Source organism: Pelodiscus sinensis, chromosome 8 (genome assembly GCF_049634645.1).
Source record: "Pelodiscus sinensis isolate JC-2024 chromosome 8, ASM4963464v1, whole genome shotgun sequence".
NCBI classification, from domain to species: Eukaryota; Metazoa; Chordata; order Testudines; family Trionychidae; genus Pelodiscus; species Pelodiscus sinensis.
Genome location: NC_134718.1, coordinates 18638631 through 18704105, shown reverse-complemented (window position 1 = coordinate 18704105; position 65475 = coordinate 18638631). Strand labels below are relative to the sequence as shown.

At 43.6% G+C, this 65475-nt stretch overlaps 1 protein-coding gene across 1 annotated transcript; it reads left to right on the top strand.

The window, feature by feature from the left end:
• The first annotated feature begins 16010 nt into the window (after positions 1-16010).
• Positions 16011-63273, top strand: OPN4 (opsin 4). Its single transcript, XM_075935624.1, has 13 exons — positions 16011-16154; positions 29999-30141; positions 34453-34586; positions 38152-38355; positions 41496-41667; positions 44521-44682; positions 50568-50675; positions 51624-51801; positions 56804-56956; positions 58258-58326; positions 59427-59441; positions 60563-60586; positions 62821-63273. Exons 1-13 carry the CDS (start codon positions 16011-16013, stop codon positions 63103-63105), a joined length of 1791 nt encoding a protein of 596 aa, XP_075791739.1. The 3' UTR covers positions 63106-63273.
• The last annotated feature ends 2202 nt before the right edge of the window (positions 63274-65475 follow it).

Below are 65475 nucleotides of genomic sequence, written 5' to 3'. Positions count from 1 at the left end.
AAAAAGAAAAGAGAAAACATTTCTCCAAATCCCCATGAATTCTCAGAAGATTAGATACTATGGGAATGGGGGCCGTATTAGTATCTAAGATATATGTATCTATCTCCCAAATAACTGCTTAGGGAGAGATTACTAAACAACATTAAAATTCAGATAAAGAAACTAGCCTAAATTCAACAGTGATACAATACTGTAAGTGCTAAGGATCATCATAAACATTATTTCTGTAAGATTCCTGCTAGCTAAATCTTAGCTTAAGGATCTCTATCATACTGTTGAGTTAGGATCAGGTTCCATAGTTTCTCTCCCTCTTTTAATGCACTAGAAAACCATGCCTTCCAGAGTACACAATAATATCCCAAGGAACATATAGAATTGGACAAGACAGATCAATTCTACTCTCAGGGTATGTCTACACTTGCCCCCTTCTTTGAAGTAGGGAGGCAAATGAAGCATACCGAAGTTGCAAATCAAGCCCGGGATTTAAATATCTCACGCTTGATTTGCATGTTCCCGTCCGGTCACCATTTTAGAAATTCACTAGCCCGGAGTAACTGCCTGCGTCTACACGCGGCAGTGAAATGGGAGTCCGATTTAAAGCCCCTAATTCAAATTAGCTGGTAAACCACATTGCAGGAGGAATACTAGCTAATTTATTTAAATCCCGGGCTTGATTTGCAATTTCGGTATGCTTCATTTGCCTCCCTACTTCGAAGTAGGGGGTAAATATAGACATACCCTCAGTTAAGTTGGTAGTAACCTGAGCAGGCTAAGTAACTGTGATTTCTTGTACTAGTTTTTAGTTCCTGTTGTTGTTGCAAGACAGTATAATCTATTAGCAACGTGCTCAGTGGATTATGAGGAAACAGTAATGGAAGTGTTGCACAGTTTCATTAGTTTCCTCTGCTATGACTTAGCACGGATCTCTGGCTATTCTTTTTCTGGACAGCTCCCCAGTGACCCTGTGTAGCGGGGTTTCCGCTCCACCACAGCGCCCCTGCCGTCTGCTCAGGGAATTATATCTGCCGGCAGGTGGCGCGGTCTCTTCGGGACACTGCCCTCCGGCAATGTCCACAATAGCCTGAGCTTTTCCCCCCCTTCCGGGGGATGGTTCGTTATAGGCCAGCCGGCCTTTAGGAGGCGGATCCTCCGCCTTGGTACACTGGACGGCTAGTCCGTCCTATGGCCCTACCGTGCCTTAGAGTAGTCCGAGCCCTGCCCTTTAAAAGGTCCGATCCGGGTGCTGGCCGGGTGCCAAAACCCTTATACGGATGCCCAGGCCCTCGAGCAGAGCAGGGCAGCAACTGCTGGCCAGACCCCAACGCAAGGCGGGCCGCAAACAAACCCACAGGTCTGTAGGAGCTCCTAGTTCAAGAGCGGGGCCGGCAGTGCAGCTGTCGCAGTGGCAAGGGGGGTGGGAGACTGCCACCCGGTTAGTGGGTGGCAGGGGGCGCAGGCCCACCCACTCCACTGCGCCCCGGCCCAGGGGCCCTGGATGCAGCCGTTCCGCTGCTACAGGCTCAGCAGGGGCTCCAGCCCGCAACTTGCTGGCCTAGGGCTGTTTTCAGCCCATGCTACCCCCTGGGCCTCTCCTTGTCTCCCCCCCCCTTCTCCAGTACCTGTAGCCTCAGCGGCCTGTTGGGGAGTTGAGGCCCACGTCGTCTCCGCAGGGGCTGGCGGCCCAACCCAGGGGTTAAGAGGTCGGAGCTTTGTAGTGTCCCGTGGGGCTTGTCCAGCCCGGCGTTCCCGTACCCACCGGGGGTCCAGCTGGTCCAGCGGTGCGGTCCCGTCCTCTGGGCCCGCGAGTGGTTCAGCTGACGGGCCGGGCCAGGCCTTAGTAGCCGGGGCAGGGAGTCTCTGGCCCGCCTCTGGGAAGGTGGCTGAGGGCGGCCTAGCCCGGGTCTTAGCCTCCTCAGGCAGGAGCTCCAGCCAGGCCTCTGGCTCCCTCGGAGGCTCGCCCCTGACTGAGCTCCCAGGCAGCCTTCTTATAGTCCTAGCCCCGCCCTTTGACTTCCGGTCAGGTGAGAGGGTGGAGCTAGGCTGGCCCCAAAATGGCTCCCAGAGGGTTTCTTCTGCTTCCGGCTCAGAGGGCGGCCATTCCACCCCTCTACACCCTGGCTTAGCCATTTGAAACAAAAGAAATAACTGCAGCATTGTACTTTGCCAACCATGCTTCACTTGATATATTCTCATAGCCTGCCTGGCCTGTGGCAGAAGAATGCACAATAGCAGTTATTCCTAAAGCTTCCCTTGAACAACTTTTATGTTATAGCTGAATCTTGACATAACCTTTCCCCAGAAGACATACTAGGGAGCTGAAATTCAATTGAACCCTAGACCTTTAATCAGGAAAGCATGGGAAACCAAGCAATGAACCGGCACTGTACCTCAGGGCGTAGTGAAACCATGACACAGGAAGCCCTAAGCACTAGTGTTACATTTCCATATTAGCTCTCCAATTTTATTCATCATCTCAGGGCTCACTCTTCATTTGTACATTAGTTATAAAAATATACACCTACATTTCCAGCTAGTTATTTTCAGTGCCTCATATTGGGGCTGTAGCAGATGGCTTCAACTGACTCAGGTTTTGTAGCATGGTATTGCCTATCCCAAAGTGGGCTCCAGAAAATCTGCACACCCAAAGTGAATAATCTCTAAGGCTGTCGTGGATCCACCACTTCGCAAGAGGAGACATCTGGGCCAGGCCAAGTCCTAGCATGGCTGAAGGGCAGATGCCTCAGAGGAGGCCTTCGAATAATTACCAAAGTTTTGGGCTTGAAGATAAGAACAGTCTTTTCTAGAAGCAGGACAGTAACTTCTGGGCAAACAAAGAGTCTGTCAGTGCCACAGAGCAAGCCAGAACTGGGGGCCTGTTCATAGAATGCAAGTAGTCAGCTACCCGCATTTAACTTGTGCATCCCCAACCTTCAGTGGCTTAGCTCCCCACAGCTGCCCCTTTAAGAGTAAATGCTGCCTTTTATTTGGATTTGGCTGTATAATGTGATCTACAAACCCCAGGAGGCAAGCCTTCTGCTTACAAGCAAGCAACTTGATCGTGTTCCCAGGCAGCTGCCAGGAATGAAGGCAGATGCCCACAGCTGCAACCAATAGAGGAAACAAGCCTTGTTGCAAAGGGGTGAGTGCAGGGGAAGAACGGGAGGCAAAAGGCCTGGGCTAGCAGTGCCGTGACAGCTTTTCCTCAGCCTGCTTCTGAGAGCAGGACAAGGGGGCCAAAGGATACGGCAAGTGCAAACAGTGAACACCTGGTAGGCTTCATTGAAGGTGAGGCACTAGGAACTTTCCTGACAGAGAACTGTACCCAGGCAGAGAACTGGCGGTAAAGAACCCTGGGAGCATCTGCTCCCATGGTGCACAGATATGGGGAACCCTGGCAGCAGCTGCTGCCACCACCTGTGGGACTGGGGAACCCCAGGAACAGCTGCCCCATCACACACAGGGCTGGGGATCAGGAAACCCTAGGAGCAGCTGCCTCATTGCATGTGGGACTGGGGAATCCAGGAGCAGCCGCTGCTGCATGCGGGGCTGCATCCAGGGAACTCCAGGTGCAGCTGCTGCCCCGCACGGGGCTACGGGCAGAGACCAGTGCCCCGTGAGTGAGCTAGGGACAGCAGTCCCAGGCAGGTGAGCCGGAGGAGGTCAGGCCTCTTGTTTCTCCCAGGGCAGCTGCCACGAGAGAAGCCCCAGGAGAACCCAGATGCCTGACCTCTCCTTGTCCAGCAAATTCCCTTGTTCAGGACCACTCTGGTCTCGAGGATGCCAGACAAGGGAGGTTCAATCTGTATTAGGGTAAGAAATTTCTTGTAACAAGTTTCTTGGCGTATTAAGCTTAGCTGACATATTTTTTATTTTTTCTTAGTAACTTACTTTGATCTGTTTGTTTATCTCTTGAAATAACTTAAGTCCTACTTTTTAATAAAATCACTTTTATGATTAAACCCTGTGTAAATAATTGTTACCTCACTGTTCATATGCAGAGTATATGGATTTATCTGGGGTTCTGGTCCCAATAGGGTTGTGTATCTGGGCTCTGTGTCAAGTTCATTAGACTGAGCCTTCCTAGAGCTGAGTGTGGCCCAACTCTTCCCTTCACTGGGGAAGACCAGAGGTTCTGGCCCTTCAGGATAAAGTGGTTGATTGCCCCAGAAAGCAGGTAGGCAGACTCAGTGGTATGATCAGTCCACATGGTGACAGTCTCAAGAGAATCTCTATGACTGAACCCATCACAGCATGTACCAACCAAATGGATGTTGTTGCATGTAATATGACTAATGTAAAGAGTGAATAAAAAGGTTAGAGGTAACAGAGGCATTTAGGGAAAAATTCTGTCACGAAAAAAAATAGATGACTGGAATTACATTGAGTTTGCATCACAAGTAGGTAAGTTGAAGAGGAAAGAGGAAGGTTTACTGAGCCAGTGCCTTATCTCTAGAAGAGGGATTAGTTAATAGAGAAATAACACTTATAAATATGCCCTAGGGAAATTACTGGCTAGCTTATTGACCATGGCCCTTTTCACATATCAACTTCCCTATTATATTCCAGCCAGAAGAGTTAGCTACACTTCATAAAAGAAGCTGACTTGTCTCCAACCAAGTGTAAAATATGTCATGGGTTGAACCAGAGAATGAACCCCATCAAAGAAAATTCTCATCCAGTGAATTGGGGGAAACTGTCCCTTTAACTAATCTCAAAAAGGAAACTGAGGAGAAAAGGAGTTAGCACTACCAGGAAATGCAAAGTGAGGATGGTCAAAGTTCCTCATCTGGGACACTGAGAGAATGGTAGAAAAGTTTTCTGAAATGAAAGTGATTTAAAGATCTACAGAACTCAGAAAAATGCCGAGTTTTTTTACAGCGATGGGTATGGACTGGAGTTTTTCCAAGGAGTCCACCAGCAAACCTGAGTATACACGGAATAGCTTAACCACGGCACTGGAAGGCATCTATATGATCACAGACCCCTGCCAGAAGATGTTCCCAAACAATCAAGATCTCTTCAGCAAACCCAGTCCTGCTGAGCCAGAAACCAAGTCAAAGGTGAAATCCAGGCAAACAGCAACCTGACAATGTTGCAGAGGGAATCTCTACAATATCACAGCATAAGAAGGTTATGGTTAATGAGGGCAGTAACACTATTTTCTGGACATTCCAGTCATTCCGTTGGCTAAAGTCTTTTCTTGGTAGATTTTAACTCTTTAAACCTAATCCTATTGCCCTACCTATAAGAGTTAAAACCATAGACAGAGAGTTGCAGAGAGTCCCAGGAATGCTAGGGAAACAGTAAATGAATTTGCAAGAGGCTAGGAGAGCCAATGGAAACAGAGTGTGGGCTTTTGAATTGGAAGCAGTGGTCTTTGTGTTGCTGATGTGTGACGGGAGCAGAATTTAGGAGGACATGAAATAATCCAGGGAGCCAGGTATGAAGAATCCAGTGACATCCATGCATAGGGAAGGACTGAATTTTGAAACTACAGCTATGTGAGTAGAACAGGGAATGTTTAGTCAGACACGAGCAGGTTATTTTTCTTTATTTTTGGGTTTGTTGGATTTCTCTGTGTACATGTAACTACCCCACTTACACTATAATTTTCCAAACTGAATCCCAGGGAAACCATTCCCTGTGTTTTTAATCCCTTTTCAGGTGCTCTGTAACACATAGCAACCAAACTATGTTTCATCACATGTGTTTTCTTTCTTTTTTCTTTTAAAATCCCTTTTTGAAGATCATGCTCTGCCTGTGTCCTAGAAGGAGGGAAGTTCTGTGTTCACGTGTCTAAGACTGCACAGCCAACCTACTAAGATAAATTAAAGTTCCATTTTGAGCTGATCTGAGCAGCTGAGTCTCAAGCTCTCTAGAGAAAGAATTAAAAGAGCTTGAGGGTACCCCATAGGAAGGAATTCCCACATGCACCTTCCTGGGTTCTCAAAGTTTTGCATTTGGGTAATGGCAGCAATACTAACCCAAGGGTAGGGAATCTGTGACCTTGGAGACCTTCTGCTCTTGGAATGCCAGCAAGAGAACAGCCTTGACAGAAGGTTTCGATAACTTTGTTATGGTCATTGTTTGGGTGCTATGTTGGGTGGATCAGTGCAGTGAGCATCTCTCCATGTTCATAGCTTTTACTGCCCTTCTTCCCTTCACCCTGCCACTTCAGCATGCTCAAAACAGCCTCCACACAAACATCAACTCAAAATGGTTAATTCCCCTGAAGTATTAAATCCCATTATCAGGACCATATATTCCCCTCCAGCCATTCCCAGGCTGTTTGGATGCATAGTGGACCATTTTTCTCCCACATATATATTTCTCCTACTTTTACCTCATGTCATCCTATGCTGCTAGATTGAAGTGAGCAATAATTTTTGATGGCGGGCCACTCCAAAATTCTGATAAGTGGTCAAGGGCTGCACTTTTCTATGGAGGCTGTGAAGGAACTGGGACTGAGGTTGGGTGCTTGGGTTGGGGACTCGGGTGCTGGAAAGAGTGTGGGGTCTGAGAGGGTGTTTGAGTGAAGGAAGGGGATGACAATGAGCAAAGCTTCCCCTTCCCTCCCTCTGCGTAGAGAGGCAGATGGAGCAGCCAGCTCCTCTGAGTCCAGTGGGCAGGCCATGGGCTGGACTGAAAGGCTTGGAGTGCCAGATCCAGCACCTGAACGTAACTTGCCTGCCTCTGTGCTAGATGCTCTCTATCCCTACTTTTGGGCTGCTCAAGATGACACTGTGGGGCTTACAAAACCCATGCACCTTGCATGGCAGACATGTTTATTGTGGTGACCATGCCTTTATTTTTTAAACTCACACTTTCAAATTCACACTGGCAGAGGAGATAAGCTGTTCAAAGCAAGCTACACAGACATTGCAATGCACAGAAATATGGCATTCTGGGCTACACGGATTAGAGGATCATGCTTATTTTCAGATTCTCAGCCCATTTAAGTCCTCTGCACAAAAAGGGTTCAGACCAATTACTTTGTCTATTTTGCAGAGCACTTTGTGCTGATCATGAAATATTAAAACAGGAATTAAGGCAAAGATATTATTTTATACTGATATACACATTACAAGGCACTGCAGTCCTCTTTGGCCTAGAGAGGGGAGAACAAAAAATAAAGTGGAGAAAAAAAATGCACAAATTGAAATTTGAAAACAGAATTATTTTTGTTTTCCAAAAACCAAAACAAAATGTTGTTTCATCTCAACATTCCAAATTTACATTAAGGCTATGTCTACACTGGCCCCTTTTCCGGAAGGGGCATGTTAATTTCAGCTATCGTAATAGGGAAATCCGCGGGGGATTTAAATATCCCCCGCGGCATTTAAATAAAAATGTCCGCCGCTTTTTTCCGGCTTTTAGAAAAGCCGGAAAAGAGCGTCTACACTGGCCCCGATCCTCCAGAAAAAGCGCCCTTTTCCGGAGGATCTTATTCCGGAATAAGATCCTCTGGAAAAGGGCGCTTTTTCCGGAGGATCGGGGCCAGTGTAGACGCTCTTTTCCGGCTTTTCTAAAAGCCGGAAAAAAGCGGCGGACATTTTTATTTAAATGCCGCGGGGGATATTTAAATCCCCCGCGGATTTCCCTATTACGATAGCTGAAATTAACATGCCCCTTCCGGAAAAGGGGCCAGTGTAGACGTAGCCTAAATGTTTCAGGTCAGAGTATTGTGGTGAAATGAACATGGTGTTTACTGTTTACACAAATTTCCATAGACTAAACAGACTTTGTCCTTTGCTTGCAGCTAGACTACTCTACCGTGAATGGACCTTACAATATGTAACTACTTATGCTAAACAACTTGTTTGATCTTGCATTAATAGTGGACCACAAGTTAAACATGAGTCAACAGTGTGACACTTGCAAAAAAAGCAAACATGATTCTGGGATGCAATAACGGGAGTGTTGTGAGCAAGACACAAGAAGTCTTTCTTCTGCTCTACTCTGCACCAATCAGGCCTCAATTGGAGTATTGTGTCCAGTTCTGGGCACCACATTTCAAGAAAGATGTGAAGAAATTGGAGACAGTCCAGAGAAGAGCAACAAAAATGATTAAAGGTCTAAAAAACATGAGCTATGAGGGAAGACTGAAAGAATTGAGCTTGTTTACTTTAGAAAAGAGAAGACGGAGGGGGGGGGGGATATAGCTGTTTTCAAGTATCTAAAAGAGTGTGACAAGAAGGAGGGAGAAAAATTGTTCTCGTTGGCCTGCAATAATAGGACAAGAAGCAATGGGCTTAAATTCCAGCAAGGGAAGTTTTAGGATGAACATTAGGAAAAGCTTCCTAACTGTCAGGGTGGTTAAACACTGAAACAAATTGCCTAGGGAGGTTGTGGAATCTCCATCTCAGGAGTTATTTAAGAGCAGGTTAGACAGACTTCTCTCAGGGATGGTCTAGACTAGACAGTGCTTAGTCCTGCCATGAAGGCAGGGAAATGGACTCAATGTCCTCTCAAGGTCCCTTCCAGTTCTAGTATTCTATGATTCATATTTTCAAGTTATCTTATCCTAAATATCTATGATAATTCAATGAATATATTAATGGAGATTGCCTGTCTCCTAGAACAGGAAACAACATTGAGTCCAGTCCCCTGCCTTCACAGCAGGACCAAGTACCATCCCTGACAAATTTTTGCCTCAAATGGCTTTTGCAAGGATTGAACTCACAATCCTGGGTTTAGCAAAACAATGCTCAAACCACTGAGCTATCCTTCCCCCTAAATAATATGTTAGGCACCAATATAAGGAGAATAGCATAGAAACATAGAGTTGGCAGAAACCCCCTGCTAAAAGCAGGACCAATCATCCCAGACAGGGCTTTGTCAAGCCATGACTTAAAAACCTCTAGGGATGTAAATTCCACCACCTCCCCAGGAAACCCATTCCAGTGCTTCACCATCCTCCTAGGGAAATAGTTTTCCTAATATCCAACCTAGACCTCCCCCACTGTAACTTGTGACCATTGCTCCTTGTTCTGCCATCCGTCACTACTGAGAACAGCCTCTCCCCATCCTCTCTGGAACCTCCCTTCAGGGAGTTAAAGGCTGCTATCAAAACCCTCCTCACTCTTCTCTTCTGTAGACTATATAAGCACAAATCCCTCAGCCTCTCCTCATAAGTTGCTCTCCGCTGGACTCTCTTAAATGAGTCCACATTCTTTCCGAAATGGGGTGGGGCAGGGTGTCACGAACTGGACGCAATACTCCAGTTGTGGCCTCACTAGTGCTGAATAAAGGGGAATAATCACTTCCCTAGGTCTGCTGGCAATGCTCCTCCTCATGCAACCTAATATGCCATTAGCCTTCTTGGCTACAAGGGCACATTGAAATCATATCTGAAATCATTGACTCATATCCAGCTTCTCATCCACTGTAACACCCATGTTGTTTTCTGCAGAACTGTTGTTTAGGTAGTCGGGCCCCAGCCTGTAACAAGGCTTGGGATTCTTCCATCCCAAGTGCAGGACTCTGCACTTGTCCTTGTTGGACCTCATCAGATTTCTTTTGGCCCAATCCTCCAGTTTGTCTAGGTCACTCTGGACCCTATCTCTGCCCTTCAACACATCTACCTCTCCCTCTAACTTAGTGCAAACTTGTTGAGGGTGCAATCCATCCCCTCATCTAGGTCATTAATAAAGATGTTGAACAAAGTCATCCCCAGAACTGACCCTGGGGCTTTCTGCTTGATACTTACCACCAACCAGACTTTGAGCCATTGATCATTACCCATTGAGCCTGACCATCTAGCTAGCTTTCTATGCATCTTATCCATTTAACTTACTGGCAAGAATACTATAGCAATCCATCCCTTAATCAAGGTCATTAATAAAGATTTTTAACAAAACCAGCTCTACAACTGATCCTTGGGGCACTCTCCTGGAAACCGACCACTAACCAGACATAGAGTCCTTGTTTACTACCCACTGAGCCCAACAATCTAGCTAGCTTTCTGTTCACCGTACAGTCCATTTATTGAATCCATACTTTCTTTATTTGCTGGCAAGAATACCGTGGGAGACTGTATCAAAAGCTTTGCTAAAGTCAAATTATGTCATGTTCACCAACTTCCCTATGTCCACAGAGCCAGTTACTTCATCATAGGAAGGCAGTCAGGTTGGTCAGGCATGACTTGACCTTGGTGAATCCATGTTGACTATTGCTGATCACCTTCCCCTCTTCCAAGTGCTTCAAAATGGATTCCTTGAGGATACCCTCCATCACCTTTCCGGGGGCTGAGGTGAAGGGGACAATCTGTGAGTTCCCTGGATTCTTCTTCCCTTTTCTAAATATGGGCACTACATTTGCCCTTTTCCAATCATCTGGGAGCTACTCTGAGATTGCCACACATTTTCAAAGATAATAGCCAATGACTCTGCATTATCAGCCAACTCCCTCAATAGCCTCAGGTGTGTTAGAGCCAGTGCCATGGATTTGTGTATGTCTAACCTTTAATATAGTTCTTAACTTGTTATTTCTCCACCGAGGGCTGCCCATCTCCTTCCCATGCTGTTTTGCCCAGTGCCGTATTCTGGGAGCTCACCTTATCTGTGAAGACGGAGGCAAAAAAAAGCATTGAGTACTTCAGCTTTTCCCACATCATATGCCAGTAAGGGTGCATCTACACAGCAGGGTTTAACTTGAAATAAGATACACAAATTGAGTTCTGTCAATTGCATAGCTTATTTCAAAATAGCTTATTTTGAAATTGGGAGCATCTACACTGCACTTATTTCACAATAGAACACTCTTCCTCCAACTTCCCATACTCATCGTCCAATGAGGGTTACAGCAGTTGGAATAAGTCTAGGTCTACACTGCAAGGGTAAGTTGGAAAAAGAAACACAATTTGCAGTATGCAAATTGCGTATCTTTTTCCGCTTTAGTGTTGAAAGAACCTTTTCCGAAATTTGACGCATCTACACCGCGCCAAATTAAGGAAATAACTGCTATTTTGTCACATCCTTTCTTCCTTGTAAAACAAGGTTTACTGGGATGGCAAAAGAGTTTGCCCACTTTTTCAAAAATTTTTCCGAAAAGTGGATGCATTCCTTGGATGCGGCATTCCTCTGGTATCCCGGAAAAGCAGTGCAGTCTAGAAGTAGCCTAAAAAGTCCTCCAGCTTGACAGTATTCCAAAATTATTTCAAAATAACTGCCTACTGCGTAGACGTGGACTAAATTATTTCAAAATAATGTTGCTGTATAGACTTACCCTAAGTTACCTCCCCCATTCAGAAAGGGTCCCTCACCTTCCCTGACCACCTTCTTATTGCAAACATGCCTGTAACCTTTCTTGGTTTCACATCCCTTGCTAGCTGCAATTCCAATTGCACTTTGGCCTTCCTGATTACACCCCTGCATGTGCGAGCAATACATTTATACTCTTCCCTGATTACCTGTCCAAGTTTCCACTTCTTGTAAGCTTCCTTTTGGTGTTTAAGCTCGCTAAGGATTTCACTGCTAAGCCAAGCAGGTCTTGCACCATATTTACTTTTCATACTGCACATTGGGATCGCTTGTTCCTGTGCCTTCAATAAGGTTTCTTTAAAATACAGCCAGCTCTCCTGGAATCCTTTCCCCTACATGTAAGCATCCCAGGGGATCCTGCTCAACAGTTCCCTGAGGTAGTCACAGTCTGCTTTTCTGAAGTCCAGGCTGTGTATTTTGCTTCTTTCTTTCTTTGGTCAGGATCCTGAACTTGACCACCTCATGATCACTGCTGCCCAAGTTACCATCCTCATCTACTTCCCCAACTAGTTACTCCCTGTTTGTAAGCAGCAGGTCAGGCTGCACATGGCCTCTGGTTGGTTTCTTCAGCACTTGTACCAGGAAGTTATCCCCAACATTCTCCAAAAACGAGGAGTAACGGTAGTTCGGAATAGGAAGCCAAGTCTGAACTACCTAGTCCATGCCGCGTGTAGCCGCGCGGCACGGAGTCCGCGCTAGCAGACATTTAAAAATGGCGGCGCCCGGCAAGATGCAAATGAAGCCCGGGAAATTCAAATCCCGGGCTTCATTTGCACTCCGGTTGCCTACATTACCACCCTAAATTGAACTAGGGTGGTAGTGTAGACATACCCTGACATACAGTGCAACTCTTTCACCTTTTCTCCCCCACCTGTTCTTCCTGAACAGTTTATACCCTTCCATGACAGTGCTTCAATCATGTGAGTCACACCACCAAGTCTCTGTTGTTCCAGTCAAATCATAGTTCTTGGACTGTGCCAGGACTTCAAAGTATTCCTGCTTGTTTCCGAGGCTTCTTGTGTTCGTGTACAGACACCTTAGATAATCAGTTGATTGCCCTACCTTATGCATACCAATCAGGGGTCCTCCTCTGTTGCACCTTCTTCCCTCTGTTTCTTCCTGATGTCCCATTTCCCCACTTACCTCAGGGCTTAGGTCACTAATCCCTGTAGAACCTAGTTTATGCCCTTCTCACGGGGTTTGCAAGCCTGCCTGTGAAGATGCACTTCTCTCTCTTCATTAGATGGATCCCATCTTTTCCTAGAAATCCTTCTACCTGGAACAGCATCTCATGGTTGAAGAATCCAAAGCCCTCTGTCTGACACAATCTGCAACTTCACATTTACTTTCAAAATGTGATGAGCCCTACCTGGTCCTTTTCCTTCAGCAGGGAGGTGGACAAGAACTCAGTTTGCACCTCAATCTCCTTGATCCTTCTTCCCAGTACCACAAAATCTGCAGTGTCCCGCTCAAGATCATTCTTGGTAGTATCATTGGTTTCTATATGAAGAAGGACGGGGTAGTGGTCTGAGGCCCTAATCAATCTTGGAACAATCTCAGTCACATTCTGAAGTCTAGTTCCAGGTAAGCAGCGTACTTCTTGAGTTTCCTGGTCTGGACGGCAGATGGGAGACTCCGTCCCCCTTAGGAGAAAGTCCCCAACCCCCATCACCCATCTCTTTCTCTTGGGAGTGATGGTTGTGGGATCCCTATCCCTAGGACTGTGCAGCCCTTGCCTTCTGGTTGATGGGGTCTGCTTCTGATCCCTTCCCTCGGAGGTCTCTTCCAAAGCATTCTCCACCATAGTACTTATGCAAAGAGCCTGAAAGTGGTTGCTTACCTCTATTGGGATTGGGGATACCTGAGTTGTCTTTCTTCTCCTGGAGGTCACATGTTGCCAATTGGGTTCCCCATTTTGTACTGTTCTCTCTGGTTCTCCAGCTTGTTGCGCCTACAGTATCAGATGCTGACTTCTATCCAGAAAGTCTTCATCTTCTCTGATGGAACAGAGGGTTGATACTTGGGCCTCTAGTCCTTTAACCTTCTCTTCCAATATGGAGACCAACTTGCACTTGTACAGGCAAAGTCTCTTCTGTGTTCTGGGAGGAAGACAAACGTGGCACATGCTATCTCTCACTATCTGTACTGTATTCTTTCTGAGAGACTCCTCAGATGTTGTATTTATTGTGCCCTGAAGCCGGAAGGGGAGAAGAAAGAGCAAGAAAACAGGAAAAAATGAAAAACACCAACCTCTGTGAGGTGAACTCCCAGGCAAACTGCCTCAATTCACTGCTCACTCAGTTTGTTCTGGCTGCTTTTTTTATACGACTGCTGAGCTCAAAGCAGGTGCTTTGTTTCAAAGCCTTGCCTCCAATCCAATGAACCTCTCAGGGTCCACCTGGAACAAAGCCCTCCTGATTCACCTTTTTCATACAGTCATACTTTCCAAACAAATACACAGTCAGTCTGCAGCTAGCAGCAATCAAACAGACACAGACAGACAGGCACTTGGATGCGTACCCCACTAGCTCACAACACAACCCCCCTAATACCACACTCACTTTACCTCCTCTTGGGTGCTTCCCAGGCAAATTCACTCTGTTCGCTCGGGCTGCTTTTTTTATAAGGCTGCTTCTGATTGACATTAGTAGATCCTGGAGCCTATAACAGATGCTCCTGACTGGTTTGGCCCTAAGGCTATCAAGTGCCAGAACTTCAGCTGTCCCTCATTGCTGATGTTCTGCTCCTGTCCTCTGCCTTGGAGCTGCCCCTGAGAGTGTCCTGCTTTCTGTGCAGGGTGGGAGGCAAAACAGGGGCACAAATGTCAGGGTGTCCCCACCCCATACCCCATCGCCACAGGTGGGGACATGACAGGGCTGGGGGTTCAGGGAACTTGCTGGCAGCTACTCCTATGTGTGAATGTGCTCAGCATACTTAAAGGGGCAGTATGAATCTCTGTCACTCTCACACAGTCTGTATGTGTCTGTCAGTCAGACAAACACACTCAGTCTTTCACACACACCTCCTGACACAGCACGTATTTGTGTGGCAGTTGCTATTACTTCTTTGACTTCTTTTGAGGTGTGTTATTTTATGTTTCTGATTGGTCTATACATTTCATAATATTTATTTCTCTCTTATTCTTAAATGTAATTCTTTGAGCAGCGAGTTCTAAAATGCCTAACCTGTCATGGATTGAGTGCCATATTTTTTTTTAAATATAGGTTTTTTATTTCTACTGGCAATGCACATCTGCACATTACCTCAATATTGGTGTACATAACAAAATTAGTTCCCTCTAATGCCCTCTTCTCCTTTCATGTTGCCACCCTCACCTGCAGCCACACGTGTTTTCTTCCCAGGAGAGTCTCTTTCCATTTAGCAAAATGTGCTAAATATTCAGTACTTTTGGAGTACTTCGTGACTCTCAGCCTAGGAGAGCCCTCCATCTGGTTGGGATTCTGAATAGCATAATTTTTATACGCCCATCAGAAACAGGTGAATGTGCTGGACTAGTGATGTGAGTGTGTGCATTGGGGATAGTGAGGCCGATTGCATGGAGTAACTGTGCAGAAAGAGCAGTTCATGAAACATGCACCCTGGTACCCTGATTCAGATTAGCTCTGGCAAGTACTGACTGAAGAAAAGTGGTGTGAGAACTGGAATCTCAGAGTGGGCCCCAGGGAATGCAATTTTCAGTGTCACAGTAAAAATGTCTTCGGATAAAGGCTTTCAGAACAGCCCATACCATCCAACTGCACTGAAGCTAGAAGCCCCCATTAGGGTCACTAGGCAGCACTGACTGGCAGAGAGGCCTCAGATCTATGACCCTGATATTTGGCTAGCCAGGAGCTGCTTGGACAAACCTCCACATGGGCATTAACACTATTGCCCCTTTCCATAATTATGGTAAGTGTAAAAGGGGCCGTAATGTGGGAAAACGGCCCACTTACACACGCTTGACACTGCCATAGTATACATGACAGTTAATTAGGTCCTGCATGTTCTTCCTGCCAAAAACTTCTAAGGGCAACCCACAATTTCTGCAATGTGTCATTGTGTATGGCTTTTTCCATCAACAATTTTAAAACTGAAAGGCAGCAAAAGAAGTAGAGTTCAAGGTAGCTTTAATTAGTTTGCATGTGTATTTTTCCTGTTTGCTTTTTAGTGCAGTCAGACTGCTAATTGTAACCTGTTTCATATTTGAGTTAATCTGATTCCTTACATTTCTGGTGTAATCATGTTTGTGTGTTCAATTAGCAGAAATTGAAAATTAATTCACCAAAATAGTGGAGAAATTAACGACTACGACTATTATTTCAAGTCTGATAGTAAAATCAATCTTCCTCTAGCTTCTCTTTTTCTGTTCATGTTAGGATAATGTGTTGCTGTTATCATGCAGATTTAAATCTGTCAGAAGCAAGAAAATAACATTATTTTAAAGTGGACACCAATTTTATAATGCGGTGAAATAGAAGTCTTAATTTGAATGGGGCAAGGGCCTAACTGGGCATGTGCAGACCCTGCAGGCTTTTATATTTAAATGGAAGCTGCTGGGGCTGCTTTTTGCTGAGCTGGAGAGGGAAAGAAGGAATCTGAAGTGCTACAGAAACCCTGCATCTCACATAGTTCTAAAGGAGAAAATCTGACAACCTGCTGAGTTGTAAAACCAGGGAAACTGCTCTTCAAGGTTCAGAGCAGTGGTTTTGTCACATCTGTTGCTTTAGGAAGTTGCTTTTATTTCATCCGATGAATGTTCAATCCATCCAAAGGGGCCTCTCTTGCCCCCCTCAAGAGTACTGCACCAGTACTGTGGAGTCCCTCCCGGGAATGTGGAACAACACAGAAGCTAATGCCTACACATTGGTGGACCTGCCTCCTGTAGCCCCAACAGTAAGTGTGGCACTAAACTCTTTTTCTGTGGCTAAAAGCTGTAGCAAATAGTTTGGCTGGTAAAGCTTGCCTTTAAGGAAACTGTACATGCACATCTAAGGTGTATGTGGTCTGCACACATTTAAAGGCAGCAACGCCCTAACAAACAACACAAGGAAACTTAGGGAATGCCATTTTTAAAAATTCTTGTAATAATTTTAGAAGCCATTTTTGTAACCTGGATTACATAAGCAGAAGATAAAGTGGAGTGTTTAAAATATATAAAGTATATTGTAAAACTGTCAAACATAGTGTGCTCCTGAATATGAAGTGATTGGTTTAGCAGTTTAAACACAACCACCTCTTTTGTAATAACTGTGGGAGGGAAATCCAGGACAGTGCTACAGTCGGCTGTTGGTAGAAACAGAGTTTACCTGTATTACAACAGCTGATATTTTTTTGGTCCTCAAGTGTTCTAAAAATTCTACCACAACCAAAAACAAATTTAAAAAATAAAAAGCCTTTCATTGGCTCAGCACTCTGGTAGTTCAGCTTATCAAAATGTGTCTTCACATTCATACTAGTGTTTGAAGTTTTGTCTATTTGTTGTTTTAAGCAACAGACTATCACATTCTCTTCCACAGCAACGGGTTCTCAAGCTATATGGACATTTGAACACATTAACACGGATTTAAGTTGCAAAATTCAGTTACAGATTTTGAGTGCTCACATCTGGTGTGTCCCAGGATAAAACAGAAGTCCTTTGCATAATATATATTCAGGTTTCAAACACCCCATGGGGTGGAGAAAGGGTACCGTGTTGCAGTTTTGTTTAATCTTTAATAGCACAGAAAACATGTTTTCTTATTGATGTACTAGCATAGTAAGAACAAAGTTTGATTATTACTTTTTTTTTGTAACAACACTGCTGTGTACAATGTTTTAGAGGTCAGTAAGCAGGTAACTTCCCTGTACCAGGGAGCTTACAAACTAAATTAGATGGATAACCTAATGAGAGAGGACACCAGACCACAGCAGGGAGGGTAAAGAGAAATGAGAGAAAACAGGGGGAAAGAGAAAAGGGCTCAAGCAAAGGGATGGCTTCCTAAAACATTAGACGTCCTCTACTGAAAGACCTTTATCAATCAAGTCACTTTGCTTACATTAAATTAATTTATCTTTAAACTTTCAAATAGTTTTTGGCTTGCACAAAGAATTTCCTAACAGTTCTACTGAACAGAATGCTAGAGGGATTGCATGTGATTTGTAGGGTTTAGAAGAAAATCTGAGATGCAACACTAGTTGCTCAACAGGACGTAAATCATGGAGCCAAGAACCCCACTGCCCACCTGATATTGGGGATTGGAAGTTGGCATCATCCTGCTGAAACCATAATTTCAGCAGGATTACTTTCTTTGCTTCTGTCCCCAACCACAAAGAAAGTGCCCTATGAAAGCAAGCTCTGAAAAAAGGTCAAGCTGATGTGAGGAGTAACAAGTTCCATCAGACATATGGAGCTTATTGTGATGGCAGAACCTATATAGCTGACTTTCAGAATTTCTGCTCTGTTTATTTTTCTGGTATATATAATTTGCTCTACTGTAAATTCATAACAATAAAGCCGGGTGATTAAAGCACTCTGAACCACACAGGGAATGCTTTGTTAAACATGGACACTTCTCATAACTTAGCTTCAAACTGAATCCACTAGTTCAACCAGGAGAGCAGTAAGGTTTTAGTTGTTTCCTTTGTCTTTTCTTGTTTAGTCTTGTTAGACAAATTAAATTGCATGTTGAATTCTTCTGGTCTCTTCGAGAGGAGTACTTGCAAAAAGCCCTGATGCTGGTCTGTTAGCTTCACAGAATCTTTCCAAATGTTTTGTATATTTTAAACACCGTGGAACAAACCAGATCATTTCCATAGAAAATCATGCTGCCCCTTAAAAGAGAAAAAAGGAAACTATACTTCTCAAAGCCACAACAAGGCTTAACATGTATGCAGAGAGCGATACTAAAATACATTTAAATCCCACGACAATCTCCTGAAGATGAACTGTTTCCCTGTAAGTGAAAATTAGATCTTGAATCATATATCACTACTATTAGGAAAGTGTGAAACACAGAATATACTTTATTTACACTCTGGAAATAAATTTATGAAAGAACACTTGGCATGTATATGTCTGTTGCTGTGAACTTTATTCCAGACTTTAGTGGGTTTTGTTAATAACTAAAGTCTCCAGGATAAGACTTGTTATATGGATGAGGGTTTTTTGGTTTACTGAGCTGGAAAAATAGAACTCACTCTTCTGAAAATAGTTTGTAATTTATTCACTTCCCAGTCCCCTTTGCTCGAGTGCATACATTTTTCCTTCTGTGTCACAGACAAGGAAATGTCAAACGGAGGACTCACACTTTTAAAGGGCATTTGTCCTTTCATCCATGCAATGAAATTAATTTATTCAAAGGTGAACTGAATTTTCAAAAATAAAAATTCTGTTTGAGTCGATCTTGTTAGAAAAATACATGCAAATCCATTGCAGCTTAGTGATGAGACCGGGGAACAAGTATTTAGGGCTAATACTGGTTCTGCCAGATACTTCTCCCAGGTCACAATGAGTGTCATTAAGGGCACAGTTGTGCCTGGTCTTCTCCCACCTTGTGCCCATGCACAGGGATGGGACACGATCCCATTGAAGAGCACAGGTCATCTCCCTTTCTAGCATATTCCATTGGCAGTAGCTATCCTGGCTGACTGAGGTTTGTCCCTTTTCTTCCCCTGCACTAGCCAGCAGAGTTGGCTAGGCATAGAGGGGTGTGTACATTGTACCCTTTTCCAGGTAGCTGACTAGCTATTTCATTAATTCCTCAACACTTCCTAGAGGAATTCTGCCGTAGTTATAACTACGGAAGGCCACTGATACTTAGTACAGAACAATAAGGTTCTATACCGTGGTGATCTCCAGCGTTGGATCTAGATGAGCAAGGATTTGTCTGGCTAGCCAGCATTTTCTTTTCTCCCAATGCCTCCCAAATATCCCAAGCTTCAGAAAAGCTTACTGCATGTTAACTAAAAACATGTTCACTTCTCTTTTGGAAGTTGTGTTAGAGAAAACTGGTAGATAAATATTAAGTTCACTCCAAGGAACAAAAATGCTGTTCCCCTATTTCCACTCCTTGCCTTCTGCAATGCACCATCCAAACACGAGTCTTCACTGTGATTACAAATATATTCACTCTATGGTTAGGCAGTATGGGCTTGCTTCTGCAGTCTTTGCACACCCCAAACATCCATACAAGTCAGTAGGAACTGAGCATCCCAAAAAGGCGTGATAAGCATTATCATCAGGAAACCCAGATTTGTCCCATTTTTCTAGTCATGCTTCCACACGTTTAAAACCGCTGGAAAGAAAAGTGTGTTAACATGATGAAACTGTGGAATTCCCTGCCACAAGATTACTGAGGCAGACAGCATAATGGGATTTAGAAAAGGATTGCACATTTATACGGATAATAAAAACATCTCTCTGGGGATTATTTAATATACAAGAGTGAAAACTGCCTTCCAGCTTTCATGGTATAAATCTACTGTTAGTTCCCTTCTCTCTCTAGGCAGTTTTCTCCATAACTTTACATATTTCTCTGAAACTTCTGGTATTCGCCACTGCCAGAGGTAAGACAGTAGCACTTGGCCTGATCCTGTCAGGCATTTTCTCCGTCGATAGCAAATGAAAGGTACCTAACAAAGGCTGCAAACCTAATATGGCATGACTGCCAGAGCTGAAACCCTTGAACAAGCTGCTGTGTAACCAGGTTTTCATATATGCTTGGGTATTACTGTAAACCTAACTCTCACATTTGCATGTATCCCTGACGTGCAGTCTGCATCTGTAAGATTTGGCTCCAGAGCACTTGCCTTTGTACTGCTTATGTAATGGATTGGGTTCCCTCCAATCTATTGCCTTGTTGACTTTTACTGTGCCAATGTTTGTGTTATTGAGAGACAGGTAGCAGTTAATCGTCTAATATAATAGGAAGGAAGCCTGCTTTTGCTCAGCAAATTGTTTCTGCAGATTTAGTGCCATGCTAAACCAGCCTTAGCACAAGCAGCCTGGCGGTATACTGGCACCCAGTGGTCCAAAGCCTCAGATACAAGTGTCTTCATTTCCTTGTATCTTTGTTGGCTCAAGAAAAGCTAAGGGATATTCTTCACCTGGAGGAAGTCTTTAACCTTTCATCTCACTGTTTTAGTTTCTGCAAACCTAATATGGCATGACTGCCAGTACTTTAACACTTTGTGTTCTGAGCCATGTTATATGAACCAAACCCAGCACTGTCTCTTTTTTAAAGAGAATATGTGGTATGCTCTGTTCCCTAATGTATTCTTCTACAGAGCACTCCTTCACTATTTGGCCTTATCTATACTTACCCAGAGATCGATCTTCCAGGGTTTGATTTACTGAGGCTAGTAAGGACCCGCTAAATCAACTGCTGATGGGCCCAACCCCGACCCTAGTACTCTACAGGGTCATGAGGAGAAAGGGAAGTGAACGGGAGAGTTTCTCCTATCGACTTTTCACAGTGGGGATGCTACAGAAATTCAACTTAAGGTATGCTGACTCTAGCTATTCTTGTAGCTGTAGTTGCATATCTTAAGTCGACTTTCTCCCTCGGTGTAGGCATGGCCAGAATGAACTTCCTACTGCAGTCAAAGGGTAAGGTAGCTGCAACCTTGCTTTGATAAGGACCATAACAAATGATAATTGAATTCTTTTTAAAGTACTAATATCTTCAGATAACAATGGTGAACAGAAACAAAACAAGGCCCATGTGCTGTGGAAACAATAGGAAAAAAAGCAGCATGAGTTGTCTGATGTCTTGTTTGTCCCGCTGATCTTATTTCCTTAAGCAGTTTCTCTGCCCCTTCTCCTCCTCACTCTGCCCTCCCCCAGCTTCTTTTGACCTATAATTCTATTTAGAAAATCTCAAATCAGACTCCACTGAGTGATGAAACAGTTTAGTCCCCTTACTGATGTCAATGCGTGCAATGTGTGTTAAACCGGCACAGAATTTTGAGCATGTAGGACCTGACCCAATGCCCTTTCAGTCAATGAAAGACTTTCTACTCTCTTTTGATAAGGCCCTTGCTTTTCAGGAAAAATTATGAAATGAAAAATGTTTAAGTCGGCATTATCCTCCAAAAGAATGGCAAAAAATAGTTTATGGAAACCGAGCCCCAAACACTGAGAAAATTCAGATGGTCAAAATTTGTGACCTTGTCCCACCTTTAATTCATCTTTACCAAAAGCTTTTTTCTTTGTCTTTTATAGTGCATATACTTTTTTATTAAGCAGTGACATTTACTTTTGGTCCTGAATGATTTTCTTCCTAGATAATTTGTTTCAAAACTTGTGCTATCCTATGCATATTCTTTCCCTCTAATGTGACTTTACTTATTCATTGTATATTTTTGTATTTAATCCTTGCTTGTAGTTATCCATTATTTTAATTCAAATCGAAGGCATTTTTACAATTGTGCTTTATAACCAACATAATTTCCTTCAGTTGTTGTGCTTCTGTTATTGTGACTAAGGTCAGTGTAAAAAGACATACAGAAGCAGAGAACTGGATTTTCATAGAGTAAACATAATTAGGTCTGTGTATTATAACAATGTTTCAATCTCAATTTTCCTGTGTTAGAAAAGTAGATTTTTTTCTCTTGTAATTTGAACTCAGACCCTTATTACTGATACAGTATTTTGTGTTACTGTGCTTACGGCAAAATTATGCAATCCCTACTCAGGCAAAATTCCCATTTAGGTTTCTATAGCAGGTATGATGCAGCCACATAGCATAAAAACATACACTGAATTTCTCAACTCTTATGCAATTAAAACATCAACCTTAATGTAATGTTAATATTTCCCCCTACATATAATTTGACAGAACCATTTCACAGAATCATAGAATCCCAGGGCTGGAAAAGACCTCAGGAGGTCATCAAGTGCAGCCCCCAGCCCAAAGCAGAACCAACCCCAACTAAATCATCCCAGCCAGGGCTTTGTCAAGCCATGACATAAAAACCTCTAGGGATGGAGATTCCACCACCTCCCTAGGTAACCCATTCCAGTGCTTCACCATCCTCCTAGTGAAATAATTTTTCCTAATATCCAACCTAGACCTCCCCCACTGCGACTTGAGACCATTGTCCTTGTTCTGCCATCTGTCACCGCTGAGACTAGACTCTCTCCATCCTCTTCAGGGAGTTGAAGGCTGCTATCAAATCCCCCCTCACTCTTCTCTTCTGTAGAGTAAATAAGCCCAAATCTCTCAGCCTCTCTTCGAAGGTCATGTGCTCCAGCCCCCTAATCATTTTGGTTGCCCTCTGCTGGACACTCTCCAGTGTGTCCACATCCTTTCTATACTGGGGGGCCCCAGAACAGGATGCAGTATTCCAGCTGCGGCCTCACCAATGCCAAATAAAGGGGAATAATCACTTCTCTGGATCTGCTGGCAATGCTCCTCCTAATGCACCTTTATATACCATTCGCCTCCTTGGCTACAAGGGCACACTGTTGACTCATATCCATCTTTTCATCCACTGCAATCCCCAGCTCCTTTTCTGCAGAACTGCTGCTTAGCCAGTCAGTCCCCAGCCTCTAACAATTCATGGGATTCTTCCATCCCAAGTGCAGGACTCTGCACTTGTCCTTGTTGAACCTCATCAGATTTCTTTTGGCCCAATCCTCCAATTTGTCTAGGTCACTCTGGACCCTATCCCTGCCCTCCAACATATCTACTTCTCCCCCTAGCTTAGTGTCATCCGCAAACTTGCTGAGGGTGGAATCCATCCCCTCATCCAGGTCATTAATAAAGATGTTGAACAAAACTGACCCTAGAACCGATCGTTGGGGCATTCCACTTGAAACCAACTGCCAGCCAGACATCAAGCCATTGATCACTACTTGTTGGGCCCAACAATCTAGCCAGCTTTCCAGACACCTTATAACCCATTTATTCAATCCATACTTCCTTAACTTGCTGGCAAGAATATTATGGGAGACTGTATCAAAAGCTTTGCTAAAGTCAAGTTATGTTATGTTCACCGACTTCCCCATGTCCACAGAGCCAGTTACAACATCATAGAAGGCAATCGGGTTGGTCAGGCATGACTTACCCTTGGTGAATCCATGTTGACTATTCCTGATCACTTTCCTTTCTTCCAAGTGCTTCAAAATGGATTCCTTGTGGATCCCCTCCATGATTTTTCTGAGGACTGAGATGAGGCTGACAGGTCTGTAGTTACCTGGATTGTCCTTCTTCCCTTTTTAAAAGATGGGCACTACATTTGCCTTTTTCCAGTCATCCAGGATCTCTCCCAATCTCCACAAGTTTTCAAAGATAATGGCCAAAGGCTCGGCAATGACACTTGCCAATTCCAGTACCTTCGGATGCATTGAATCCAGACTCCTGCATTTGTGTATGTTCAGCTTTTCTCAATAGTTCTTAACCTATTCTTTCTCCACAGAGGGCTGCCCATCTCCTTTCCATACTGCATTACCTAGTGCATCAGTCTGGGAGCTGAACTTGTCTGTGAAGACAGAGGCAAAGAAAGCATTGAGTTCTTCAGCTACTCCCACATCATCTGTCACTAAGGGTATGTCTACACTACAAAGTTAATTCGAACTAACGGATGTTAGTTCGAATTAACTTTGATAGGCGCTACACTAGCGCTCCGCTAGTTCGAACTTAATTCGAACTAGCAGAGCGCTTAGTTCGAACTAGGTAAACCTCATTCTACGAGGACTAAGCCTAGTTCAAACTTACTAGTTCGAATTAAGGGGTGTGTAGCCCCTTAATTCGAACTAGTGGGAGGCTAGCCCTCCCCAGCTTTCCCTGGTGGCCACTCTGGCCAACACCAGGGAAACTCTATTGTCCCCCTCCCGGCCTTGGACCCCTTAAAGGGGCACGGGCTGGCTACAGTGCCCGTGCCAGGTGCAAGCCTGCCATCACCCAGCCAGCAGACCCTGCACCTGGCACGGCTCGAGCCATCCACCCGATGCCCCCCAACGCTCCCCCTCTTCCCAGGACCAGGCTGGCAGTTCCCGGGAGCTTGCCCGGCACCACAAGAGGCGGGCACCTGCCTGGTCTAGTGCGGACATCGTGGACCTCGTTCACGACCTCTGCACTAGGCACAGGAAAGTGGCCGTCTAGGGCAGGAGAGCTGCCAGCCTGGCCACCCAGGAACAGGTGTGCATGAAAATCAAGGCGGTCAACTGAGACGCCCGACCCTGAGCCCTGAGCTTACAATGGCCGTACTGGGTCAGACCAAAGGTCCATCTAGCCCAGTAGCCTGTCTGCCGACAGCAGCCAACCCTAGGGACCCTGGAGGGGATGGACCGAAGACAGTGACCAAGCCATTTGTCTCATGCCATCCCTCTCCAGCCTTCCACAAACTTTGGGCAGGGACACCACTCCTACCCCCTGGCTAATACCACTCCATGGACCCAACCTCCATCACTTTATCTCACTTCTCTTTAAACTCTGTTCTAGTTCTAGCCTTCACAGCCCCCTGCAGCAAGGAGTTCCACAGGTTGTCTCTTTGCTTTGTGAAGAACAACTTTCTGTTACTAGTTTGAAGCCTGTTACCCATTCCTTTCCTTTGGTGTCCTCTAGTCCTTCTATTATGGGAACTAATGAAGAACTTTTCTTGATGCACCCTCTCCACCCCACTCATGCTTTTATAGACCTCTATCATATCCCCCCTCAGTCTCCTCTTTTCTAAGCTGAAAAGTCCCAGTCTCTTTAGCCTCTCTTCATATGGGACCTGTGGAAGGAGGTGAGAGAGGAATGGGGTACGAGCCGCCGATGGGGAGGACTGGGCTGGCTCTGCGGGCTTCTGGGGGTGGAAGCTCTCCTGCAGCCCCCCAATTGTCCCCTCTCCCCAGATGGCAGCCTGCGGCAAGTGCAGCTGGTCTGATGGCCGAGTGCTGTGATGTGCCCAGTGTGGGCACTCAGGGCACTCCAAGACAGGACTGCTTTGCAAGCAGGGCACCCCTGAGAACTGTCTGTCCGGGGTGGGGGTCAGGTCCCTTTAAGCACAGCCCTCGGCTAGCCTGAGGCAGCAGCTCCACGCTCTAAGTCCTCATCTGATGCCCTGCCGGCACTGCTTCCAGCCATCCTTAACCCCGGTTCAGGGTCCACTTAATGTGGTCATGCTAGTTCGAATTAGCAAAACACTAATTCTAACTAGTTTTTTAGTCTGGATGCGTTAGTTCGAATTAGCTTAGTTCGAATTAACTAATTCAAACTAAATTAGTTCGAATTAGCGCTGTAGTATAGACATACCCTAAGTTACCTGCCTCATCCAGTAAGGGTTCCACACCCTGCCTGATCACCCCCTTTATTGCTAACATGCCTGTTCAAACCTTTCTTGTTATCCTTCACATTCTCTGGCATATCTCCTGGCACAATGAAAAGTCAGCAACTGTGATGCTGTCAGCAAGTTGCCTGAGGTGCGGTTCTTGTCCCTGGTTTTCCTGTTTGTGTCTCGAGCTACTTAATCTACTACTGGTCATCATTCCAGGAAATGTACAATGCTGCCAGCTTCTTCTGTGTTCACTGATATGCAAGATCATTCTTGGCCCTCTTACTAAAGTCCACTGTTTTGCTGGCCTCATATCAGAAAGTTTCTGGCCTCAAACCAGGGAACAGCACTCCTTCCAAAAGACATCTGGTCTGTCTTCACTGCAAGCACACAAGGCTTCCAGGGTATGTTTAGAGCTCAGCAGTCTGAAGGGTTAAATGCCAACTTAACAAATTGCTGCACTACACCATAAGGGGCTATTGCCATTTCCCTAGAGTCAATTGTCCTCTCCATGCTAAGAATTGCTAAAAAAACACATAATTGGCCCATGGGATTGTGAGATACTTTAGGGGACTCCCAGAGCATGAATCACACAAGGAAGACGCAGAAAACCACCCCCTCCAAGCTCCCCCAAGCCTCACCGATGTGGCCCCATCTGAGACACCACCCTCCCCTGGCACTCCAGCTGCATGGGGAGAAGGTAGGTAGGACTGAGGTTCAAGCCTCAGGCCAGATTAACTCTTCTGGGGTTCCAGGGTTAGTGGAATTTGTGGGCCCCTCTACACTCTGAGATGGGGCCAAAAATGAGGTATCCAGTGTGTGGGACAGGGCTGCCAGTGAGTGGGATAGGGATGGGGTGCAGAATCTGAGTGGAAAATAGGGTATAGGAGCAAGCTGGGGGTAGGTGTCTGGCCAGGAAGGAGGGGACAGGAGCAGGGTGCTGGTGGGTGTCTGGCCACAAAGAAGAGGCAGGGTGCTGGTGGTGTCTGGCCAGGGTGCTGGATGGGGTCTGGCCAGAGGGCAGGAGCAGGGTGCTGGTGGGGCCCTGGCCAGGGGGCAGGATGCTGATGGGGACCTGGGCAGGGTACAGGTGGGAATCTGGCCAGGGGCAGGGTGCTGGTGGGGGCTGGGGAAGGGAGCAGGTGGGGCTCTGGGCAGGAGCAAGGGTGCTGTATTGTGTCTGGCACTACCTCCATTTTCACAGGAAATAGTGCTAGCTCAGGCTCTTTATTGGGGTGGAGGGAATTGAGGGGGTGGGTCACCTCACGAACAACTGGTCGTGCCCCCCCAATCATCATGAGCAGTGGCGGGGTCTTGGAGAAGGGGCACAAAGGAGGTGGGGCAAGGGTATTTAGGTTTCAGATAGATCTTGGATTGCACTTAAATTCAAAAAGTGATCTCATGCATAAAGAGGTTGGAGACCACTGATTTAGACATTCAGACATTGGTTTATGTCTGAAAGAGGCTGGATCTCCATGGTGCACAATTTTGGATTTTCCTGTGCTTTAGCTGGCCTAGGGCTGTGTCTTGCCCTTGCTGCTGAATTTTGCTGATCTGGTAGGACCACAGGAATTTAAATGCTCAGAGTATACCTGCCAAAAAGTGGGCAGGGTGGTGGGAGATGTCAGTTTGGGCATCTGTTCCTGTGATGGGGTACAGTCACAGAAGACCCTTTGGGGCTGCTTCTTAATGCATTGATAAAACCAATGACATTCACCTTCTTGCTCTCTGGGACTTCTGCTCCCTGTTCTGCTGGGCCAGTTCTCTTGGTCTCCCCCAGCCAAAGCACAGAGCTCAGATCACCGTCCTGCCCCTCCCCCCCAAAAAGCAATGCAAACATTGAATCACACCAGCTCTGGGAGAGTGCAGACACAGCATCCAGGAAACCAACCCCCAAATGGGAACCAAAACCCCCAACACATTTAGGTAAGCCCCCTTTTAATAATGAAAGAAGGATGTGCACACTGATTGCTCCCCCAAGTAACAATTATTTACAATAGGCTTGGTAGTAAATAGAAGTAATTTTATTAAATATAAACAGCGGGATTTAAGTAGTTGCAAGTGAAAATGGACAGAGCAGAGTAAATTACAAATTTAAAATAAAAGAAAATGCATAGCTAGTTCTGACACGCTAAAGCTTTTTGCAAACTTACCCTAAAACTGTACTTATTTTGGCTAAAACTCCAAGCCAGGGAAATCTTTTTCTCCCTGGGATCCCTGGCTATTTCTTTGGGTATGTCATACCAGCCAAAGACAAAGAAACTGATATCTTTCCAGTTTAAGTAGACTTCATTTTGGGCAGGAATTCTTTGTTCCTACACCTCCCTTCCATGAGAAATTACCTGGTTAAACTGTTATACCAGTGTAAGTTAATTTTCCAGGACCAACCACCGCTCAGACCTGAGACAGAACCAATCTGTTCACAGGCGATTAAGTTGATCACCCAGTGATCAAAATTGTCAGAGCATTGGAGTCAATTTTGATGGCTTTCATTTGCACATTTAAAACCATAAGCATATTTGCACATTTAAAGCCATATTTCTAACCTTACATACAAGAGTGATTCATATATAAATAAGATATACAGATACATCAGACTGAGACATTAACATTGATAGGTTACATGAGGAATTTTGTTCAAAGCATCTTCGAGTTATGCATATTGTATTCATCAGACAATCTCATGGTGGGGGAGGAACCATCATAGGGTGCATCTACACAGCAGGGCAAAAGTCAAATTAAGCTACACAACTTCAGGTATGTCAACTGTGTAACTGAAGTTGAAATAGCTTAACTCAGCTTTAGGCACTGTCTACACAGCAGAAAGTCAAAGGAAGAACACTTGTCCTTTGACTTCCTTTACTCCTTGTAAAATGAGGGTTGCCATGAGTCAGAGTAAGAAGTCCTTCAGCTCGACATTATTTCGAAATAAAGACTTCTAGTGTAGACATGCTCTCTGTTATTTTGGAATAATGTCAGTTACTCTGAAATAACACTGCTGTGTAGACGTAACCACAGTCCCCTAGTATATTCTGCTATTATGAGTTCACCATGCCTCATTGCTTTATCTTATCATTTAAGTCACAAGGCTGGGGCCAGTTGTCCAAATATATATATATATATATACTGCATTTATACGCCATTTATAATGAATTTTTCCTACTTAAGCAAACATAGTATGTGTGAACAAGTGAATTTGATTATAATCCATTAGGCAACCGTCCACAAACCTGTATTTTAAACAGCTACATCAACCACTCACATTAGATTTCAAAGAAAGCAAATTAAAATATACAGACGATATTTGTCCCCCATCCTAAAGAAAATAGCTCTTCTTCAACCATTTCAATTCTTGGTAAAGCATTTTAAAAACATTTGTATTAGTACAAGTTCCATTTTTTTTCAATCCTCAATTTAATCTGTAAAGAACAGTGTTTTTCTACACTACAAGGTAATTGATTCTTGAAGGAATTAATAATTCAGCATTGGTTATTCAGTGGGAGAAACCAGAGACCTACTGTATTGAAGTCTTGAATAAACAAGAATATATTCATTGAATTGACCATTTCCACTTAAGCTACGTAATATTTTACTGTTGTTTGTTTATTTATTGAATTATTAGCCTGTGATTTAAGGAAATCATAGAAATCAAACATTAGCATGAACATTCAAATTCTAATAGGACAAAAAACACAAAGAACACACGTGCTGTTATTTACAGCATTCCTTGAGATCAAGTGCAATAGAATTTCAGTGTATTTCTATCAGCTATTATGTATTTTGTTTTATTTTTGTTTGTTTCTTTAGATTTTTCTTTTGCTGAAACACTAAACTGATAGTAAAACCAAAAAATGGCTCTTGACTCAAGCATGGCTGATACAATCATCCATATTTGCAAAAGAGGAATAAAAACAAATATAATCTGAAAGGGATTGATTTATTCCAAGGTGTTCATTTTTATCCAGCTTTTGACCTTCTTTATCCATCTCCCCTTCCAGAGGAAGAGCAGAGGCTAGCTCATTCAGGCTGTGTCTAGACTACATGGCTCTATCGATGGAGCCATGTAGATTAGGGTTGTAGGCAAAGGCAAATGAAGCCGCGATTTAAATGATCGTGGCTTCATTTAAATTTACATGGCTGCCGCGCTGAGCCGACAAACAGCTGATCAGGTGTTTGTCCGCTCAGCGCGCTAGTCTGGACGCTCCCGCGCTGACATTAAAGCCCTTTGTCGGCAGCCCCGTTATTCCTCGTGGGATGAGGTTTACCGGGGCTGCCGACAAAGGGCTTTGATGTCAGCAGGGGAGCGTCCAGACTAGCACGCTGAGCAGACAAACAGCTGATTAGCTGTTTGTCGGCTCAGCGCGGCAGCCATATAAATTTAAATGAAGCCGTGATCATTTAAATCGCGGCTTCATTTGCCTTTGCCAAAAAAACAAATCTACATGGCTCCGTCAATGGAATTGCAACTGTGCACTTACGAATTTCTGTTTACTTTGCAGGAAATGACAGTGCAAGATGTTCCTCATGCCTTCCCTACGCTGGATGTTTCAGACCATGCTCATTACACAATTGGAACTGTCATTCTGGTGGTGGGGATCACCGGAGCACTGGGTAACTTCCTCGTCATCTATGCTTTCTGCAGGTACCAATATACCTCATTTGTTCTGTATGGAATATTCCTGTGGCTAGACGTTAATACTGGTGAGACTGTCACAGAGATTTGGTCCAGGACCACAATCATTATGGGTGTACTAATGCAAACTAATAATATGTGCAACAAAGCAATCCCGATCCATGACCTTGTATTCCTCAATTTGTGTATGAAATAGTTGTTAATAAAAGGTGGATAGTAGGTATGATCGTGAAAACCAAACAATCTTTCGGATTTTAGTTACAACTCCTCATGACAGTCATGCAATATCTTGGATAAATCTTATTAAATGATGTTGATACTTATTGAATTAAGCTGAATACATTTGGGATCCATTGCATTTAAACCACAATTGTTTGTGTTAGTGCAACACTGTACTTATCTGGAGAGTTTATGCTAATGTAATTGCATTATATTGTGTATTGGCCCTTGGAAAATCAGTTACCTAGTCCATCTCCTCAGAGGTTCAAACTGGATTCTAGAGACCAGTGGACAAAAAAAGGATGTTGGGATAAATAACCTGTTAGTAAACTGACTCAGGGCTTTTTTTCAGATCTGGCAAAGAAACAGGACTTCTGGTCCATAGAAGGCCACAATCCTTAGGAAAGGGTTGGAAGAAATTTGATCTAATAAAGTCCCATAGGACTGGGTTCTTGTTTTGAGCAAAAGGAAGATGAATTAAAAATCACACAAAAACATTTGGGTGGGGCACTGAAGAACAGCTCCATCCAGAGTCCCTGTTGAAGGGTTGATCTCTGGGAAACATTTTAGCATGTAAGTTCTTTTATTGGTTTTAATGTTTTCTTCATAATACTTTTCTCTGAAGAATTAACTGTGCTTGCTCAGAAAGAGTGATAAATTATAGCAATGGACAATTACACCATTATTAGTCTATGAAGAGAAAGCAGGCAGGTCTGCTTAGACAGCCTATTTTCTGACAGGAATAACATGGTTCATCCTGGAAATATCCTGGTCTGCTCGGACAGAGATGCCAGTCTTCACCCAAGTGATAGCTCGGGAGCCAAAAGCCTAGAGGAGCTGGTGATGGGCTGTGGAAAGGGATTACAGGTGCATAGACTATGACAGTCCCTGTAGTGAGTCAGCTTGGCCTCCCTCCAACCTGGAAGGGGAAGAACCTCTGGTGGGTGGTGCCACAGCAATCCAGCCCCACCCACAGGAAGCAGAAAGGTGGGGCCGGAAATTTAAAAGGAGGAGCCAAGGGCTCAGTTGGAGCCCAGACACAGAGCCAGCCAGATGTTCTGCCCAAGCTCCCAAGGAGGAAGGCCCAATTGCACCTCCTCCTCCCCCCAGAAAGGAGAACTGGCCTGGGCCTCCAGGACCTCTGCCAGGCCCAGAAGACTAGGCTGTGCTGCCTGGACTGATGCTTGACCTTAACTCAGAGCCCATGGACATCTTGCTTCCCTCCAGACAGATACCAGTACAATCCCCATCCAACATTTTCTGTTAAGTTTCACAGACTATAGGGTCAGAAGGGACCATTTTGTAACCTCTAGTCTGAGTGCCTGTGGAAACTTACCTTGCCTCCACTGAGAGCAAAACTTGGGACTTTCAGATTATGAGACTGATATGCTGCCACCTGTGCTAAGGAAGCTGAATGAGAGCATATGGCAGATAGTGACCCTTCTGAGGGATTTGGGACCTGCCCTGTCTGCCCTGGAGTATAGTACTATCTGGCCTAAGCAGTCTGGGGGAAGAAGAGTGCAGCAGATGGAAAGAGAGTAGAGCAGTACTGTGGTGTGTCCCACTCTGGAAGAGGCAGCTCAGCAGGAAATCTGGGAAGCGGCGTCTGTGGTAGGGGACATGTGTGCAGGGCGGAGAGGGGGAGTTGCGGGAGGCTGGATGTCATGTCTCTCTTTGGAGCTATCTAAAATGTTGAGGTGGGTGGGAGACTGGAATAGAATTGCAGAGCTGTGGGTGCTCTGGTACTACACCTACCCACTGACGATGCGATCTCCGTAGTTACTTAACAATAAACAAACCACCAACTCAGGGTGTCAATGGTTAACTGGTAAGTCTCACCCTTGGTGGGTGAGGCTTATGGGTTCCAGTTAACCCGTAGGGGTTAGAGAAGCTCCCCTGACTGCCCCAGTCAGGGGGCTATTTCAGCCCCATAGAGCCCACCGCAAGCAGGGGGCCCCCGTCTGTGTTGGGCCTAACCCCTCTTCCACAGGTTACACCCCACTCCTGGGGAGGCTTCACTATGAGTTTTTCAGTATAAAGCTTATATATAAGTATAAAGCCAGTATATAACCCTGACCCAAACCCTTGTAATGCATGAAGATTGGGTCAGGAGCTGGAAGGAAGGGGCTGAAATTATGTGCCCCTGGTGCAGCTCTGAGTTGCACTGGGGGGGGGGGGGGTGTCAAACAGAATATTTGCCCAACATAGTGGTCCTCCTGGAATAGATCTTTGTGTCCAGGGTATCCAGATGTAACTTGACATATTTTTTCCCCTGTATATAAAAACCAGGGCCAGTGTTTAGGAATAAAAGCAGAGAAATTGCCCCCGGATCCTATGCTACAGGAAGCACCACAAAACTACGGCCTCACTTCAGCCTGGAGTGGTGGGTCTCGGTGGGTGGGGGGTCCAGGCTGCAAGCCTGTGCTGCAGGGCCTTGGTGCTTCTGCCCTGGCACATAAGTGAGTCCAATGCCAACTATGCTTGGTGTACCCCCTGAAACCTGCTTGCAGCCCTTAAGGGGGCCCCAGACCCATGGTTGAGAACCACTGTTCTACATTACAGATCTCGGGAGGTGTAACACATTATCTGGCCAATTGTGTCTGAGACTGAAAACTAAAGAAAGAAGCTCTAGTGACATTAGATAAAGTGCCACAATTTAAAAAGAATAAAAAATTAGAATGAGAAAGGACTGATACTAAGAACTCTCAATAACAAACACATTTGTACAAATACACTCTAAGAAACTGTGTTATGTTGACAGGAGTAATTTATAGGGGTGGGAGATGTAATAAGTGTGGCAATAGGTCCCTTCAAACTCAGTGCCTGGTGCAGTGAACTGCCTGTCATGGAGAGGAGTTGAGATAAAATAAAATGCTTTGTGTGGTATAAACTCAGCCTCTTTAATCTCCATATTTGGAAATGGCTGTTAATCTCATCAGCAGTGAGCCTTCAGCTCTGTATGACCCACATCCAGAAAATCCATAGAGTACATCAACTTTAATTTCCTGCTACTCATGGACACAGGGTACAGTGGGTCAGAGTATTCAGAGAAAAATGTATTCTATTCCTGTTTCTGAGCTCGTTATCAAAGCCAATACAGATCCTCTACTAAAGCACAAAGAAGTATAAGGAGTTTGCTATTAAAATGATGCTGTCTCATTTAGTTTCTCTCATCAGGAAAGTCAAAAGCCTGTTTGATGTAACTTGACATATTCTATACCTAGATATGTGTGAAGCTGCCAATGCTCACAGCAAAGAGTAATAGAGAGACAGGTTGGGTGAGATAATTTATAGTGCACCAGCTTTTGAGAAGCTCTGAAGATGAGAAAGAGAAGCTCTGAAGATTACACACAGCTCTACACTGTGCTGATTAGGTCTCAACTGGATAGTGTGTCCAGTTCTGGGCACCATATTTCAAGAAAGATGTGGAGAAATTGGAGAAAGACCAGAAAAGAGCAACAAAAATGATTAAAGGTCTAGAAAACATGAGCTATGAGGGAAGATTTGGGTTCATTTAATTTGGAAAAGAGAAGACTGAGAGGGGGATATGAAAGACCTAAATGGGTGTTACAAGGAGGAGGGAGAAAAATTATTCTCACTAACTACTAATGATAGGACAAGAAGCAATGAGCTTAAATTAAATTCCAGCATGGAAAGTTTAGGTTGGACATTAGAAAAAAATTACTGTCAGGGTGGTTAAGCACTAGAATAACTTACCTAAGGAGGTTGTGGAATTCCATCTTTAAAGATTTTTAAGAGCAGGTTAGACAAACATCTGTCAGGGATGATCTAGATGGTGCTTGGTCCTGCTGTGAGGGCAGGGCACTGGACTTGATGACCTCTTGAAGTCCCTTCCAGTTCTAGTATTTTATGATTCTATGATTGTTCTTTAGATCATGAAGAAAAGCTCGGTGTAAACTGAAAAGTTTGTATCTCTAATCAGCAGAAGTTGATCCAATAAAAGATATTGCCTCACCCACCCTATCTCTTATGTACTGGAACCCATCATGGCTACAATAACACTGCATTTAACAAACAGTAACAGCATAATTGCCTAAGGATAAGTGCTTATTCATTTTCCTTTTCACCTCTTTTCTGTAGGAGTAAGAGTCTTCGAACTCCAGCCAACATGTTCATCATCAATCTAGCTATTAGCGACTTCTTAATGTCCATCACACAGGCTCCAATTTTCTTTGCTACCAGTCTCCACAAGCACTGGATCTTTGGCAAAAAAGGTTGGTACATTTATCTCCAGAAAGATAATTTAGTTTGTTGCCATGGAAAGTATCAAAGCTATGTGAAACTAAAGTCAAAAGCACATAAACACAGCCTGGTTTCAAGTTTTTCAGGCATTTAGGACTCAGTCTCAGGTTGTCAAAAGGTTTAGGACAAACTTGAGACTGTAAGTGAAGTTATTTACATTTAAGTAGTATTGATATGATACCAGCTGAAATTTGATAGTTTTCAATACATTTGACTTTAAATTTGGGGCAGGTGTATGATGAGATGTTGATACAGAACAAAAATCAAAATGTGTTTGATCTTTGTCCTTTACCCTCCCTTTTCCTTCCTGAGGAAATTATACTAAAAACTACATTAAAATAAGGGTATTTAGGTTGTAAAGTCAAGCATTAAAAGGTTAAGAAATGCCACATTTATGGCTGCCTATGTGACCTTAAGTCGGCCCCTTTGTGAACGTGCATTATGATACAGTTTTAATTACACAATCGTATACTTTTTTTTTCTCTGGGAATGTCTACACTAGGAAATAATTTCAAAATAATTAAATTCAAAATAACTCCCAAAATAACAAAATTGAAATAGTGTGTCCTGGTTACAGGGCAGCCTTGAAATTAGTCCGAGGCAGGCTCTGTTATTGTGGATGTGCTACCTTGACTTATTACTCTCCAGTGCTTCCTGGGTCTCTTACTTTGAATTACTCTGTGGAGTAGTTATGTTCAAATAGCAGCAGCAGAGTGTCCACACTAATGCTTATTCCCCAAGGAAATCAGGAGTACAGATTTTGAAATAACCAGCCCGTTATTTCAAAATAACAGATAACGGGCTTGGTAGTGTGGACGCTCCACTTATTATTTTGAAATAAGGTGGGTTATTTTGAAATAACTCCCTAGTGTAGACTCTTTACAGGGCTCTAGGACCTCTATATCATCAGTACAAAGGATGGATACAAAAGAGAGGAAATCAGGGTTACATAGTCAAGTAAAAATCTGGTACTGTATTTTCTAACTTTTGAGTGCTTGACTTATCCTAATTAACATTCTTCTAATGTAGTTTCTATTTGTTGTAAATAAATTTACATAACTAAGTCTATACTATTACTGCCAGAATAGTGAGATAGAAAATGTTTCTCTAATGTTTGATAAATGAACATGCTTTCTCACTTCTTGCATTCATTCACAGTTGTCTCACATCATAATTAAAAACCTAGAAGCATAAGCTCGGGAGCACCTCCTTCCAGCTTACCACTCTGCCACTGGCACTGATTAACTCGAATATAGAATTTTTGTCCAGATACTTCTGCTGCTAGAAAGCCTGACAAGAAACATGGGTTTTTACAATATAAATATAATCCAACTATTCTCAGTGTGGTCAGTGAACATGCTTTGTATTTCACTCACTGGGTCTAAACTACCCAACATTCTTTGTCTGTGGTTTATGTGACAACAGTGCCCAAAAATGTACTAAGTGAGAGATAGGCATACAGGGAAACACAGTCCCTGCCCCAAAGAGCTTACAGCAGGGGTCCCAGACTCCCAGCCCACGAACCAATCCCAGCCAGGGCAATTGTGCAATCTGGCCCAGGACTTCCAGTGGGCTGGGGGGAGACCTTGCCAATACTGGGTCCCAAGTCCCACCCTTTCACACCATTGTTTCCCTCCTCCCCCCCCCCCCCCACACACACTTTCCCCTCCATAGCACCCGGTCCCCAGAGCATGCGGCTTTGGTGATCACTGAGGCGGCCTGGTGCTGCGTGGCAGCAGCAGTCATGCTTCCCACACTCTCTGAGGCAGCAGGAGCTGCAGGGCAAAGGAGTGAACTACAGCAAGTGCCACCTGCCTACCCCATGGCTCCTGCCACTGCAGGGAGTACTGGGGGTGTGACTGCTGCCACTATATGGCACCAGGCCCCCTCAGTGATCGCCAAAGCCATGGCTCAGGGAATCCGGTGCCATGCGGGGAGAGTGTGGGGTGACAGCAGGAAGGGGCGGGGCTTGGGGACTGGTAACAGACCCCACCCACCGACTGGGAGTCCCGGGCCAGATTGCACAACCACGCTAGCTGGGACTGGCCAGCAGGCTGGGAGTTTGAGACCCCTCTTATAGTCTATAATGACAAAGCCAGGCAAAAGGTGGGTGAAGGGGATACAACATGAAGGAAAGTGATTAGGATAGGAAATAGGACATGATTTGGTTCATTTAAATACACGTATGAACTATCCACCCCGCTCCCCCCAGTTAATTGGTTTTTAATGCATGTCTATTATCTTTTTATTTTAAACTACTCGCAGTGTATAATCTTTGCTTATAAAACCTTGTCAAAATGTCCTTTCTAATGACCCATTCCTGATTCTCTACAGACTCAAAGCTATGTGCTGCCTCAGTGAACTCGCCCTTAACTGTGCCTACCGACACCAGAGATTTAGATTTAAGGTGAAACCCTGTCTCCTTGTAAATCAGTGGCAAAACTCCCAATGAATTCAGTGAAGCCAGGGTTTCATCCTCTGTCTGGGAGGCAAACATACAGATCATGTAGCCAGGCTGATGGGGCCTATCTGGTATAAAACATATCTGAAGAATAAAGGCTATTTTGGGTGGGATTCACAGTAGGTGAAATCAATAGGGGTTAGGTAACTAAATACCTACATGAATCCCCCATTGATGCTTTCAATACAGATACTACTCTTTCTCGTGCTGCAATTATATCTTGTATGTGCGTGGTGGGGGAGGTGAACAAGATGGCTATTATTAACTTGCTCATAAAATTAAGTAGATAATAAATGTTTCTGCAGTTCTTCATGCTACAAAGCTAAAAAAACTATACACACATATATAAACAAACTGTCTAATCTCCAGAGCTGGCTGATAATTAAAAGGCAGACTTTTGAATGTATTAATGAATATATGCTCTTTAGCTGTTGTACTATTTGTATAATTGCAGATACTAATGGAAAAATTGGCGTATCTCAAACATTTAATGAATTTGCATGTTTTAATTCCCATTCATCATTAATAGTTCTCTTATTAGAAAGATTTCTGTCATTCCATCCAACAGCACAATGCAAATCATGTCCCACAGATAGCAAACAAAGCAAATTACTGACAGCCAATCCATTCTCTGAATTATTTACTGAAACTATGCAGACCTCATCATCTTGAGGTACGAGCTGCTCTATGATATCTAAGTAACTATAAAAATACTTTAACTAAAATAGGTCTTTCCATGAGAGTTAGAATACAATTAAAGCTAAATGAGCTGCCATGGGATCTTTGAAATGCTTCCGCTAGAAATGTCAGAAGTTGAAAACTGAATGCCAAGTGAATCACTGTCTTGAGTATTAAAGGCGAGTACATCTTTGACGTTTACATCCATGGATAATATAATTAGCCAACAGCTTGGAAAGTATATTGCTGCTGGAAAAGTGGATTTCCTTTTGCCTTAAGAGTTCTTAAAGTAATGTGTAACCAGGCACAGGATAAATGGTCTCCCAGAACAGAACACTGGTGTAACAAGCGTGGATGGCTAAATCTGTTGGTTAACTTTATGTACTCTCCATTGAAAGGTTGTGAGCTTTATGCCTTTTGCGGAGCCCTTTTTGGCATCACATCCATGATCACACTGATGGCAATTGCACTGGACAGATATTTTGTGATCACACGACCCTTGGCCTCCATTGTGGTGATGTCGAAGAAGAAGGCTTTGATAATCCTGCTAGCAGTCTGGCTGTACTCTTTGGCTTGGAGCCTTCCACCCTTCTTTGGATGGAGTAAGTGGGATAGAATGCAAGTCTGTTGTCTTATAACATGAGAAAATGAGGGGATTAAAGAATGGTCTGTTAGACACAAGAATGAATAAACAGAATTTACATATTAAGATAAGGTTTGAAGAAATCACTCTGAAGGAGATTGCTTTTAGCTAATGAGTCTTAAGAATTTTAATCAGCAGAAAAGATTGCGGTGGGTATATCACATGTAATTATCTTTCATTGAACCTTTTGCAGAGAATCTTAGAAGCACACATATAAAAACATACAAAATAAAGACAAAAATAACACAACAGGCTTCTGTAATAGTGCATAACCTTCTGTAAAGAAGCAGAGATGAATAAAAACTAACGGGGACAGATGAGCACAGTTTTTAAGTTTTCAAAATGATTTTCAGTGCTCAGAAAAGGTGCCATATTGGCAGCCTGAGGAACCTCAATTCCTCTATTTATACCTAAAAGCACTTCAGTATGGGCAGTAAAAGTGCAATTTTATACCCCATACAATGTGACTAAACTCAATCTGGTGGGACCAATTCTAGAGGTAAGAGCGTTGTTTACTTTCCCATTTAGCCCTTTACATCTTAATGAAAAATGACAATTAGTAGTAATTTGATTGCTGTTTTACTTGAACACGTTACTTTTTGTGTGTAAATTGGTATATATTTATATTTCACATCTAGACAGACTGAAAATGTAGCCCCAACTGTTGGCTGAGATAGAATCATAGTACATAGTGAGGCCATCGAGTCCAGCCCCCTGCACTCACAAGAGGACCAAGCAGCATCTGGATCACAACCTGACACTTGTTTGTCTAGTCTGCTCTTAAAAGTCTCAAATGATGGAGATTCCACAATTTCCCTAGACAATTTATTCCAGCACTTAGGAAGTTTTTCTTAATATCCTATCTTAACCTCCCTTGCTGCAATTAAAACCCATTGTTTTTTGTCTTATCCTCAGAGGTTAAGGAGAATAACTTTTCACCCTCCTCCTTGTAACAACCTTTCAGATTCTTGAAAACTGTTACCATGTCCCATCTGTATTCTCTTTTCCAGATTAAACAAACCTAGTTCTTGAATCTTCCCTTATAGGTCATGTTTTCTAGTCTTTTAATCTTTTCTTTTTTTGCTCTTCTTTGGACTTTTTCCAATTTGTCCACATTTTTCCTAAACATGGTGCCCAGAATTGGACAGAATACTCCAGTTGAGGACTAATTAGGAAGGAGGAGAGTGGAAGAATTACTTACAACTTCCTGCTAATGCATTCTATATGTTTTCTTTTTTTGCAACAGTGTTTTACTGTTGACTCGTGGCCCACTATGACACCTAGAACCTTTTCCGCAATACTCCTTCTTAAGCAGTCATTTCCCATTTTGTATGTGTAATGAACTGTTTCCTCCAAAGTGGAGTATTTTGCATTTGTCTTTGTTGAATTTCATCCTATTTACCTCAGACCATTTCTCCAGTTTGTCCAGATCATTTTGAATTTTCACACTATCCTCCAAAGTACTTTCAGCCCCTTCCAGTTTTATAAGTGTACTCTCTGATGTTATCTAAATTAGGGGTGGGCAAATATTGGCCTGACAGCCACATCCGGTCTATCAGGGTTATCCCCTGGCAGACCGCCGCCACTGTATTTATCTGCACGGCCACAAGTATCAGCAATTGCATCTCCCATTGACCTAAGTTCCTGGCCAATGGGCGTGGTAGAAAATGGCACAGACCAGAACACCACTTCACTGTTCCTGGCCAATGGAGATGCAATTGCCAGGAAGTGGTGTTCTGGTCAGCGCCACTTTCTGCTACTCTCATTGGCCAATGGGAGTGGCAAATGCTTGTACCTGAGGTTGTGTAGGTAAATACAACAGTGGCAGCCTGCCAGGGACTAACCCTGGTGAACCGCTGCCATGCTATTGGCCATCCTCTGATCTAAATAATTGATGAAGATACTGAACAGAAACAGTCCCAGAACTGCAGAGCCTACTCATTATGACCATGAACTGTAGTAGTAGTAGTCTTTCTTTGTTTGAAACTAAACTAATACAATCAACTTGTTTCATACAGACCACCAATTTATGGTCACCACTGACCTATCATAGGATGAACTTGAACCTGCCAGTTAATTGCCTAAACCCCAACAGTATCCACCCCTTGAGCAGGCCTGGTCTCCATTGGTGGTGTGAGGTAGGGTTCAACTGAAGTGAGAAAGTAACACTTTCTCACTTGCTTACCAGACTATTGTAAAAGAGTAGGATATTGTGTTATTTTTGTTGTTGTAGTTTTTCTTCTCCCAGATGTGTAGCATGCATAGCTGGTAAATTCCAGTTGTTTAACATTATGGCTTGTAGCAATATGACAAATACTCTTATATGAGAAAACCCTAATCAATGAGACAGAAAAATTACTGCTGTCTTATAACTAGATTTTATTAGTATTTATCATAATGATTCTCATACAATAATTAGACATATCTGAGCATATCACCACATGCATTATTTTCTAGAACTGTCCCAAAGAAGCTTGCATTGAAAATTCTGGAAATTAAATGAATGAAGATTAAAAATAATTTGTCATTGAGTTTACTTAATTCTTTAACTGTTAGACACACAGTCTCTAAGGGAATAAAATGTATTGGGGTTTTTTATATTCATTTCATGGCAAAGTCAATTGGAATTGCACAGTAAACTTCTGTGGTCTGCAGAATGTAAAAGACCAAAAGTTAACATAGTCTGTTTCATTTCACTCCCAAACAAGAGGGGTAACAATTTAAGAGAAAAATTGAGACATTTTAAAGATCTTTTGAATATGAGTCTGATCCAAAGCCCAATGAAGTAATGAAAAGAGAAGCCCACGTGGCCTTTGGGCCAGGTCTGAAGACTGGAATGAAAAAATAATAATTATTTTACTAAAGATTGATTCATTAAATCTATTACATTCTAAGAGGCAGTGGAATCAGTAATGGCAAGAAGTGCTTTAAAACAAGAAACAGGTGAATTTATTAATTTTATTTTCTCTACCAACAGAGCCAGATTAGACCCTTTTCAAATTCCAGAGCTAATTCTGAATTCTTTCTCTATTGCTCCTCCACCAGAATGTCTAACAAAAATCTTTTAATAACTTATGTCTTTTTTTTCTTTCTTCCTAGGTGCTTATGTTCCTGAGGGTTTGTTAACTTCCTGCTCCTGGGACTATGTGACCTTTACTCCATCAGTCCGTGCCTATACAATGCTCCTCTTCTGCTTTGTCTTCTTCATTCCTCTAATTGCCATCATATATAGTTATGTCTTTATCTTCAAGGCTATCAAGAATGCCAACATGTGAGTTGTCACTAGTCTAGGATTTCGATCTCTTAAGCAGAGAACTTTTATTTTTATGGGAGATTATATTTTAGATGTAGATATAGATATAGATCTATAAACTTGCATTTCCATTTTAACAAGTAGTTTTTTCCTTTAATGGAAATGGGTAAGAGATAAAACAGAATAAGAATAAACAGTGAATTTCCTTATGACAAAATGTTAAAGGTGTGTGGGAGAGGGAGATGTCCAAGGGGTGGTACTTGGCCTGCTTTATTTAAGACATTTAAAAATAATTTGGGAAAAGGTATGAATAGAAAGATGGAAAAACTAACAGATGACACAAAACTGTTAGTGGGTTAGTTAAGTCTAGTTAAGGTATGTGGAACTTCAGAGAGGCCTAATAAGGCTAAGTGACTGGTCAGCAGCATAGGCAAATGATATTCAGTGCCAGTTTCTTTGATTTGCTTCAATCACTTGTGGCCTATGCACAGGGCTTGACAAACAGCGGCGAAAGCCACTCGCCAGCCCCGCACTGCGCATGCGCGTGCCTCTGGTAAACTCGCCACGGGCGGGTAGATTCTATAGTTTGTCGAGCCCTGCCTATGTATATGTCACAAAGTGGCCTTGGAACAGAGATGTCCAGCGGGGAATTCCCCTTCCATAAAGGAAGCAAAGCTATTCTAGTCACTAGTTTGCACAGGTGTGGCCATTCCTGTGTCAACAGACGGATTGTGGAAGGCATCGACTGTCTACAAGTGAACAGGTGGAAGTTGATTGTAAACTCTGTGTTAAAGAAGGTACAGTACAATGATGCCAGGTGCAATATGTTAAACCAGTGATTTTCAACGAAGCCTCAGCCTCCAGCACTCAAGACCTGCCCAAAACCCTAAGCACCAGTTAGAGGCCCACTTCCTTGTGCCCTGATAGAAGCCATTCCATGGAGCTGAAGCACCAAGCCCTGGTGTTCACCAACGCTGTAGTGATGGGGGTGATGCCCTGAACCTCAAGCCATTCCCACCCCCAAAAGCTCTAAGCCTCCTTCCTTGTAAAGTAAAACCCTTGAGTCCTCCAACCCATGGGGCTGCCCCCCTCCCTGAATCCCCCCATCTAAAGCCCAAAAGGCTCCCTACCAAGCTGTGGAAGTTTTATAGCGTGTTGTGGGGGCAGGCAAAGAAAAAGATTGAAAATCCCTGTGTTAAACAGGGGCAACGATTTGCATCAGGAATACAAGAAACAAGAACTACTGAAATAGCAAACCACAGTTTGGTTCTGCCATTCTAACACATGTTGAACTGTATCTGACTACGTACTCTGCCCTATTGATTTCAGTGTATCTACTCATGTAACAGTGTGAGTAGGGGGTTACAAAATCTGTCCCCAAGAAGTAAATAAATACTTTTTTTCCCATCCATAATTAGAGGTGTCATGCAGATTAATCTAGGTACTTGAATAATCTGAAGCTTTATTTTGGAAACCTATTCCTCACAGACCTCCATCCTACTCCTGTTGAAGTCAATGGGAATTTTGCCCTGATTACTTTGACAGTGGGAGCCTCTATTATGCAAAAGCAATTACAGGAAGTCCCCGGGTTACGTACAAGATAGGGATTGTAGGTTTGTTCTTAAGTTGAATTTGTACATGAGTCGGAACTGGTACATATTGTACCCCAGGTGTCCCCAATTCTGCCGCCGCTGAAACTGACCAGCGGCTGACTACAGGAAGCCCGAGGCAGAGCTGCTTTGCCCCGGGCTTCCTGGAATCAGCCGCTGATCAGTTTCAGCAGCAGCTGACTTGGGGACACCTGGGATAGAGCAGCTGGGGTGCTGCCAGGTTGGTCCCTGCAGCGCCGAGGTGCGGCGCTGCGGGGACCAACCCGGCAGCACCCCAGCTGCTCTGTCCTAGGCGTCCAGATTCAGCCACTGTTGAAACTGACCAGCAGCGGCTGAATTGGACATGCCTGGGGCAGAGCAGCTGGAGTGCTGCTGGGCTGGTCTGGTAGCGCCGACCCTTAGCGCGGCGGGACCAACCCGGCAGCACCCCAGCGGCTCTTGGGGACGCCTGGGACAGAGCACCTGGGGTGCTGCCGGGTAGGTCCCCACAGCGCCACACCTTGGTGCTGCAGGGACCAACCCGGCAGCACCCCAGCTGCTCTACCCCAGGTGTCCCCAAGTCAGCTGCTGCTGAAACTGATCAGCGGCTGATTCCAGGAAGCCCGGGACAGAGCAGCTCTGCCTCCGGCTTCCTGTAGTCAGCCGCTGGTCAGTTTCAGCAGCGGCTGACTTGGGGACACCTGGGGCAGAGCAGCTGGGGTGCTGCTGGGTTGGTCCAGTAGCGCTGCACCTCGGCGCTGTGGGACCAACCCGGCATCCCCCCAGCTGCTCTACACCAGGCGTCGGTGAGAAAAGCCTGGTCTGCTGGGGGGGGGGGCGCACTAGCTGCGCCCCCCCAGAAGACCAGGGAGATGCGGAGCGGCTTTTCTCGCCGCGGAGGACACGGGCAGCGGGACCGCGGCGCGTCTCTGCGGTCCCGCCGCCCACGTCCTCCGTGGCGAGAAAAGCCGCTCCGCATCTCCCTGGTCTGCTGGAGGGCGGGGGCGCTAGCTCTGTATCTCCCTGGTCTGCTGGGGGGAAGCACCCCCCGTGCTGGCAGAGGCGGCGACAGTGGGGGAGGCACCCCCCACTAGCTGCGTGCCCCCCCAGTTCGTAACTAGGGGTCCGACTTAAGTCGGATTGACATAACCCGGGGACTGCCTGTACACATATCTACATATATTGCCTGGGCCGGGGGAGCTTGAGATGATTGGCATGATAAGTTGTTGTGCTCAATTTCTCCCATATATTTTGTATTGTAATTGTGGTTTATTTCCCTTAGGGCTGTTCAGAACATTGGCTCTGATGGTAATAAAGTATCCCAGAGACAGTATCAGAAGATGAAGAATGAATGGAAAATGGCCAAAATTGCATTGATTGTCATCTTGCTTTTCGTCATTTCCTGGTCACCATATTCTGCTGTAGCTCTGGTGGCTTTTGCTGGGTAATTATGAATATATTAGCAAGAAAAAAAATCAGTGAGCCCAGAATGCATGAAATTGTAGAAGAAGCAAATTATGAAAGGCCAAGGAGTTTCAATTCTTATGCTCAACAATGGGAAGGGGAAATCTTCACTTATTCAGAAGTAATCGTTTGTTACATGTTTGGTAAATAGAACACATGCTGGTTGTAATTTTTCTCAGTTTGATTTTTCAGCACAGAACAGCTCAGTACTGGCTAACATGTAAAATCATGTTAGTTAATTCTAAAATACAATTTCACAATGTAAAAATATTTGAACATGATTCTATGGCTTTTCCAGGGTGCAAAAAAAAGATACATAACTTATTTTGAGTGTTTTCTCTGAGCTTGATTATTCACTCACACCAGCTTGATGCTGGCATAAATCCAGTAGCTGCAATGGGGTTATCCCAGACTTCCAACAATTAGGGCACATAGTGTGTAGAGCATTATTTTGGAATAACTGACATTATTTCGAAATAACAAAATGCATGTCTACATAGTAAGTCATTATTCTGAAATAATGTTGAAATGGAGGCCTTCTTACTCTGACTCCTATAAAGTTCATTTCACGAGAAGTAAGGGAAGTTAAAGGGAGAGTGTTCTTCTTTCAACTTCCTGCTGTGTAGACAGAACCAAAAGCTGAATTAAGCTATTTCGACTTCAGCTACACAATTGACTTAGCTGAAATTGCATATCTTAATTCACCTTTTGCCTTGCTGTGTAGAAGGCACGTCCATACTAGGAAGTTATTTCAAAATAACTAATTTCAAAATAATAACTCCCAAAATAAGCTTATTTCAAAATAGTTATTCCCCAAGAAAAGCAGGAGTTATTATTTCAAAATAACCAGCCCCTTATTTTGAAACAATGGGCTTGATAGTGTGGGCACTCCACTTGTTATTTCATAATAAGAAAAGTTATTTCAAAAGAACTCCCTAGTGTAGACCAGGGCTAAGTGAACTCAGAATTAGGCCCTATATCTGGCTTTACTAACTCTAGTTCTTTTAGTTTTGCACTGAACAGTAACAATGGATGACCTAACTTTAAATATATTTAAAAAAAATCTGGCACATGTTGCCTTTCTTGCGCCCATTTACCTTTCAGCATTTTATATATTCTTTTTCAATAAAGACATAGTGTCCACCAAAAAAAAACCCCACATTAATATGGACTTATTAAGGAGAAGGGATTAGAAGTCTGGACTCTTGGGGCACTTCTAACACACTGGCATTATTCTGAAATAACGTAGTCCGCATCTACACTACAAACAGATATTTCTGCATAATGTCAAAATAATGTTGAGCTGGAGGATTTCTTACTCTGACTCCTGTAACCCTCATTTTATGAGGAGTAAGGGAAGTTGGAGGAAGAGTGTTCTTTCTAGGACTTCCTGCTGTTTAGAGAGCGCCAAAAGCCAAAATAAGCTATTTTAACTTAAGCTACGCAATTGATGTAGTTCAAGTTGCATTGTTTATTTCAGCTTTAGCCTAGTGTGTAGATGCGCTCTTGGTTTCTATTAGGCTTTGCCCCTGATTTAATGTGTGACACTGAATAAGTCACTTCACAATCCTGTGCCTCCATCTATCTATTTCTAAACAGGTTTAATAATTTAGGGCACTTGGAAGTCAAAGACCCTGTACAAGTGCAAAATAAAAAAAAAATGCACTACTCCACTACTGCCTCTTTATTATAATTTTCCAATCATCTGATGAGAAATATGCACCTCAAACTTAACAACCAATACAAGATCATAAAATGGACAGTGTACAGCACACACTGCCCCTGTAAAATAAGCTATGCAATTTATGCTAGGCAAATTACGTAACTTATTTCAAGTCAATTTCAAAATAGTTTATTGCAAAATTTGGCACTGTCTACACAGCACTTATTGCAAAATAAATTGCTATTCTGAAACACATGGAATGAGGTTTACAGGGATATTGGAATAGTGAGCCCATTATGTTTTGAAATAATGGATGCACTCAAAAGACATGGAATAGCTATTTCGGGATACCTCTGGTATCCCAAAATAGCGCTGCAATGTAGACATAGCCTATGGTTTCTTAGGGTCTGTCTACACTGCATTCCTCTTCCGAAAGAGGAATGCAAATGCAGCCGAGCGAAATTGCAAATAAAGCGCGGATTTGAATTTCCCATGCTTCATTTGTATAATCGTGTCCAGCTGCTATTTTGAAATACCCTATTTCGAGATAAAAAATGCCGTGTAGACGCAGTTATTTTGAAAGAAACCCCTTCTTTCAAAATAACCATTAAACCTCGTTTTTAAGGAGTAAGAGGAATGCAGTGTAGATATACCCTCAGGATTAATGGATCAAGTTCCAAGACCTTATATTGACTTCATTGTAATAGCATTGCCACATACAGCATAGCTTAGGAGATAGACCTAGAAATGGTGAGTGTTCTGCTCTACTCAGCAGGAGGCCTCAGCTCCAGCATTGTGTCTAGTTCTGGGTGCCACATTACATGAAAGATGTGGCCAAATTGGAAAGTCCAGAGACAGGAGAGCAATAAAAATGATAAAAGGATTAGAACACTTGCCCTATAAAGAAAGGTTAAAAAATCGTGAGAAAAGAATGAGGGAAGATCTGATAATCTGTTAAGGGCTGTTATAGAGAGGATAGGGATCATTTATTTTCCATGTCCACTAAAGGTAGGGCAAGAAGTTTTGGGCTTAATCTGGGAGATTTAGATTAGAGATTAGGAAAACCTTTCCAGCCATATGGGTAACTAAGACCTGGAACAGGCTTCCAAGGGAAGTCGTGGTATCCCCATCATTGGAGATTTAAGAACAGGTTAGGCTTCAGAACACCTGTGAAGGATGGTCCAGGTGTACTTGGTCCTGCTTCAGTTCAGAGGGCAGGATTTGATCAATTCATTAGATTTGTTAACTCATCAGCTGTTTGAGAGGTTGGATAGTGCACAGTATCTATTACCTTCTCAAAAATCCCAGAATCATGCCTTTTCATTTTGGATTTGGCTTTTGTGTCATTGGTTTCGGCAGCATATTTGCCTATTTCATAGGAAACCAGTTTATTGGCTGGTCTGGAGATCACACAAACGACATCAGCTTCTGTTTCAGTCCAGCCCTGCAATGAATACATGGGAAACAAGCACTTTAGGGTCCCGTTGGGCTCGGTTACTCTGTTAATTTAATAACATTGTGTGGGGGCAGCAGTACCTGGAGAGGCCTGCCTCCCCGGAAGCCATTTCTAGAAGGGGGTGCCCCCAGGTTAGTGTGCCACCCCCCAAACCCTCTTGTACACTCCATTTCCTCCAGAGCCTGAACCCTCTAGCCCTCCAGCCCCTAAACTCCCTCCCAGAGCCTGCAGCCAGAACCTCCACCCCCTGCCCTGGGCCACAGCCAGCACCCACATTCCCTCCCCATGCCTGCACCCCAACCTCTCCCTGCACCCACATTCCCTCCCCATACACGCACCCCAACCTCTCCCTGCACCTATATTCCCTCCCCATGCCTGCACCCCAACCTCTCCCTGCACCCACATTCCCTCCCCATACACGCACCCCAACCTCTCCCTGCACCTATATTCCCTCCCCATGCCTGCACCCCAACCTCTCCCTGCACCCACATTCCCTCCCCATACATGCACCCCAACCTCTCCCTGCACCCACATTCCCTCCCCATGCCCGTACCCCAACCTCTCCCTGCACCTATATTCCCTCCCCATGCCCGTACCCCAACCTCTCCCTGCACCCACATTCCCTCCCCATGCCTGCACCCCAACCTCTCCCTGCACCTATATTCCCTCCCCATGCCTGTACCCCAACCTCTCCCTGCACCCATATTCCCTCCCCATACACGCACCCCAACCTCTCCCTTCACCCATATTCCCTCCCCATGCCCGTACCCCAACCTCTCCCTTCACCCATATTCCCTCCCCATACCCATACCCCAATCTCTCGCTGCACCCATATTCCCTCCCCATGCCTGTGCCCCAACCTCTCCCTGCACCCACATTCTTTCCCAGAGCCTGCTCCCATGCTATTCCCTGCACTTTGGGGAGCCTTGTGGCAGCAGCCTCAACCATCCTATGGACAGATCCCAAGGCGCTCTGGGAAATTGCCTGAGAGGAGGGGCCTCTGCACTGCCCCCTCCCAACCTGCTGTGCTTGCTTCACCCCAGCCTCAGTGCTCTCTGCTTCCCGCCTCTGTGAAGAAGTGGAGCTCAGCCGGTTGGGAGAGGGTGGTGGGGCAGAGAAATGTTGCTGGGCTGCTCTGGCTCCCACCACCACAGTGAGGGAGGGGAGTGGGGCTGACCCTTGCTGCTGTGCAGTCCCCACACTGCTCCCTCACCTGGATTCGCTCTCTGAGCCTTAGGCAAGTTGGAGGTGAGAGTTTGAATAGGAATGAGGGTCTGTGCTCTGGACATTCTGGGCACCACCAAAATTTTTGCAAACCTGCCATTTCTGACCTGCAGCCCTGCTCCTTCATGGTGCACCAAAGCACTGGGGCGCACCAGAAAGTCACAGGCAACTTTCCCGGGAAGAAGGGGAAATGATTCTACACAGTGTGCTGCTCCTCTTGCTGCTGAAGGAAAACACCACTGTGGGCCTGGTCCATGCAAGCTGGCCCTGCGATATCATTGCTGTTTAAATATAGGTTCCATTACTCATTGGCTGTGTCTAGACTGGCAAGTTTTTCCGGAAAATCAGCTGCTTTTCCGGAAAAACTTGCCAGCTGTCTACACTGGCCGCTTGAATTTCCGGAAAAGCACTGACGATCTCATGTAAGATTGTCAGTGCTTTTCCGGAAATACTATGCTGCTCCCGTTCGGGCAAAAGTCTTTTTCCGAAAGACTTTTGCGCAAAAGGGCCAGTGTAGACAACACAGTACTGTTTTCCGCAAAAAAGCCCCGATCGCGAAAATGGCGATCGGGGCTTTTTTGCAGAAAACTGCGTCTAGATTGGCCACGGACGCTTTACCACAAAAAGTGCTTTTGCGGAAAAGCATCCTGCCAATCTAGATGCGCTTTTCCGAAAATGCTTTTAACGGAAAACTTTTCCGTTAAAAGCATTTTTGGAAAATCATGCCAGTGTAGATGTAGCCACTTTGTTTTTATCAAGACAACCTGAATAGGGGTGGTCCCTGCTAGCAGCACCATAAAGTTAGAACTTCCACTCTCTCCTCCCAAAATACCTCACGTGATGAAGACTCTGCAAACTAAACAGAACATAAAACCATCTTCCACAATATGAGGGTTCTTTAACTTTGGTTCCCAGCTTTGAGCAGGTAAATTCACAGTGTGGGTGGGAGGCTGATTTATCAAACATTCTCATGTGTGTTGCTTTTTCTGAAATACTTTCTCCCCTTATTCGGCACACCTGTTCAATGTCATAGCGACGCAGGTTCTGCGATGCTAGCCCTCCCATTATCATTTGGGTGACTGGTGAATTTAGCTTGAACATTCCTAAGGATCAGTACTTCCTTATTCCAAGATGAACTTGTCCCATGATTTTTACCCTACTGTAAACAATTTGAGGTTAGCTTGTGGCATGGTTAAACCACACCTCTGAGTAGAACATGGTACACAGCTGCACTGGTGAAGAAGAGCATCAAAGTGTTTGTTATTCTCTGCAGCTGAATCTGTCATTGATTCTGGAGTAAAATGGGTATGAAATCTGCCCCATGCATGAGTCTGAAAAAGCGTGTTCCTTGACAGGATGTCAGTTCTGCTCCTTGCTCCTGTCTTATTACTGGGGAAGGTAATAAGGGAAGCAAGCAGCAGCAGTAAAAAGCAAACCCTGCACTTTCCAACTAGTATTTGGTTTTTACTGTGTGCTGACTGTGCAGGAAGTGGTACAAAATAATAACTTTGAATTTCATTAGGTATTCCCATCTCCTGACACCATTTATGAACACCATACCAGCTGTGATCGCCAAAGCTTCTGCTATTCACAACCCCATCATTTATGCCATAACTCATCCCAAATACAGGTAGGGTTGTTCGCTTCAAACACAAATAGCATAGCAAAGAAAACTAAACCTGTCTTAGATGCTATTTCACTGATTCATTGAAATTCCTCTGTATACTAAGCTGCTTCATCTGCATGTTTTACCTTTATGCTGGTTTTTTTGCCTCTGCAAATGTGCATGAAACCAAAAGAGAAAACACAAAAAAGTTCTTAATACCCTATACATGCCAGTGGAGTTTGTACTCAGAACAAATTTCCATCCAGATGGAAGCTAGAGACATGTATGGAACGTAATATCTGTACTCAATGGATGTCTGATAAAGGATAGGGACTTTCTTGACTAAAACACGTTTTATGGTGTTTTGCTTTAAAATATTTCCTTGACAAATGTACCCATTTGTCACGGCTGCAATTAGCAGTGTGCCAAGTTATCCAGATCAATGAGAGTATGGTAAATGGTTTTTTTTCTTGTGTCGTGGGCCTCTCTTTCCTCCTTGATGCTTTAGAGTTTATACTACCACATGAATACTATGTGAGCAGATGCCCAGGAAGAAACTAGAATAGCTGCTTACAAAGAGATTAAAATAATTCACTGTACTTCTAAACAGTTCAGTTTATAAGCCCAGAAGCTTTGTTTTTGTCCCAGTTAATCTTTTAACAGAGAAAACATTTTAATAGCTGGTTTCATTAGAAAAATACATTTTTTGTTGGTAGTAAATTCTGACAACAAAATGCTGTAAATCATTCCTGTTTCATTTTTTTTAAATTGTATTGAAGAGTTTTGTAGATGCAAAAAACCAAACCAAACAAAAAAAAAACCAGTATCTAAAATCTGGGAAACTTTTACTATTGTACCCAGCAACATCTTAGTCTATGCAGCATGTTTCTATCTGTCTGAATGGTGAGTGACTTTTTGTGGCAGGTTTATTTAGCCAGAGGGAACTAACTAGTTCTACTTTTTATCCTCTAGAATGGCCATTGCAAAGTATGTGCCATGCCTTCGACCCTTGCTAAGAGTTTCTCGTAAAGACTCCAGGTCTTACAGCAGGTATCTCTCAACCAGACAATCCACTATAACCAGCCAGTCTGAGATAAGTGGACTGCAGAAGGGAAAGAAATGGAAATCCTCTCTCTCAGAAAGTGAATCAGTAAGGAAAACCCTTCAGATACGTTTATTTTTAAAAAGCAAGCAAATAATTTTCATACAGCATCCTTCAAAGTGGTGGCTAGATTCGATGGAAAGAGGCGTTGTGAAGATCTCCGAAGGGGCTAATTTTATGAGGAGAAAGCAGAATAAAAAAGGAGGATAAAGTTTAAAAGCGGGATGTAAATAACATGTATATTCTTGCAGGTTTCTGACACTTATGGGAGAATGGAAAGATGCACTAATAGGAAGACAAAATGTAGATGGGACTTAGTGTAAAGTGCTTCAGTGACTTGGAACTTGGACACTTAAAAGTAAAATTGCAGTTCCCCAGGTTGTAAAGACAAAGACAACGCGCTTCCTGAAAATGAAATGGGCTGCATTTAGAAACAGAGTATTTGGCAAATTTAGACAGATTAACAAAATCCATCACAGAACTATTTTTCCAGAAGACCTCAAAAAGCTTACTGCTGACAAACTAAGTATTGCCAAATGTTGTTTCTGCATGATAGCCAGAAACAGGTCTGATTTCTGGAGTCCACGTCTCTTTCTAGCTTATTAATGGCACATTAGTGTTCTATTTTCAACCATTTTGTACAATTTCTAAAATGGAAAAATACCATCATGTTCCATGTGAGTATTCATGTTTTCAAGCTAATATTCTTTTAGTTAAAGTGGTCAAGCTCTGAATTCTGCCAGTTACTTTTAAAGACGATTTTCCCTTTTTTTTAAATGTTGTACTTATCAAGCCAATCAAAATTAAACTCATCAGTGTCAAAGATAGCATTCAACTTAAATGTTTTGAAATTCACTAGCTGCTTCTGGTAAGACACACTTTAAATGCTGTATTTTACATTTAAAAATAAGAAATAATCCTTCAAAAATATTAGTATGTTTTCCCTCTTCCCCACTGTGCTCCCCTTCCCCACCCCACCCTGCTGATAAGAATTTTTCAGCCCTGGTTACACCAAGGAGTTATTTTGAAATAACTTCCCTTATTTCAAAATAACAAGTGGAGCATCCATACTACCAAGCCCATTATTTCGAAAGAAGGGGCTGGTTATCATATATACGCCAGTGTCTGAGAGTCTGTAACGCCGAAATGCTGGCTGTTCCCTCTGGGTGGCGCTGTTGCCTGAAATGCTGGCTGTTCCCTCTGGGTGGCGCTGTTGCCTGAAATGCTGGCTGTTCCCTCTGGGCGTCCCGTGCTGCATGGGGAGTGCAGCCGCTTGCTCCCCCGCGGTGGCCCGGCTGAGCGGCGCAGAAGTCAGCCAAGTGCCATGGCGGAAGGGGAAAGGGGGTGGGGTGGGGCGGTGACGTACATGCCCGGGGGTGGGGTCTGGCCATGTACATCACCGCTTTGCCCCCTTTCACCTCCTGCCGTGGCGCTCGGCTGACTTCTGCGCTGCTCAGCCAGGCTGCCACAGGGAAGCCCAAACGGTGGCTTGCTGCCCCGCAGCGGCCTGGCTGAGTGGCGCAGAAGTCAGCCGAGTGCCACGGTGGGAGGCGAAGGGGGGCGGGGTGGTGATGTGCGCCATGACAGCGGCTCCAAGCCCCGCCCCCTGGCCGTGAACATCACTGCCCCCCTTTGCCTCCCGCTGTGGCGCTTGCCTGACTTCTGCACCGCTCAGCCAGGCCATCGCATGGGAGCAAGTGGTGCAAGTGACCGTTTGGACTCCACGGTCCCCCAAATGAGAGGCAGGAGAGGGAGGAGAAGAGAAAGAGAGAGATGGAGAGAGAGTCAGGAGGTGGAGGAGAGCTGAGAGGGGGGGGGGGAGGTAGTAGGAGGAAGAGAGAGAGAGAGAGAGAGAGAGAGAGAGAGAGAGAGACCGGAGGCTCAGGAGAGAAAACCGACATGGAGGAGAGACCTGAAAATCCCGTCTTATGATGGGTTAATTGGCTAGTTTCAAAATAATAGCTTCTGCTTTCCATGAGGAATAATGCATATTTCAAAATAGTTATTTTGAAATAGCAGTAGTGTGGACGCTCCACTGCTGCTGTTTTGAAATAGCTCCTCCCCAGAGCCATTCAAAGTAATTACTCCCCAGTGCTTCCTGGGGCTCTGGTTTGAGGGAGTGTGTCCACATTAAGGGAGCCTGCTTCGGACTAATTTTGAGGCTTCCCTGTAGTGAAAACACACTACTTTGAAATAGTTATTTTGGAAGTTATTATTTAGTAATAAGATATTTCAAAATAATTTCCTAGTGTAGATTTGCCCTATGGGAGAAAAATTAAGCCTTCATTCTGCAACCAGATTTACTCAGTTAGGGTGCATCTACACAGCAACCTTACCTCAAAATAAGCTACACAAATTGAGTAGCTTATTTCAAGGTAATTTCAAAATAGCTAATTTTGAAATTTGGCACTGTCTACACAGCACCAAATTTTGAAATAAAGCACTATTCCAAAAAGTCCCTTCACCCTCGTGGAACAAGGGTTACAGGGATGCCAGAATAGCACGCCTGTTATTTTGAAATATATTTTGAAATAACTGGCATGTTTAAAGATGTGGAATTGCTATTTTGGGATACTTCCAGTATCCCAAAATAGCACCACTGCCTAGCCATAGACTCAGACACTTAGGGCATGTCTACACAGCAGGACTAAAGCTGAAATGAGCTACGCAACTTAAGCTACATTAATTGTGTAGCTTAAGTCAAAATAGCTTATTTTGGCTTTTGGCGCTATCTACACAGCAGGAAATCCGAGAAAGAGCACTCTTCCTCTGACTTCCCTTACTCCTCATAAAATGAGGGTTACAGGAGTTGGAGTAAGAAGTCCTCCAGCTTGACATTATTTTGACACTATGTTGAAATAACTGCTTGTAAGTATAGACACGGACTATGATATATTGGAATAACATGAGCTATTCTGAAATAACACTGCTGTGTATATGCACCCCTACAGTCATGTAGAATGAGGCCTGACTACACAGGAAAAATAGTGAAACTGACAAACTGCTGTCAAATTCTCAAAGAATATACATTTTTTTAATGAATTTTCTTCCTAGCTATCTTTTATCAGGCATCTCAAGCCACAGGTCTGCTTTGGACCTATAGTAAACACAATATTTTCAAACAGAAATGTGATTTTCCCCCTCTCCCTCAGACTATGTCCTTTAAATTGTTAAGCTGAAAACGTCATACCCTGATTTCATCCAGAATTCTGGCTCATCTTTAATTTAATAGGAATTTGAAGCTTGTTAGACAAACTTTTCTCTAAAAATACTTTAAAAACAATGAATGGTTCTTTTCTCTAAATACTGAAGTTCAAGGAGAAAGCAGAGTATTACTGTAAGACAGAATTTGGCTAAATATTGTTTTTGACAACTTTTCCCTTGATTAATTGGTTTGATCATCACATGTAAATCCATGAAACCAGGCACTTTCTTTCTCCAAACATATACAACACAAAAGGCAAAGCAAAAACATATTTTGTACCAAGGTTGATCATTCAAGATATAATTGGCTGTAAGTTAGCATACACACATGCTGTGACTTTCTCTGTCTATAACTGGGGGGTTAACAGAATTGCCAGACCCCTGGGCAGGGGAATACGGGGGCAAGGGGAAGCTCTGCACTCCTGGAAGGGGTGTGGCCTAAAGTGCAAGGGCAGGGCTGGGAGCAGTCAGCCCTCAGTGGGGTTTCAGCAGCTATTTAAAGGGCCGGGATCTTCAGGTACTGACACTGCCATAGTAGCAGCAGCAGTGGCCAGGAGCTCTCAGACCTTTTGAATAGCCAGCCCCAGAGCAGTTCTCCCGTTTGCCCCTCCCTGTTGACCATCCTGATCTACAACTTAGTTGCATTTGAAAAAGTACCTTTTTTTTCCAAACAGACAGTAGAAAGTGGCCAAAGACAGCAGCATTAGTAGAGACTGGCTTTGCAAAACAAAACGGTGCCCATTTTACAGCTGGCTGACCCAGTGCAGGTGGTGATCATTAAATACACTGTGTATCTGAAGTATAGAATGTGGGTAAAAACAGAACAAACATTTGGGTAAAAACAGAACAAAACTAGAAAGAAAGACATTGAAGCAAATTCAGGCCCATCAGAAACGGATGCAAATTCTGTTAACATCAATGGACTTACTTCAGGGCTGACCTTTCCAGATGGGTCTGTATCTTTTTTATAACAGGTTAGATCAAGGTTTTTGTGGAATTTTGAACAATGGTCCTATAAAAGGGTCACTTATGTGTCTACTCTTTTTTTGTTCTAATCTGTACCAATTTAAAAGGACATTTGTCAAGGTATTTCTGAAACATTTTCTCACAGTTGTTTGTAACTTCTGTGTCCTAACTATGCTTATCCTTTATTAATATTTGGTTCTTGTTGCAGGGCTACTTACTGCTTATGAATGCTTGCTATACACACTTTCTTTGTTTTCTTAAAACACTCTCTTCTCTCTCTCTCTCTTTCAATCTCCCAATATAAGGAAAAATTAGAGCTGATAGAAAACAAAAATTTCTGACTTGTAGGAAATTCTGATATTTTGACGTTTTCTCCAAAAAAGTCAACTCTTTTCACAGAATAAAAAATTCCAAAATATTTTCCAACTGTGAAATGTCAAAACATTTGCATTGACATTAATCTCTGCTTCCACCTGTGCCACGGCACATGGGAATTGTAGTTCTGCCAGTCTCTCATGCCCCCCTTCTTCCTAGAGCGGGCTGCTTGCTGGATGCACAGTATTTCTCCATACCTGCACTATGGAGGTTTTTTAAAAAAAAAAAACTCTGACAGGAATATGTGATCAAAGTTTTTACAATTAGTCCTAGAAAAATATGTAGACCAAGTTTCCTACTTTTACAGTGTTGCTTGCATTATTCTAAAACTTTTTAGGTGTATGATAATGAGTATAATCAGCTATCTCTTTTGAAATAGCTTTCTTACAGCCTTTTCCTTTTATGAATCATGTCTATGTAAAACTTAATTTAATGTTATTAAATTAACCGAGTAACCGAGCCCAACGGGACCCTAAAGTGCTTGTTTCCCATGTATTCATTGCAGGGCTGGACTGAAACAGAAGCTGATGTCGTTTGTGTGATCTCCGGACCAGCCAATAAACTGGTTTCCTATGAAATAGGCAAATATGCTGCCGAAACCAATGACACAAAAGCCAAATCCAAAATGAAAAGGCATGATTCTGGGATTTTTGAGAAGGTAATAGATACTGTGCACTATCCAACCTCTCAAACAGCTGATGAGTTAACAAATCTAATGAATTGATCAAATCCTGCCCTCTGAACTGAAGCAGGACCAAGTACACCTGGACCATCCTTCACAGGTGTTCTGAAGCCTAACCTGTTCTTAAATCTCCAATGATGGGGATACCACGACTTCCCTTGGAAGCCTGTTCCAGGTCTTAGTTACCCATATGGCTGGAAAGGTTTTCCTAATCTCTAATCTAAATCTCCCAGATTAAGCCCAAAACTTCTTGCCCTACCTTTAGTGGACATGGAAAATAAATGATCCCTATCCTCTCTATAACAGCCCTTAACAGATTATCAGATCTTCCCTCATTCTTTTCTCACGATTTTTTAACCTTTCTTTATAGGGCAAGTGTTCTAATCCTTTTATCATTTTTATTGCTCTCCTGTCTCTGGACTTTCCAATTTGGCCACATCTTTCATGTAATGTGGCACCCAGAACTAGACACAATGCTGGAGCTGAGGCCTCCTGCTGAGTAGAGCAGAACACTCACGTGTCTTGCATATGGCACTCCTGTCACCTAGCCCAGCATGATACTAGCATTTTGGGCCACTGCATCGCATTGTTGATTCACTTTCAATTTGTGATCCACTATAATGCCTAGATCCTTTTCTGCACTACTACCACCTAGTAATTATTTCTCAGTTTGTCGTTGTGCATTCCATTTTTTTCCTTCCTAAATATAGTACTTGGCATGTATCTCTACTGAATATCAACTTGCTGATTTCAGTGATGAGGGGTTACTATATAAAGGGAGGAAATAATAGTAAGGGTTAATTTTATGTGCCGAGACACTTTACAGCTTGATGTGATATGAATGTGATGAGTAATGACCTTGAGGCTATAAAAGGTCCTCCTCCGTCTATTTTCAGCACCAGTTCATTTTTCCAGTTGTCTTTGTTGCATTTGCAATAGGCAGAGTAGGCAGGATGTTTTGTTCTTTGTGCCTCATCATCTTATATTTCTGTTTTTAAAATGTCATTTGTTGCTTATTCATCTTGTGTTCTGCAGTGTTTAAATTGCTTATCGTGAACACAATTTTTATGCTCCATATTCATATATGGTAACTAATTAACTGAGACAGTGGCTAGAAAAATATAAAATAACACTGCCCTTTAAAATTCACTATATTTTTAATCCTCCAGTTTTCTACTTCAACAACCCCTTCTGGTATTTCATATGCCACTTTGTGAAGAATATTGTGACATGCCTGTGTGTCATGTATCGGTTTTGGGGGTTTGTTTATCTTTTAGACATCTGAAGATGCTGATGACATTTCCATGGTAGAGCTGAATGTCAGGGATTGCAGTTCCTCTCCCGTTGTAAGTATTATTTTAGTATTTGTTGGGGATTAAATTGAGGAAAGCAAACAGTGATTCTTTTCTACTCTCTGAGCACAGACAAAGCTCTGTCCCCACTGGAAACTGTGCAAGATATGATCATAAGTCCTGAGGTGCCCTTCTGGCCTGCTTCTGCTTACATCCACCTTGATGGAGCTCAGATGAGCTATTGGGCTCTCCTTGGGCTTATCCCCACAGAGTGGAATTTGAATTCTTGATGGGTTCGGGTTCAGCAAGTTTCAACGTCCCACCGGGTTCCTCAGTAATGCTTAGAAGCTCTGATCAGAATTAGATCCCCTTTGTACTAAGTTCTGTACAAACACATATTGTAGTGGGATGAGGTTCCTTCTCTAAATAACTTAATTTAAAATACCAAACAGCTAAACCAATAGTAAAAACAGTTTGTTAAATTAGATATTAAACAAAATTATTGTTGGACTATCAACTGATAGTAAAGTATACTTCTAAGCATTAATTCTATGCTGAAACAGGTAAGATGAATGAGGAAGAAAATAGCTCCCCTGATGAATTTTTAAATGGAAATCATGATAATAAAAAGTTGACTGTGCCCTTACTGCTGTCCAAGCCATAAAATGTCAGCAAAAGTGCAAAGGGAAATAGAAGGAGAATCCTGAACTCCTAAACATCATAGAAAATATTACAGAAAACATAGCCTTGTGTGCCTCTTAGATTATTTAAGGAAAAAAATGAAAAAAATATCCTACAACAATTAATGCTACATTGGGATCATAACTGGAGCATTCTCTGACAGGTTTTGCAAGGGTAGTGTTAATATATCCTGCTTATCTTTTTTCCTATCCAAAATGGATTATACTTTATAAAGCAAATGGTGTGCAAGAGATTTATTTACTTTTGTTCATTTAAGATAAGGGCATAGTAGTCATGTTGCTCCTTCTCCTTTAATAACAGCCATTAAGAAAAAATATTTCCTGGCTCATCTTGTTGAGGATTTGCTGTGGAATAAGGTGTTTCTTCCTATAAACAAGTCAGTATTTCATAGTCAGTCACCAAATATTGCTGTAGAAAAGAGAGTTATTAACCTTTTGTTGCACTTCGTTTAGGCTGTGCCATCTAGAACCTAAAGCTAGAGCCCTACCAAATTCATGGTCTATTTTGGTCCATTTCACACTCATTGGATTTAAATTGGAAATTACAGGGTGTTGTAATTGTTGGAATCCCTAGAGGTTGTAGGGGAAGAGGTTGTTTTATCACTACCCTTAGTTCTTACTTCTTCAGAGCTGGGCAGCTGGAAAGCAGCAGCTGCTGGCCAGGATTCCGGCTCTGAAGGCAGAGATACTGGCAGCAGCAGTTCAGAAGTAAGGATGGCCCGGTATGGTATTGCCATGTTTATTTATGCACTGCAGCCTGCAGAGCTGGACCATTAGTCAGCAGCTGCCATTCTCTGGCTCCTCAGCTCTGGGGCTATGTCTAGACTGCATCCCTCTGTTGACAGAGGGATGCAAATGAAGCACATTGAAATTGCTAATGAAGCAGGGATTTAAATATCTTGCACCTCATTATCATAAACATGGCCACCGCCCCGTTTCAAAAAGGAGTTTTTTTGAAAAAAAAAAACCAGCAGTCTAGACGTGGATCTGTTGAAATTAAAACCTTTTTCAACAGATCCTATATTCCTCAAAAAATGAGGCTTACAGGATCTGTCGAAAAGGCTTTATTTTCAACAGATTCGGATCAAGACTGCCTTTTTTTTCGAAAAAGCTCAGTTTCGAAAAAAGTGGCAGCCATGTTTATGCTAATGAGGCACAGATATTTAAATCCCTGCTTCATTAGCAATTTCAATGTGCCTAATCTACATCTCTCTGTCAACAGCAAGGTGTAGTCTAGACACACCCTGGGAGCAGCAGTACAGAAGTAAGAGTGATAGGGATATGGTATTCCCATCCTTACTTCTGCACTGCTCCTGCTGCCTTCAAAGCTGGGCACCCAGCCAACATTACAACCACTGCTCTCAAGCTCTGAAGGCAGCACAGAAGTTAGGGTGGCAATACTATGACCTTGTGTAAAATAACCTTGTGATCCCCCTGCAACTTTTGGGTCAGGACCCCCAATTTGAGAAACACTGATCTCCCCCACAAAATCTGTCTGGGGAAAAGCACACAAAAGGCCAGATTTCACAGGACACCAGATTTCATGCTCTGTGATGCCTTTTGCATGACTGTGAATTTGGTAGGGCCCTACCTATAGCCTTAAGGAAATCCAAGTGGTTTGGGGGGGTTTTGTGCATTTAATTTTTACATCTTTTTATAACGTGGAGCACTAACCTTTAGGGCAACCCACACCAAGTATTCTCATAGGATAACAATGCTGTGGCACAGTGATAATTCTTCAACACATCCCACAAGTAGATTAACTCTAGACCAGTGGCTCCCAGCCTTTTCCAGCATATGGACCCCTTTTCAATCTATTCAAATTTTACAGACTCCCCAAACAAAATAGCTGTGCTTGTGTCCCTCAGCCTGCTCAGGAACCAGCTCAGGAACCAGCTCAGCTGAAAGGCTCCATGCCAGCAGCTAGTATGTCCTTCAACCCGCGTTGCTGCCTGAGCCCTGGGAAGCAACATGGGCCAAAGGATGTGCTGGCTGTGAGAAGCTCCATGCATTTATTTTAATTTCTATTTTAAACTTTCCACGGACACCCTACAGTACCACAGGTTAGGAACCACTGCTCTAGTCCATCTGCCCTACATCCTACTAGATGGGAAAAAATGAGAAAATTATTGGCTGAAATCAGCACTGGAGAGTAATCTGTGTTATCTTTAGACTGCATTGTGAATGCTAACACATGGGCCTTCTTGCTATTGTTAGTAGTAGGTTTATCATTCTATCTTTGTCTTGATGAAGATATCATTCTAACATACTTCTTTTTCGGTTCTTCAGTAGTATTTTCTATTGCTGAATTAATTCCATTCACCTTTCCTCTCTTCATTTACTTAATTATTTGGCATCACATTTCAAGGTTTCCACGCTGTGGTTCACTCTTTTATAATGTTTTACCCGGAATCAATTGCCATCTGATTTGAATGTATGGGTATTTCTAGCTTTACCAGACCCTCACATTAGCTTCTCTCTGCTATTGTTCACAGAGGCATGTGTTATTATTAACCGGAACTTTCATTAGAGTACTGGAGAGTGTGCCTGAAGTACTCTGTGCTAAGATAAATTAGTTTGCTTACTAAGACTAGGGTGTGGTACCCTCTGCTCCCTATGCTCACAAACTCCCCTGTTTCCGGGAGAAGGCAGCCTTGGCTGCTGGGGACGCCGGGCTGAGGCATGGCAGCCCTATCTCTCTTCCTGTCCCAGCCATCAGGCAAGGCCAAGGCTGGGCCAGCCCCATCTCTCCCCCCTCCCCACAACCTGTATTTCAATTTGATCCCCCTTCCTCCATTCCCGCACTCACCATCCTCCCTAACCTCTCTCCTTCCCCACCCCACACTGCCTACCCATACACCCTCATCCTTCCCTGACCCCTCCCCACCCCCTGCCTCCATTCCTGTATCCCTCTCCCCCCACGATCCCTCTTACACCCATCCCCACACACCCCCTATCCCCTTTCCTCACACCCTGCCGCTCCCACAAATTCCCTGAGCTGTGTGCCCCTCTCCCATAAGAGCACCACTGTGCCAGGCAGCCCAGCCCTGGCCACTGCAGCAGGCGCCACAGCCTGCCCCCAGCCCAGCCTTTCTGCACGGGTCTGTTGGGGCAGCTTTGCTTTGTGATGAGCCCAGAGCACAGAGCGGCCACCCCAGAGATCTGGGGAAGTGGCTGGGCACAAGACCTGCCCAGCTTGTCACACACCTAAGCCCGGGCTGCACAGAGCCTAGCCGTGCGGCAGGCACGTGAGCCAGGCAGGCTGGGGGAGGGGCCTAGAGGCAGGCAGACACTGTTTCAGGGGGCAGATATAGACGGAGCTCCCGGGAGAGTGTGCTGGCCCAGGTCACTGGCACACGCCGGAGCTGCTAGCTTGGGGGAGACCTGCTGCATAGCACTCAAGTGCTGTGGCCATGCCACACAGAGCAAAGCCATACAGCAGGCATGTGGGCCAGGCAGGCTGGGGGCGGGGCCCGGAGGCAGGCAGACACTGGTCCAGGGAGCACGCAGGGATGGAGCCACCATCCCCACTATGTCATGGAGCGGTCACATGGTCAGGGCTCCTGGGGATGCAAAGTGACATGATGACATCACTCTGTCCTTCTGCAGGAAAAGATTTTTTTATATATAGAGAGAGATTTTTCAGAAGTGAGTCATGGGATACATCAGAAAAGTTTCTAGGTCAAATTCTTTCCCATTAATACAAGATTTGCTTTGGTTTAGCGGTGGTGGTTGTCAGAATGCTTGTTAAAATGTTTGTCACTTTCCCTTTTAGTGGACGGTTGTAATATCATCATCCTGGAGACGTCTGTGTTTTACATTTCTCTTAAATCTTTGCATCCTTAAGACAGGTGAGAGCCTGAAGGGGACTGGACTACGAAAAGGAGAGTCTCACTGTAAGCCATCTGCAGCCCAGATACCCAGCATTATAGTAACATACAGCAATGTCCAGGAAATAGAACAACCTTCTGAATTTGGCTCTGGCCTCCAGTTCCTTAAGAACAGTAGCCTTGTCCAGGATAAGGACTACAGCAGTCGGCTGAATAAACTGCACCCAGGTGATGACTTAGCCAGGATCTCAGGAGAAACCACAGCTCAGCTGAGTGAGGAAGACTTTCCAAAACAGCTCTGATCCATGGAAGGCCACCATTTCTATAGTGGCACAACAACAGATAAGCCAAGGGGGGAAAGAATTTGAACCAGCATTTGAGCTTTCTCCAGGGGTTTGTTTCCTGCTCTAGCTCTTGTGTTAGAATATATTATGCCTCCACAATGATGACATTACTCTTTCATTCTTGAATGTCACTCTGCTCAGGAGTTAGCAGTGTATCAGCACCACCTTTAGCTGCAGTCTATGCAAGCTTCTTGCTAAGACTTAATTATGTGGGGTTAAAACTCTGATAATGATCTTTATTCAGTGCCATATCTCAGTTGCAGTTACTATACCAGAAAGGAACACTTTTAGAAGTAAATTATAGAGTTGAGAGAATTTGGGGAAACTTACAGTATCTTTCCTTATTTATATTAAAGCTCTATAATGGTGCATCTACCTTGCACCTGTAGCTTGAAATAAGCTACGCAATTTGAGCTACACAAATTGTGTCGCTTATTTCGAGTTAATTTCAAAATTGAGCACTATTCCGAAACATCCCTTACTCCTCGTGGAATGAGGTTTACAGGGATGTTGGAATAGTGAGTCCATTATATTTCAAAATAATGGGCTTGCTCAAAAGACACGGAATAGCTATTTTGGGATACCAGAAGTACCCCAAAATAGCTCCGCAGTGTAGACATAGCTTGTGCAGATTATGTTTAAGTACAGTCTCATTGTTCTCTTTCTTTCTTAGTTCCATGCTTTTTCTTAAGCTCCTGTATGGTTTTGTTAAAAAGCAATACACTTAAACCACAGTTTGATGTCACAGATAATTTTCCTTATCTCAAGAAGGGGGAATCATTTTCAGGACTTGGAAAGAGATATCTCTCCCCACTGCAACCCTAAGACCCTATGTGAGGCTTAATGGGAAGCTGTGTGGCCACACAGCTTAGGGAGAACTTAGGCTGGAGTATAGAGCAGACATGAAAAATTGCAATAGTTACTGTAGTTGCTGTATGTTGACCCCACTAAGTCTTAATATTGTAATGTAATCTTGCCCTTAGGTAAGTAGAAGGAAGCATCCTGCAGAGATGGTACTTACATTTTGAGCACCACCGAAATCTGGAAGGGCTGGTTCCAATTTGAGTATAGATGTGGCAGAAACAAAGTGGATCTTATTTACTTTCATGCCTCTTTACACCAATCTGGTATCATAAACAGCCTTTAAGTGAGTATAAATATAATTCCAGAGTATTGTAAAGAGACCTTAATGTAAACAAAAATCAGAGCCTAGGAATTCACATGTTGATTTGAAACAAACCTTTTAAGATTTGCCCATTTCTAATTATAACCTTTGTTTGTGACAAGACCATAACTTCTGCAGTAGCAAATAAACTACACAGAAACCAAGATGTTTCATGTAAATGAAATCAAGGAAATTAGAGATGGAAAAGATCTATCATAACTCTTTCGCCATTCACTTGACAGGATATTGTCCCCAGATAGAGCACATAACAGATATTAAAATGATAGAACAGATATTGTTAGTAATAAAGAACAGGGAAAGAGATAAAAAAAGTATATTGTATCCTAACAAAAAGGTGTTTCTGAAGATTCTCACCAAGTACAAACTGTTCTTTAAGAGTTACTGTTCATGCTATACAAATGATTTTAAACACGGGGGTCTGATTCATGCCTTCTTACCCACTTCTGAGCCATTTACTTTTGTATAAAGTGGATGTCAAAAGCTACCAAATTATTATGCTCCACTGCCACTAGTGGGAGTTTTTCAAATGGGATGCAAAGCAATGGTGAAATCATGCACGGAGTCTATTAAGAAAATGTTCAAAGCTCATATATATTCTATTGGGTATTATTAAGAGACATGAAAATGCACTATGTGTCACTAAATCGATTGTCATCACTTGTTATGATTTTATTTCTCTTGGAGATAATACTCTGCACTGTACCGCATTGCCTGCTGCTCTGGTCAAACTTTGCTTATAGAATATATAAAAGAATATACCTTCGTGACTGGAAAAGCCTTCTGAATCTGCAGCATGTTGATTGCTGTTTCCTTATGCTCAGCGTCTATCAGAGAATATTCTGCATCTATAAAAGAAACTGCAGCTGTTCACACTTGTCTGCTTCCAAAGGTATTGAAATGAGTGTATTAATTAGTGAAGAGTGAAGCATTAGTGAAACATTTCAATACTCTCATGTAAAGTCCTGTGTATTTGAAATCCAGTACCAGCTCCTCTCCTCTCCCAAAACTAGAGAAATCATTCATGGCAAAGATTAGTAAATTTGCGTAATTAATCTTGCCCATCAAGAATGCTGTAACCTCCACTGGCATTTTTAATAAATAAATAATTCCCTCTGATTTCATCTAATTTTAATGGCTTTATT

Excerpts from the sequence above, each read along its gene's own strand:
- OPN4 (XM_075935624.1), top strand. The coding sequence starts at position 16,011 with ATGAATGTTCAATCCATCCAAAGGGGCCTCTCTTGCCCCCCTCAAGAG. Across the intron at positions 44,683-50,567 it reads GCTCTGGTGGCTTTTGCTGG|GTATTCCCATCTCCTGACAC; the intron begins GTAATTATGAAT and ends GAATTTCATTAG. Across the intron at positions 51,802-56,803 it reads CTCTCTCAGAAAGTGAATCA|GGCTGGACTGAAACAGAAGC; the intron begins GTAAGGAAAACC and ends TATTCATTGCAG.